A 64,465-nucleotide genomic window follows, 5' to 3' on the forward strand; every position below is an offset into this window, starting at 1 on the left:
CATACAGAGACCCACAGACTCACCACACAGAGACCCACAGACTCACCACACAGAGACCCACAGACTCACCACACAGAGACCCACAGACTCACCACACAGAGACCCACAGACTCACCACACAGAGACCCATAGACTCACCACACAGAGACCCATAGACTCACCACACAGAGACCCACAGACTCACCACACAGAGACCCACAGACTCACCACACAGAGACCCACAGACTCACCACACAGAGACCCACAGACTCACCACACAGAGACCCACAGACTCATCACACAGAGACCCACAGACTCATCACAGAGACCCACAGACTCACCACACAGAGACCCATAGACTCACCACACAGAGACCCATAGACTCACCACACAGAGACCCATAGACTCACCACACAGAGACCCATAGACTCACCACACAGAGACCCATAGACTCACCACACAGAGACCCACAGACTCATCACAGAGACCCACAGACTCACCACACAGAGACCCACAGACTCACCACACAGAGACCCATAGACTCACCACACAGAGACCCACAGACTCACCACACAGAGACCCACAGACTCACCACACAGAGACCCACAGACTCACCACACAGAGACCCACAGACTCACCACACAGAGACCCACAGACTCACCACACAGAGTGGTGAGGGTGGTGGTGGGTGGGTGGTGGTGGGTGGGTGGTGGTGGGTGGTGGTGGTGAGGGTGGTGGTGAGGGTGGTGGGTGGTGGTGGGTGGGTGGTGGTGAGGGTGGTGGTGGTGAGGGTGGTGAGGGTGGTGGTGGTGAGGGTGGTGAGGGTGGTGGTGAGTGTGAGCGTGCGTTGTTGAGGGCAGGTCCATGACATATTTTCCAGAACTATCCGAGAGAATCGACAGAAAAGCGTCGTCCGTTCGACTCGGGGGGGGGGGGGGGGGGTGGTCGCTTTGCCCATCGCGGTTCTGTTTGTCGTCGCCACGTGTCCCAGCGTTGGAGACGTGGCCTCGTCTCTCGCTGCCTGGCTGCCTGCCCCGTGAGTGAGTGACGCTGCCTGCCCAGCTGTTTTGTTGTTTGCTGGGGGAGACATTGTGCTGCTGCTGGTGGTGCTGCTGGTGGTGCTGCTGCTGGTGCTGGTGGTGCTGCTGCTGGTGGTGGTGCTGGTGATGGTAATAAAGGTGGCAAGTTCACTTACCTGGGCTGGAACTGCTCTGAGCAGGTGGGCGCATCGTGATGATGTTGTTGTTGTTGTGCACGAGACTTGAACTAGAAACTAGACCGCGTTTTATTTTAGCGGGCAAGGGCCTCATTGAGATGCTGTGTGTGTAAGCTCTCTTTTCGAAGGCCCTGACCTGGGCATTACCGATGATAGTTCTACCAATGAGGTTCATCATCATCATCACGTGAACCTTTATAGCAGTTGGCAAAGACTCTAGCAACTCACGTCTCTCAAATGTGGAGGGGAAAACCAGAGGGCCCGGAAAGAAAATCCACTCGACAACAGAAAGACAAGAGAGACACAAACTCTATGCAGCAGCTGCAGCATCAACTGCCAGTCTCTGTGCGTGTCTGTGTCTCTGCGTGTGTCTGTGTCTGTAACGGTGTGTCTGTGTCTATGTCTCTGCGTGTCTTTGTGTCTCTGCGTGCATGTCTCTGTGTGTCTCTACGTGTCTCTGCGTGTGTGTCCATGTCTCTGTGTGTGTGTGTCTCTGCATGTCTACGTGTGTGTCCATGTCGTCTCTGTGTGTGTCTGTGTCTCTGTGTGTGTGTCTGTGTGTGTGTCTATGTCTCTGTGTGTGTGTCTGTGTCTCTGCATGTGTGTCTCTGTGTGTCTCTGCGTGTGTGTCTGTGTGTGTCTCTCTGTGTGTGTCTGTCTCTGTGTGTGTGTCTCTGTGTGTGTGTGTGTCTCTGCGTGTGTCTCTGTGTGTGTGTCTATGTGTGTGTCTGTGTCTCTGTGTGTCCATGTCTCTGTGTGTGTGTCTCTGTGTGTGTGTCTATGTCTCTGTGTGTGTGTCTCTGTGTGTGTGTCTATGTCTCTGTGTGTGTGTCTCTGTGTGTGTGTCTATGTCTCTGTGTGTGTGTCTCTGTGTGTGTGTCACTGTGTGTGTGTGTCTGTGTCACTGCGTGTGTGTGTCTGTGTGTCTCTGTGCGTGTGTCTGTGTGTCTCTGTGTGTGTGTGTGTCTCTGTGTGTGTGTCTATGTCCAGGACCTACCGTGGAGCTGATCTGTCCTCTGACCATCGACTAGTCATCTGTAAGATGCGCCTGCCTTTCTTCCACTCCGGTGGTGGGTGTACACCCAGGATCCCATTCCAACCAAAAGTGGCCTGGTCTCAGTTAGCTGATGAAAGTTGCAAGCGAGAATTTCATCGCTTGCAGCTGGGGTTGGCATCGTCCCCCACTCCACCTGATGTCGAGGGGAAATGGGCGAGGTTTAAGACTGTGACTCATGCAGCTGCAATGGCTGCTTTGGGTACGCGGTCCAGACCTCCCCAGAAACCCTGGCTGACAGAGGAGGTGTTTAGGTTAATTGAGAAAAAGCGTCAGGCCCACTCTCATCGCCTACAGCATCCCACGTCAGAGAATGAGGAGGTTTACCGCAGCCTTCGCTCGGAAGTTCGGAGAGCCGTCAGGCGCTGTAAGGATGGGTGGTGGTCGCGGGTTGCTGAGGAGATGGAGTCTGCCTCAGTGGCCCGTGATCACAAATCACTATTTAACTCCATCAAAAAAGTAACCTGCAGCGCCACACCTATTACCATCATTAGAGGAAAAAACGGTGATCCAATCTCCGACCCCCAGGAACAGGTTTGCAGATTTGCTGAGCATTTCTGTGAGGTCCTGGGGGAGGGAAATGCTCTCAGCCAGGAAAACATCATGGCACAAAGTGGTGATAACCCTGCTGAGGCTGCGGTGCCTCAAATATTGGAAGAGGTCACCCCCTGTGAGTGGCTGGCTGAGGTGCCATCTGTTGAGGAAGTACTGAAGGCGATCCGGAGTCTGAGACCAGGAAAGGCACCGGGCAGAGATGATCTCCCAAGCGAAATGCTGAGGGAGGGTGGCGTTTGTGCACAGACTGCCCTATATGACATCATAACAACAGTCTGGACCACTGGACGGGTTCCGCAGGACTGGAAGGATGCCCTGGTGGTTCCCCTCTTTAAGAAGGGGGACCGTACCGACTGTAACAACTACAGGGGCATCTCACTCCTCAGTGTGCCGGGTAAGGTCCTGGCAAGGATTATTCAACATCGCCTTGCTAGGCACGCTGAGGAGAGGCTTGCGGAGCCCCAATGCGGTTTCAGGAAAGGGCGGTCCTGCACAGATGCCATATTTTCTGTCCGTCTGCTACAGCAGAGGTGTAGGGAATTCCAAAAAGACCTACATCTCTGCTTTATTGACCTGGTCAAGGCCTATGATACCATCAGTAGGACTGGGCTCTGGGTTGTTCTTCGTGCTTTCGGAGTCCCTGACCCTCTGCTCACGATCATTAAGGACCTTCATGATGGTGAGCGGGCCCGGGTAAAACTACGTGGCCGGGAGTCGGAGCCTTTCCCTGTACACCTTGGGGTGCGACAGGGATGTCCTCTGGCTCCCACATTATTTAACATCTATTTTGACCGCGTAGTTCGTGAAGCCTTCAATAGCTGTACCGGGGGAATTTCCATTTGGTACAGATATAATGGGAGGCTGATCGACGCCCGGGTGCGATCAAGGGATGGCTCCCTATTGGTCAACCACGTTATGTATGCCGATGATTTGGTAATAGCTGCTCATTCAGAAGAGGAGTTGGAGGCGCTGCTGCTGAGACTGGAGCGTGCCACTAAGAGGTGGGGCCTTACCATCAGCCCCACCAAAACTAAGCACCTGCCTGGGTATTTTGTACCATCGGACACTCCACCCCCACAACTCCCAATTGGTGATGGGGCAGTTGTGGAGAGAGTGGAGAGTTTCCCATACCTGGGGAGTGTGCTTATGACCGGCTCCAGTCTATCAGCAGAGGTCTCACTCCGAATCAGTCGAGCGGCAATATATTTTCATCGGTTGCGTAACGCTGTGTGGAAGCTACCTGGTCTGTCGCTCCGCACGAAGCTTCAGGTCTTCTCGGCCACGGTCATTCCCTCCCTTCTCTACGCTTGCGAGACGTGGACCCCCCTGGTGGAGCATCTTCGCCGGTTGGAAACATTTAGGCTGGCCTGCCTACGATCCATCCTGGGTTTAACCAGGCTGGATTGTGTGAGGAGCTCACAAATCCTTGAATGATCTGGGCAAAGTCCCATCGGTGAGCTCCTCCGGCAGGCAAGGCTGCGTTGGCTGGGTCATGTAACCCGCATGCCCAGCCACCGCATGCCTTAACAGATTTTGTTCGGCCGGATCGAGGGGGCTAAACGGGCGCGGCACGGGCTAGAGAAGAGATGAGGTGATGTGGTACAGAAGGACGTGAACCTGAGTGGACTTGCCGATGACTGGTACCAGCGGTGTCAAGATCGGCCTCTGTGGAGGAGGCTCGTGAAGGACGCTACTGGGCAGTTGGAGGCAATCGCCCTCCAACAACAACGGAGGGTGGAGGAGCAACGCTCACAACAACGAGCAGAGTGCCGGGTGGCTAAAGCACAGCAAGTTGGTACAGTAGGGGGCACAGGTGGTGCATCAGCCAGTCATCTCGGTCATCTCGGTCAGTCGACCCGTGGCACCTGCTGGGTCTGCCCCGTGACCTCCTGCCAGCGGGCGTTCGACACTTCACGTGGCAGCCTCATGGTGCACTTGGCCTGGCACAAGGGTCGTGGTGACTTCACCGCCACTTAGTGGCGAATGGCGGTTGTTGTTGTCTCTGTGTGTGAGTGTCTCTGTGTGTGTCTGTGAGTGTCTCTGTGTGTCTGTGTGTCTCTGTGTGTGTCTGTGTGAGTGTCTCTGTGTGTGTCTGTGTGTGTCTCTGTATGTGTGTCTGTGTGTGTCTGTGTGTCTCTGTGTGTATGTCTGTGTGTGTGTCTGTGTGAGTGTCTGTGTCTGTGTGTGTGTCTGTGTGTGCTGCTCTGGCACCAACAGTCTGTTCAGGCTAGGGGGGTGAGTGAGATGACGTCATCTCCTCACCAGGTGAGTGAGATGACGTCATCTCACCAGACGAGGGAGATGACGTCATCTCCCTCACCCCTCCCCACCCGTGACTCTCCCCCCCCCCCCCCCCCCCCGTGTCTCAGCCGTGCTGAGTGCTCCGACTGTCACCTTGATGCTGCACAAGAACATGACGCTGGAGGAGGAGGGGGGTGATGATGAGGGGGAGGGTGGTGAGGAGGGGGAGGAGTGTGGTGGTGAGGAGGGTGAGGACTACGAAGATGATGACGACGATGGCTACGACGATGATGACTACGATGATGATGATGAGGGTGATGATGATGATGAGGGTGATGATGAGGATGATGAGGGTGATGATGATGATGAGGGTGATGATGATGATGAGGGTGATGATGAGGATGATAGTGGCGACGGTGATGGGGCCGACGGTGATGGCGGTGACGGTGATAACTACGATGATGATGATGATGAGGTGATGGCGGTGACGGTGATGGTGGCGACGCTGATGACGACGATGAGGGTGATGGCGGTGACAGTGATGGCGGTGATGGGGCCGACGGTGATGGCGGTGGCGGTGATGGCAGTGACGGTGATGGCGGTGACGCTGTGATGATGATGATGGCGGTGATGGCGGTGACGGTGATGATGATGATAGGCGGTGATGGTGGTGACGGTGATGACGACGACAATGAGGGAGAGCGGAAGGCGTGGGAGCTGTCCGTGCGGGTCTCCATGAGCAGCGAGTGGAGGAGGAGGATGGCGCAGAGTGACGTGCACTACCATCTGCAAGCCGAGGTCCTCCACAAGGAGGGGTGTCACTAGCACGGTGAGAGTGGGTGAATGAAGTGGTGGAGTGAGTGGGTGGGTGAGTGGGTGGGTGGGTGAGTTGGGTGGGTGGGTGAGTGAGTGGTGAGTGAGTGGGTGGGTGGGTGAATGAGTGGTGAGGTGAGTGGGTGGGTGGAGTGGGTGAATGAGTGGTGAGTGAGTGGGTGGGTGAGTGGGTTGGGTGGGTGATTGGGTGGGTGGGTGAGTGAGTGAGTGAGTGGGTGGGTGGGTGAGTGGGTGAGTGGGGTGGGTGGGTGGTGGGTGAGTGAGTGGGTGAGTGGGTGGGTGGGTGGGTGAGTGGGTGGGTGGGTGGGTGAGTGAGTGGGTGGGTGAGTGAGTGGGTGGATGAGTGGGTGGGTGGGTGAGTGGGTGAGTGGTGGTTGGGTGGGTGAGTGGGTGGTGGTTAGGTGGGTGGGTGAGTGGGTAGGTGGGTGGGTGGGTTGTGGGTGAGTGAGTGGATGGGTGTTTGAGTGGTGGGTGGGTGTGTGAGTGGGTGAGTGAGTGGGTGGGTGGGTGAGTGGGTGAGTCAGTGGGTGAGTGGGTGGGTGAATGAGTGGGTGTGAGGGAGTGGGTGTGAGTGAGTGGGTGGGTGAGTGAGTGAGTGGGTGGGTGGTGTGAGTGAGTGAGTGAGTGGGAGGGTGGGTGGGTGGGTGGGTGGGTGGGTGAGTGAGTGGTGAGTGGGTGGTGGGTGGGAGTGAGTGGGTGGGTGGGTGAGTGGGTGGGTGGGTGGGTGAGTGGGTGGGTGGGTGAGTGGGTGGGTGAGTGGGTGGGTGAGTGTGGGTGGGTGGGTGAGTGAGTGGGTGGGCGGTTGAGTAGGTGGTTGAGTGGGTGGTTGAGTGGGTGGTTGAGTGGGTGGGTGGTGATGCTACTACTACTGATGATGATGCTATTGCTGCTGCTGCTACTACTGATGATGATGCTATTGCTGCTGCTGCTACTACTGATGATGCTATTGCTGCTGCTGCTACTACTGATGATGCTATTGCTGCTGCTGCTGCTACTACTGATGATGCTATTGCTGCTGCTGCTGCTACTACTGTTGATGATGATACTCAGGTTAACACGTAGCAGGCTTCGCGACCAATATCATCCAAAAGAGGTTTTGGGTTAGATCACGTAAATATATAAATGATGTGTCGTTAAAAACCCGCGACCACCCGACACAGCCAACTCGTGAGGGTTGTCACGTAAACAGAACGTGGCCAATGTACATGTGTGTGTGTTTGGATGGATGGGTTTTGCGAGTTGAGATGATTTAGAAACGCGCTCAGTGTATCTTTGCTGTGTGGCCAGACCACCGACGTGTCATCCACGTAACGCAGCACACTGAGACCATCTGCTTGCTCCTGCCAGGAGCGCTTTGTGGGATGTCGCTACCGCCACGCGCTGCCTCAGCCTGCAGGCGCCGCTGAGTACTGCGTCCGCGTGAGAGTCGTAGTCAACTACCCGCGGTGGAAGACAGGGGAGTGGTCTCCCCTGTCGTGTGTCTCCGTCCCTCCACCACACAGCGCCGTGGGTGAGTGGGTGAGTGGGTGGGTGGGTGAGTGGGTGGGTGGGTGAGTGGGTGGGTGAGTGGGTGGGTGGTTGAGTGAGTGGGTGGGTGAGTGTGTCAGTGAGTGGGTGAGTGGGTGGGTGAGTGGGTGGGTGAGTGTGTCAGTGAGTGGGTGAGTGGGTGGGTGGGTGGGTGAGTGGATGGGTGAGTGGGTGGGTGGGTGAGTGTATGAGTGAGTGGGTGTGTGAGTGGGTGGGTGGGTGAGTGGGTGGGTGGGTGGGTGGGTGAGTGGGTGGGTGGGTGAGTGAGTGAGTGGGTGTGTGAGTGAGGGTGGGGAGCGGTAGTGCAGCGGTTAGCGCACTGCGCTATGAACCCGGCGACACGAGTTCGATTCCCGCTCACGGCCAACACCAGTGACGATTATCTGAACCGGTCCCGGGCCTCCCCTAGGTCGACTCAGCCTCAAATGACCCAGCCAACGCAGCCTTGCCTGGCGGAGGAGCTCACCGATGGGACTTTGTCCAGATCTTTCTGGGATTTATGAGCTCCTCACACAATCCAGCCTGGTTAAACCCAGGATGGATCGTAGGCAGGCCAGCCTTAATGTTTTTAAGCGGCGAATATGTTCCATTAGGGGGGTCCACTTTTCGCAAGCGTAGAGAAGGGAGGGAATGATTGTGGCCGAGAAGATCTGAAGCTTCGTGCAGAGCAACAGACCAGGTAGCTTCCACACACCGTTACACAACCAATGAAAAGATATTGCCGCTTGACTGATTCGGAGTGAGACCTCTGCTGTTAAACCGGAGCCGGCCATGATCACACTGCCCAGGTATGGGAAACTCTCCACTCTCTCCACAACTGCCCCATCACCAAATGGGAGTTGTGGGGGTGGAGTGTCCAATGGTACAAAATACCCAGGCAGGTGCTTAGTTTTGGTGGGTCTGATGGTAAGGCCCCACCTCTTAGTGGCACGCTCCAGTCTCAGCAGCAGCGCCTCCAAATCCTCCTCTGAGTGAGCAGCAATTACTAGATCATCGGCATACATAACATGGTTGAGCAATAGGGAGCTATCCCTTGACCGCACCTGGGCATCAATCAGCCTCCCATTGTATCTGTACCAGATGGAAATTCCTCTGGTACAGCCATCGAAGGCTTCACGAACTACGTGGTCAAAATAGATGTTCAATAATGTGGGAGCTAGAGGACATCTCTGTTGCACCCCAAGGTAAAAAGGGAATGGCTCTGACTCCCAGCCACGTAGTTTTACCCGGGCCCGCTCACCATCACGAAGGTCCTTAATAATCGTGAGCAGAGGGTCAGGGACTGCAAAAGCACGAACAATGACCCAGAGCCCAGGCCTACTGATGGTATCATAGGCCTTGACCAGGTCAATAAAGCAGAGATGTAGGTCTTGTTGGAATTCCCTCCACCTCTGCTGTAGCAGACGGACAGAAAATATGGCATCTGTGCAGGACCGCCCTTTCCTGAAACCACATTTGGGCTACGCAAGCCTCTCCTCAGTGTGCCTGGCAAGGCGATGTTGAATAGACACACAGACACACATAGACAGACACACACAGACAGACACAGGCAGATAAAGATCCCCCGTATAGCCTTAACAGACTGTAGGGGCAAGTGCTGTTAGCGAGCACCTATGAAGGCCGGAACGGTACACACAGACAGACACACAGACACAGACAGACACACACAGACAGACACACAGGACACAGGACAGACACACACAGCCACACACAGACAAACAACAACCGCCATTTGCCACTAAGTGGTGGTGACATCACCACGACGCTTGTGCCAGGCCACACACACAGACAAACAGACAGCCACAGACACACACAGACACACACGGACAGACACTGCCACACACAGACAAACACAGACACACAGAGACACACACAAGACAGACACAGAAAAGTGATGAAGACCAAAACCTCATCACTAACCTCATACAACAACACTGATCAGCATCCCACTCTGTCTGTGTCTCCCTGTCTCTCTGTTTCTCTGTCTGTATCTGTCTCACTGTGTCTCTCTGTCTGTGTCTCCCTGTCTCTCTGTCTGTATCTGTCTCGCTGTGTCTCTCTGTCTGTGTCTCCCTGTCCTCTCTCTCTGTCTCTCTGTCTGTATCTGTCTCACTGTGTCTCTCTGTCTGTGTCTCTCTGTCTTTCTCTGTCTCTCTGTCTGTATCTGTCTCACTGTGTCTCTCTGTCTGTGTCTCCCTGTCTCTCTCTCTGTCTCTCTGTCTGTATCTGTCTCACTGTGTCTCTCTGTCTGTGTCTCCCTGTCTCTCTCTCTGTCCTCTCTGTCTGTATCTGTCTCACTGTGTCTCTCTGTCTGTGTCTCCCTGTCTCTCTCTGTTTCTCTGTCTGTGTCTGTCTCTCTCTGTCTTTATCTGTCTCCCCGCGTCTCACCGTATCTCCCCGCGTGTGTCCCCAATCCCGTAGCCGCCACCACCGCCGCCACCTCCCGCTCCTCCCGACCCTCGTCCGCGGTGTCTACGGGAGACGAGGCGACGCTCCCCCGCCGGTGGCGGCAGCGCCTCCATCAGCTTGATGGCGGCCATAGCGGTGCTGGCGATCCTCCCCTTCGTGGTGTGCACCACGTGGGGCACACGGAGTGCCGGCAAACGTGGCGGTGAGTGTTGTGGTGGCTATGAGATGTTGACGGTGAGCGTTGTGGTGGCGTTGTGGTGACGTTGTGGTGGCTATGAGATGTTGACGGTGAGCGTTGTGGTGGCGTTGTGGTGACGTTGTGGTGGCTATGAGATGTTGACGGTGAGCGTTGCGGTGGCGTTGTGGTGGCTATGAGATGTTGCCGGTGAGCGTTGTGGTGGCTATGAGATGTTGACGGTGAGTGTTGTGGTGGCGTTTGTGGTGGCTATGAGATGTTGCCGGTGAGCGTTGTGGTGGCTATGAGATGTTGACGGTGAGTGTTGTGGTGGCGTTGTGGTGGCTATGAGATGTTGCCGGTGAGCGTTGTGGTGGCTATGAGATGTTGACGGTGAGTGTTGTGGTGGCGTTGTGGTGGCTATGAGATGTTGACTGCCTCGCCTGGTACACGGGAGGTCGTGGGTTCGATCACGACCCTGACGACGCCTGCTGCTGCTGCTGCTGGTGTGTATTTGGAGTTTGCTCCGCACTCACGTGCCTCGTGAGTTTCTCTCCGCACTCTGCGCGATGTTCTCGTTCCCCAGCGGACGAGCAAGGAGGGAGCTCCCCGAGCCTGGTGCCTGAGAGAGATGCCGTCTCTGCCGAGTGCAGGTAGCCACCAACACTAACACCACCAACACCAACACCATCGCCACCACCACCACCAACACCACCACCAACACCACCGCCACCACCACCATCATCATCACCACAGCCACCATCACCACCAACACTAACACCACCACCACCAACACCAACACCACCACCAACACTAACACCACCACCACCAACACCACCGCCACCACCATCACCATCATCATCACCAACACCACCACCAACACTAACACCACCACCACCAACACCACCGCCACCACCACCATCATCATCACCACCGCCACCACCGTCACCACCATCACCACCACCACCACCGCCACCACCACCGCCACCACCACCATCATCATCATCACCACCACCATCACCACCGCCACCAGCACCACCGCCACCACCACTGCCACCACCACCGCCACCACCACCACCGTCACCGTCACCACCACCACCGTCACCACCACCGCCACCACCACCACCACCGCCACCCACCGCCACCACCGTCCACCACCACCATCACCACACACCGTCACCACCGTCACCACCACCGCCACCACCACCATCGTCACCGCCACCCGCCACCACCACCATACATCATCATCACCACCACCATCACCGCCACCAACCACCATCAATCATCACCACCGCCACCACCATCATCATCACCACCACCGTCACCACCACCACCATCACCGCCCCCATCACCGCCACCACCCGCCGCCGCCACCACCGCCACCACCATCATCACCACCCGCCACCACCACCATCCCAGACACTGAGAGTTCTTGACCACCTCGCCTGGTACGCAGGAGGTCGTGGGTTCAATCCCAGAAACTGAGAGATGTTGACCACCTCGCCTGGCACGCAGGAGGTCGTGGGTTCAATCCCAAACACTGAGAGATGTTGACCACCTCGCCTGGCACGCAGGAGGTCGTGGGTTCAATCCAGAAACTGAGAGATGTTGACCACCTCGCCTGGTACGCAGGAGGGTCGTGGGTTCAATCCCAGACACTGAGAGATGTTGACCACCTCGCCTGGCACGCAGGAGGTCGTGGGTTCAATCTCAGACACTGAGAGATGTTGACCACCTCGCCTGGCACGCAGGAGGTCGTGGGTTCAATCCCAGACACTGAGAGATGTTGACTACCTCGCCTGGAACGCAGGAGGTCGTGGGTTCAATCCCAGACACTGAGAGATGTTGACCACCTCGCCTGGAACGCAGGAGGTCGTGGGTTCAATCCAGACACTGAGAGATGTTGACCACCTCGCCTGGCACGCAGGAGGTCGTGGGTTCAATCCCAGACACTGAGAGATGTTGACTACCTCGCCTGGCACGCAGGAGGTCGTGGGTTCAATCCCAGACACTGGGAGATGTTGACCACCTCGCCTGGCACGCAGGAGGTCGTGGGTTCAATCCCAGACACTGAGAGATGTTGACCAGCTCGCCTGGCACGCAGGAGGTCGTGGGTTCAATCCCAGACAGTGAGAGATGTTGACTACCTCGCCTGGCACGCAGGAGGTCGTGGGTTCAATCCCAGACACTGGGAGATGTTGACCACCTCGCCTGGCACGCAGGAGGTTGTGGGTTCAATCCCAGACACTGAGAGATGTTGACCAGCTCGCCTGGTACGCAGGAGGTCGTGGGTTCAATCCCAGACACTGGGAGATGTTGACCACCTCGCCTGACACGCAGGAGGTCGTGGGTTCAATCCCAGACACTGAGAGATGTTGACTACCTCGCCTGGCACGCAGGAGGTCGTGGGTTCAATCCCAGACACTGAGAGATGTTGACCACCTCGCCTGGCACGCAGGAGGTCGTTGGTTCAATGCCAGACATTGAGAGATGTTGACCACCTCGCCTGGCGCGCAGGAGGTCGTGGGTTCAATGCCAGACACTGAGAGATGTTGACCACCTCGCCTGACACGCAGGAGGTCGTGGGTTCAATGCCAGACACTGAGAGATATTGACCAGCTCGCCTGGTACGCAGGAGGTCGTGGGTTCAATGCCAGACACTGAGAGATGTTGACCACCTCGCCTGACACGCAGGAGGTCGTGGGTTCAATGCCAGACACTGAGAGATATTGACCAGCTCGCCTGGTACGCAGGAGGTCGTGGGTTCAATCCTAGACACTGAGAGATGTTGACTACCTCGCCTGGCACGCAGGAGGTCGTGGGTTCAATCCCAGACACTGAGAGATGTTGACCAGCTCGCCTGGTACGCAGGAGGTCGTGGGTTCAATCCCAGACACTGGGAGATGTTGACCACCTCGCCTGACACGCAGGAGGTCGTGGGTTCAATCCCAGACACTGAGAGATGTTGACTACCTCGCCTGGCACGCAGGAGGTCGTGGGTTCAATCCCAGACACTGAGAGATGTTGACCACCTCGCCTGGCACGCAGGAGGTCGTTGGTTCAATGCCAGACATTGAGAGATGTTGACCACCTCGCCTGGCACGCAGGAGGTCGTGGGTTCAATGCCAGACACTGAGAGATGTTGACCACCTCGCCTGACACGCAGGAGGTTGTGGGTTCAATCCCAGACACTGAGAGATGTTGACTACCTCGCCTGGCACGCAGGAGGTCGTGGGTTCAATCCCAGACACTGAGAGATGTTGACCACCTCGCCTGGCACGCAGGAGGTCGTTGGTTCAATGCCAGACATTGAGAGATGTTGACCACCTCGCCTGGCACGCAGGAGGTCGTGGGTTCAATCCCAGACACTGAGATATGTTGACCACCTCGCCTGGCACGCAGGAGGTCGTGGGTTCAATGCCAGACACTGAGAGATGTTGACTACCTCGCCTGGCACGCAGGAGGTCGTGGGTTCAATCCCAGACACTGAGATATGTTGACCACCTCGCCTGGCACGCAGGAGGTCGTGGGTTCAATGCCAGACACTGAGAGATGTTGACCACCTCGCCTGGCACGCAGGAGGTCGTGGGTTCAATGCCAGACACTGAGAGATGTTGACCACCTCGCCTGGCACGCAGGAGGTCGTGGGTTCGATCCCCACCCTTGACGACGCCCGCCGATGTTTATTCGGTGGTCGCGTGACGTCTTCCGAATTAGAAATGTTTAGTCTACGAAACGGGCGCGAATAAGTTCCACTGTGCGTGCAACTCTCACGCGCTGCCCGGTACGTGCGCATCACCCTCGCCTACTTTCTCCGCTCCCTCCAGCGACGAGGAGGCCGCCACGGCGCGGATGACAGAGCGGCACGCGGGAGACGGAGGTGTAAGAGGAGAAGAGGTGGAGGATGAGGTGTCAAGAGTCGGAGTCGGAAGTTTGTGTGTTTGTGGGCAAAGCGGCCACTGTAGTAGTACCGTCCTTGTTGCTGTTGTTATATTGATGGTGAAAAGTTATTTACCACCCACCCCCCTCACCCCGACTTTATATTGAAGCTTTTAGTTGTGTGATGTCCGGTACTCACACAGAGACCCAAAGACTCGCCCACAGAGACCCACAGAGTCACCACACAGAGACCCACAGACTCACCACACAGAGACCCACAGACTCACCACACAGAGACCCATAGACTCACCACTCAGAGACCCACAGACTCACCACTCAGAGACCCACAGACTCACCACACAGAGACCCATAGACTCACCACTCAGAGACCCACAGACTCACCACTCAGAGACCCACAGACTCACCACACAGAGACCCACAGACTCACCACACAGAGACCCATAGACTCACCACTCAGAGACCCACAGATTCACCACTCAGAGACCCACAGACTCACCACACAGAGACCCACAGACTCACCACACAGAGACCCACAGACTCACCACTCAGAGACCCACAGACTCACCACTCAGAGACCCACAGACTCACCACACAGAGACCCACGGAGTCACCACACAGAGACCCACAGACTCACCACACAGAGACCCACAGACTCACTACACACAGACCCATAGACTCACCACACAGAGACCCATCACACAGAGACCCACAGACTCACCACACAGAGACCCATCACACAGAGACCCACAGACTCATCACACAGAGAGCCACACAGAGGACCCACAGACTCACCACACAGACACCCATAGACTCACCACACAGAGACCCACAGACTCACCACACAGAGAACCACAGACTTATCACACAGAGACCCACACAGAGATCCACAGACTCACCACACAGAGACCCACAGACTCACCACACAGCGACCCACAGACTCACCACTCAGAGACCCGTAGACTCACCACACAGAGACCCTTAGACTCACACACAGAGACCCATAGACTCACCACACAGAGACCCATAGACCCACCACACAGAGACCCACAGACTCATCACACAGAGACCCATAGACTCACTCACACAGAGACCCATAGACTCACTCACACAGAGACCCATAGACTCACTCACACAGAGACCCATAGACTCACTCACACAGAGACCCATAGACTCACTCACACAGACCTATAGACTCACTCACACAGAGACCCACAGACTCACCACTCAGAGACCCATAGACTCACCACACAGAGACCCACAGACTCACCACACAGAGACCCACAGACTCACCACTCAGAGACCCACAGACTCACCACTCAGAGACCCACAGACTCACCACACAGAGACCCACAGAGTCACCACACAGAGACCCACAGACTCACCACACAGAGACCCACAGACTCACTACACACAGACCCATAGACTCACCACACAGAGACCCATAGACTCACCACTCAGAGACCCACAGACTCACCACTCAGAGACCCACAGACTCACCACTCAGAGACCCACAGACTCACCACTCAGAGACCCACAGACTCACCACACAGAGACCCACAGACTCACCACACAGAGACCCACAGACTCACCACACAGAGACCCACAGACTCACCACACAGAGTGGTGAGGGTGGTGGTGGGTGGGTGGTGGTGGGTGGGTGGTGGTGGGTGGTGGTGGTGAGGGTGGTGGTGAGGGTGGTGGGTGGTGGTGGGTGGGTGGTGGTGAGGGTGGTGGTGGTGAGGGTGGTGAGGGTGGTGGTGGTGAGGGTGGTGAGGGTGGTGGTGAGTGTGAGCGTGCGTTGTTGAGGGCAGGTCCATGACATATTTTCCAGAACTATCCGAGAGAATCGACAGAAAAGCGTCGTCCGTTCGACTCGGGGGGGGGGGGGGGGGTGGTCGCTTTGCCCATCGCGGTTCTGTTTGTCGTCGCCACGTGTCCCAGCGTTGGAGACGTGGCCTCGTCTCTCGCTGCCTGGCTGCCTGCCCCGTGAGTGAGTGACGCTGCCTGCCCAGCTGTTTTGTTGTTTGCTGGGGGAGACATTGTGCTGCTGCTGGTGGTGCTGCTGGTGGTGCTGCTGCTGGTGCTGGTGGTGCTGCTGCTGGTGGTGGTGCTGGTGATGGTAATAAAGGTGGCAAGTTCACTTACCTGGGCTGGAACTGCTCTGAGCAGGTGGGCGCATCGTGATGATGTTGTTGTTGTTGTGCACGAGACTTGAACTAGAAACTAGACCGCGTTTTATTTTAGCGGGCAAGGGCCTCATTGAGATGCTGTGTGTGTAAGCTCTCTTTTCGAAGGCCCTGACCTGGGCATTACCGATGATAGTTCTACCAATGAGGTTCATCATCATCATCACGTGAACCTTTATAGCAGTTGGCAAAGACTCTAGCAACTCACGTCTCTCAAATGTGGAGGGGAAAACCAGAGGGCCCGGAAAGAAAATCCACTCGACAACAGAAAGACAAGAGAGACACAAACTCTATGCAGCAGCTGCAGCATCAACTGCCAGTCTCTGTGCGTGTCTGTGTCTCTGCGTGTGTCTGTGTCTGTAACGGTGTGTCTGTGTCTATGTCTCTGCGTGTCTTTGTGTCTCTGCGTGCATGTCTCTGTGTGTCTCTACGTGTCTCTGCGTGTGTGTCCATGTCTCTGTGTGTGTGTGTCTCTGCATGTCTACGTGTGTGTCCATGTCGTCTCTGTGTGTGTCTGTGTCTCTGTGTGTGTGTCTGTGTGTGTGTCTATGTCTCTGTGTGTGTGTCTGTGTCTCTGCATGTGTGTCTCTGTGTGTCTCTGCGTGTGTGTCTGTGTGTGTCTCTCTGTGTGTGTCTGTCTCTGTGTGTGTGTCTCTGTGTGTGTGTGTGTCTCTGCGTGTGTCTCTGTGTGTGTGTCTATGTGTGTGTCTGTGTCTCTGTGTGTCCATGTCTCTGTGTGTGTGTCTCTGTGTGTGTGTCTATGTCTCTGTGTGTGTGTCTCTGTGTGTGTGTCTATGTCTCTGTGTGTGTGTCTCTGTGTGTGTGTCACTGTGTGTGTGTGTCTGTGTCACTGCGTGTGTGTGTCTGTGTGTCTCTGTGCGTGTGTCTGTGTGTCTCTGTGTGTGTGTGTGTCTCTGTGTGTGTGTCTATGTCCAGGACCTACCGTGGAGCTGATCTGTCCTCTGACCATCGACTAGTCATCTGTAAGATGCGCCTGCCTTTCTTCCACTCCGGTGGTGGGTGTACACCCAGGATCCCATTCCAACCAAAAGTGGCCTGGTCTCAGTTAGCTGATGAAAGTTGCAAGCGAGAATTTCATCGCTTGCAGCTGGGGTTGGCATCGTCCCCCACTCCACCTGATGTCGAGGGGAAATGGGCGAGGTTTAAGACTGTGACTCATGCAGCTGCAATGGCTGCTTTGGGTACGCGGTCCAGACCTCCCCAGAAACCCTGGCTGACAGAGGAGGTGTTTAGGTTAATTGAGAAAAAGCGTCAGGCCCACTCTCATCGCCTACAGCATCCCACGTCAGAGAATGAGGAGGTTTACCGCAGCCTTCGCTCGGAAGTTCGGAGAGCCGTCAGGCGCTGTAAGGATGGGTGGTGGTCGCGGGTTGCTGAGGAGATGGAGTCTGCCTCAGTGGCCCGTGATCACAAATCACTATTTAACTCCATCAAAAAAGTAACCTGCAGCGCCACACCTATTACCATCATTAGAGGAAAAAACGGTGATCCAATCTCCGACCCCCAGGAACAGGTTTGCAGATTTGCTGAGCATTTCTGTGAGGTCCTGGGGGAGGGAAATTCTCTCAGCCAGGAAAACATCATGGCACAAAGTGGTGATAACCCTGCTGAGGCTGCGGTGCCTCAAATATTGGAAGAGGTCACCCCCTGTGAGTGGCTGGCTGAGGTGCCATCTGTTGAGGAAGTACTGAAGGCGATCCGGAGTCTGAGACCAGGAAAGGCACCGGGCAGAGATGATCTCCCAAGCGAAATGCTGAGGGAGGGTGGCGTTTGTGCACAGACTGCCCTATATGACATCATAACAACAGTCTGGACCACTGGACGGGTTCCGCAGGACTGGAAGGATGCCCTGGTGGTTCCCCTCTTTAAGAAGGGGGACCGTACCGACTGTAACAACTACAGGGGCATCTCACTCCTCAGTGTGCCGGGTAAGGTCCTGGCAAGGATTATTCAACATCGCCTTGCTAGGCACGCTGAGGAGAGGCTTGCGGAGCCCCAATGCGGTTTCAGGAAAGGGCGGTCCTGCACAGATGCCATATTTTCTGTCCGTCTGCTACAGCAGAGGTGTAGGGAATTCCAAAAAGACCTACATCTCTGCTTTATTGACCTGGTCAAGGCCTATGATACCATCAGTCGGACTGGGCTCTGGGTTGTTCTTCGTGCTTTCGGAGTCCCTGACCCTCTGCTCACGATCATTAAGGACCTTCATGATGGTGAGCGGGCCCGGGTAAAACTACGTGGCCGGGAGTCGGAGCCTTTCCCTGTACACCTTGGGGTGCGACAGGGATGTCCTCTGGCTCCCACATTATTTAACATCTATTTTGACCGCGTAGTTCGTGAAGCCTTCAATAGCTGTACCGGGGGAATTTCCATTTGGTACAGATATAATGGGAGGCTGATCGACGCCCGGGTGCGATCAAGGGATGGCTCCCTATTGGTCAACCACGTTATGTATGCCGATGATTTGGTAATAGCTGCTCATTCAGAAGAGGAGTTGGAGGCGCTGCTGCTGAGACTGGAGCGTGCCACTAAGAGGTGGGGCCTTACCATCAGCCCCACCAAAACTAAGCACCTGCCTGGGTATTTTGTACCATCGGACACTCCACCCCCACAACTCCCAATTGGTGATGGGGCAGTTGTGGAGAGAGTGGAGAGTTTCCCATACCTGGGGAGTGTGCTTATGACCGGCTCCAGTCTATCAGCAGAGGTCTCACTCCGAATCAGTCGAGCGGCAATATATTTTCATCGGTTGCGTAACGCTGTGTGGAAGCTACCTGGTCTGTCGCTCCGCACGAAGCTTCAGGTCTTCTCGGCCACGGTCATTCCCTCCCTTCTCTACGCTTGCGAGACGTGGACCCCCCTGGTGGAGCATCTTCGCCGGTTGGAAACATTTAGGCTGGCCTGCCTACGATCCATCCTGGGTTTAACCAGGCTGGATTGTGTGAGGAGCTCACAAATCCTTGAAAGATCTGGGCAAAGTCCCATCAGTGAGCTCCTCCGGCAGGCAAGGCTGCGTTGGCTGGGTCATGTAGCCCGCATGCCCAGCCACCGCATGCCTAAACAGCTTTTGTTCGGCCGGATCGAGGGGGCTAGACGGGCGCGGCACGGGCTGGAGAAGAGATGGAGTGATGTGGTACAGGAGGACGTGGAGCTGAGTGGACTTGCCGATGACTGGTACCAGCGGTGTCAAGATCGGCCTCAGTGGAGGAGGCTCGTGAAGGACGCTACTGGGCAGTTGGAGGCAGTCGCCCTCCAACAACAACGGAGGGCGGAGGAGCGACGCTCACAACAACGAGCGGAGCGCCGGGTGGCTAAAGCACAGCAAGTTGGCACAGTAGGGGGCACAGGTGGTGCATCAGCCAGTCATCTCGGTCATCTCGGTCAGTCGACCCGTGGCACCTGGGTCTGCCCCGTGACCTCCTGCCAGCGGGCTTTCGACACTTCACGTGGCCTCAAGGTGCACTTGGCCTGGCACAAGCATCGTGGTGACGTCACCGCCACTTAGTGGCGAATGGCGGTTGTTGTTGTTGTGTCTATGTCTCTGTGTGTGTGTGTCTGTGTGTGTCTCTGTGTGTGTGTCTGTGTCTCTGCATGTGTGTCTCTGTGTGTGTCTGTGCGTCTCTGCGTGTGTGTCTCTGTGTGTGTGTCTCTGTGCGTCTCTGCGTGTGTCTGTGTGTGTCTCTGTGTGTGTGTCTATGTGTGTCTCTGTGTGTGTGTCTGTGTCTCTGCATGTGTCTCTGTGTGTCTCTGTGTGTCTGTGTCTCTGCATGTGTCTCTGTGTGTCTGTGTGTCTCTGCGTGTGTGTCTGTGTGTGTCTCTCTGTGTGTGTCTATGTCTCTGTGTGTGTGTCTCTGTGTGTCTCTGTGACAGTCGAGTACGGAAACTCGTGATGTGCACCGACTCTGTGAATCAATAAAACATCAAACTCTTAACAGCTGTGTGTGCATGTGTAATGTAGTAACTCGGCAGGAGACGACTTCACGGGTAGCACACTCTTTATTTTCACCAACTTGTAGTTACACGGATGACTAACACCCACTTCGTTACACGGGTGACTAACACCCACTTAGCTACACGGGTGACTAACACCCACTCAGCTACACGGGTGACTAACACCCACTCAGCTACACGGGTGACTAACACCCACTCAGCTACACGGGTGACCAACACCCACTCAGCTACACGGGTGACTAACACCCACTCAGCTACACGGGTGACCAACACCCACTCAGCTACTCGGGTGACTAACACCCACTCAGCTATACTGACACGGGCTCTTACGCCCCGTAGCCTTCCGGGACACACCCAGCCGGGGTGCCCGTCTCGGCTCTGGGTACCACCGTCCCGACCCACACGGGCGTCGGACTACGGTCCCCCAGTTTCGGCTCCGAGCCGCACAGGGCCCCGGTCCTCACAAGGACGGCGGGACTAGGGGTCTCGGGCCACTACCTCCTCCACCCCGTCTTCGGTCTTCAACTGGTTAACACTGACCACGAGTGCTCTCGCGCGTCTCCCTTTATACCCCTCCTGCGGACGTCGCTGAGAGCACCCACTTATCTGACCAATCACTGCGCACTCGCTACGATCCTCTTTTCCCAGCTTGTGTCAGCGCGCCTTACCACCGGCGCGCGCGTCCATACCACGCCCACATCGCGTGCCCAACCCCGCGCCCCGTGATCCATCACTGTCGGCGCACGTCAATACCACCACTACATATGTGTGTAGCTGTGTATATGTGTGTGTGTAATCTGTGTGTATGTGTGTAGCTGTGTATATGTATGTGTGTAATCTCTGTGTGTGTAGCTGTGTATGTGTGTGTGTGTAAGCTGTATAGTCAAGGGTTTTGTATAGAAGAGATCCCTTGTTGCTGCTGATGATGGTGATGATGCTGCTGCTACTGCTGATGATGATGATGCTGCTGCTGATGATGCTGCTGCTGCTGATGATGATGATGCTGCTGCTGCTGCTGCTGCTGATGATGATGCTGCTGCTGCTGCTGATGATGATGATGATGCTGCTGCTGCTGCTGCTGCTGATGATGCTGCTGCTGCTGATGATGATGCTGCTGCTGCTGATGATGATGCTGCTGTTGCTGATGATGATGATGCTGATGATGATGATGCTGATGATGCTGCTGCTGATGATGATGAGGCGTCTCAACTCGTACCGGGAGGCGGAACGCCGTAGTCGTGGCCACACGTGCGGGTGCCACTCCGGACGTACAAACACCCTGCCTGCTAACATGGAGTGGGAGCGATCAAGAAGACATTGGCAGTGGTGGCGGTGAAACTCTCCACTTGCCTCACGAGACGCCGAAAGTTCGCAGAGAGGAGCAGCAGTAGTAGCAGTAGCAGTAGTAGCAGCAGTAGTAGCAGTAGCAGCAGCAGTAGTAGTAGTAGCAGCAGCAGTAGTAGCAGCAGTAGTAGTAGTAGCAGCAGCAGTAGTAGCTGTAGTAGTAGCAGCAGTAGTAGTAGCAGCAGCAGCAGTAGTAGCAGTAGCAGCAGCAGTAGCAGCAGCAGTAGTAGTAGTAGCAGCAGCAGTAGCAGCAACAGCAGTAGCAGCAGTAGTACCAGCAGCAGTAGCAGCAACAGCAGTAGCAGCAGTAGTAGCAGCAGCAGTAGCAGCAGTAGCAGTAGCAGCAGCAGCAGTAGTAGCAGTAGCAGCAGCAGTAGTAGTAGCAGCAGCAGTAGCAGCAGCAGTAGTAGTAGCAGCAGCAGCAGTAGTAGCAGCAGCAGTAGTAGTAATAGCAGCAGTAGCAGCAGCAGTAGTAGTAGCAACAGCAGCAGTAGCAGCAGTAGTAATAGCAGGGCCGAGGCAGCACAAACACACAAAACACTCTCTCTGAAATGGCCATAACTGATCATTGGTTTTTACCCTTCTATCTGGCAACAAAACTGACACTTTTTTTTACAAGGAGTCATGTTTGCATAGACAAGGAAAGCTGTCTAAGGAAAGCTGTCTCGGGTGTGGACCAATCAACTTCAAGGACAGTGCATATCATCATCAGAGTTATGTTTTTTGTTTGCATTATGGCTGCAGGTATTGTGGTCTATTCAAACATGACTCCTCGTAAAAAAGGTGTCAGTTTTGTTGCCAGATAGAAGGGTAAAAAACCAACTATCATATTTTTACTGGCAAATGAGGTTCCAATGGTGTAAATGCTTCACCCCGAGCTCTCATACTCTGATGGTGCACTGTATTGAGTTGTGCGCCTTTTGGCGTCATCTGGTCCAACATCATGTGAGACTAGGCTCTAAGGAAAGCTGTCTCGGGTGTGGACCAATCAACTTCAAGGACAATGTATATGTTATGTTCTTTTGTTTGTATTATGACTGCAGGTATTGCTGTCTATGCAAACATGACTCCTTGTAAAAAAGGTGTCAGTTTTGTTGCCAGATAGAAGGGTAAAAAACCAATTATCATATTTTTTACTGGAAAATTAGGTTCCAAAACTGACACCTTTTTTACGAGGAGTCATGTTTGCATTGGCCACAATACCTGCGGCCTTAATGCAAACAAGACACACAACTCTGATCATGTGTGCACTGTCCTGATTGGTCCACACCCAAAGCTCTCTCGGGTGTGGACCAATCAATCTCCCAGGCTGTACCTGGGGATTCACTGTTGCTACCGGTCCTGGGCCTCCCCTAGGTCGACTCGGCCTCAAATGAGTTCGTGGTGCGGTGTGTAGTCAACATCGCCACTGGGGAGACAAAGGCGGTCGGGCGTAGTGCTGACCACCCACCCCCTCGTGTACCGTTCCAGCCTTCACAGGTGCTACTCGCTAACAGCACTTGCCCCTACAGTCTGTTACAGGCTACACGGGGGGTCTTTGTGTGTGTGTGACGTCATCACAAGGTGATGGTTGTGGGCGTGGTTTATGCAAATGAGCCGGTGGGTGGGAGGGGCGAGTGCTCATTAGCATATTGACTCGTGTGGAGTCATTTCTGGTGATGGTGGTAGCTGATATTAACTACTGAAGGTGAGTATTGGTGGTGGTGGTGATGGTGGTGATAGTGATAGTGGTGGTGATGGTGGTGATGGTGATGATGGCAGTGATGGTGGTGATAGTGATAGTGGTGGTGATGGTGATAGTGGTGGTGATGGTGAAGTGGTGGTGATGGTGGTGATGGCAGTGATGATTGTGATGCTGATGGTGGTGGTGATGGTGGTGATGGCAGTGATGATGGTGATGGTGGTGATGGTGGTGATGCTGGTGGTGATAGTGGTGGTGATGGCAGTGATGGTGGTGATAGTGATAGTGGTGGTGATTGTGATAGTGGTGGTGATGGTGAAGTGGTGGTGATGGTGGTGATGGCAGTGATGATGGTGATGCTGATGGTGATGGTGGTGATGGTGGTGGTGATGGTGGTGGTGATGGTGGTGATGGCATTGATGGTGATGATAGTGATGGTGGTGGTGATGGTGATGCTGATGGTGGTGATGGTGATAGTGGTGGTGATGGTGAAGTGGTGGTGATGGTGGTGATGGCAGTGATGATGGTGGTGTTGATGGTAAGGCTGTGTTGGGATTACATTAGGAATCGATTGTAGAGGAATGGGCATATGGAGTCGATTTCCATTGGGATAACATTGTCATCAATAGGCTGTATCCGTGCGTACCTGTGTGTGCATACCTGTGTGTGTGTACCTGTGTGTGTGTGTACTTGTGTGTGTGTGTACCTGTGTGTGTGTGTACCTGTGTGTGTGTACCTGTGTGTGTACCTGTGTGTGTGTGTAACTGTGTGTGTACCTGTGTGTGTGTGTACCTGTGTGTGTGTGTACCTGTGTGTGTGTACCTGTGTGTGTGTGTGTACCTGTGTGAGTGTACCTGTGTGTGTGTGTACCTGTTTGTGTGTACCTGTGTGTGTGTACCTGTGTGTACCTGTGTGTGTGTGTACCTGTGTGTGTGTACTTGTTTGTGTGTACCTGTGTGTGTACCTGTGTGTGTACCTGTGTGTGTGTGTACCTGTGTGTGTGTACCTGTGTGTGTGTGTACCTGTGTGTGTGTGTTTACCTGTGTGTGTTTACCTGTGTGTGTGTACCTGTGTGTGTGTACCTGTGTGTGTACCTGTGTGTGCCTGTTTGTGTGTACCTGTATGTGTACCTGTGTGTTTGTGTACCTGTGTGTGTGTGTACCTGTGTGTGTACCTGTGTGTGTGTGTATGTGTACCTGTGTGTGTGTGTACCTGTGTGTGTGAGTACCTGTGTGTGTGTACCTGTGTGTGTGTACCTGTGTGTTTGTACCTGTGTGTGTACCTGTGTGTGTGTATCTGTGTGTTTGTGTACCTGTGTTTGTGTGTACCTGTGTGTGTGTGTACCTGTGTGTTTGTGTACCTGTGTTTGTGTGAACCTGTGTGTGTGTACCTGTGTGTGTACCTGTGTGTGTGTGTACCTGTGTGTGTGTACCTGTGTGCCTGTGTGTGTGTGTACCTGTGTGTGTGTACCTGTGTGTTTGTACCTGTGTGCTTGTGTGTTTGTGTACCTGTGTGTGTGTGTACCTGTGTGTTTCTACCTGTTTGTGTGTACCTGTGTGTGTGTACCTATGTGTTTGTGTACCTGTGTTTGTGTGTACCTGTGTGTGTACCTGTGTGTACCTGTGTGTGTGTGTACCTGTGTGTGTGTGTACCTGTGTGTGTGTACCTGTGTGTTTGTACCTGTGTGTGTGTGTGTACCTGTGTGTGTGTACCTGTGTATTTGTACCTGTGTGTTTGTACCTGTGTACCTGTGTGTGTGTGTACCTGTGTGTGTACCTGTTTGTGTGTACCTGTGTGTGTGTACCTGTGTGTGTGTACCTGTGTTTGTGTGTACCTGTGTGTGTGTGTGTACCTGTGTGTGTACCTGTGTGTGTGTGTACCTGTGTGTGTGTGTACCTGTGTGTGTGTACCTGTGTGTGTGTGTGTACCTGTGTGTGTACCTGTGTGTGTGTGTAACTGTGTGTGTACCTGTGTGTGTGTGTACCTGTGTATGTGTGTACCTGTGTGTGTACCTGTGTGTGTACCTGTGTGTGTCTGTTTGTACCTGTGTGTGTGTTTGTACCTGTGTTTGTGTGTACCTGTGTTTGTGTGTACCTGTGTTTGTGTGTACCTGTGGCCTCAACGTGCACGTGGCCTGGCAACACGCATCGTGGTAACGAATGGCGGTCGTTGTTGTGTGTACTACCTCTGTGCGTATGAAGTCATCCCCATAAGCCAACGTTGGGGTGAGTGAGTGGGTGGGTGACTGGGAGGGTGAGTGGGTGAGTGAGTGTGTAGGAGAGTGAGTGGGTGAGTGAGTGTGTAGGAGAGTGAGTGGGTGAGTGAGTGTGTAGGAGAGTGAGTGGGTGGGTGACTGGGAGGATGAGTGGGTGAGTGAGTGTGTAGGAGAGTGAGTGGGTGAGTGAGTGTGTAGGAGAGTGAGTGGGTGGGTGACTGGGAGGATGAGTGGGTGAGTGAGTGTGTAGGAGAGTGAGTGGGTGAGTGAGTGTGTAGGAGAGTGAGTGGGTGGGTGACTGGGAGGATGAGTGGGTGAGTGTGTAGGAGAGTGAGTGGGTGAGTGAGTGTGTAGGAGAGTGAGTGGGTGAGTGAGCGTCTAGGAGAGTGAGTGGGTGAATTAATGGTTGGGTGGGTCTCTGTGGGTCACTATGGGTGTCTGTGGTTCTCTGTGGGTCTTTGTGGGTCTCTGTAGGTCTCTGTGCGTGTCTGCTGGTGTCTACGGGTCTCTGTGGGTCTATGGGTCTCTGTGGGTCTCTGTGGGAGTCTATGGGTCTCTGTGGGTCTCTGTGAGTGTCTATGGGTCTCTCTGTGTCTCTGTGGGTGTCTATGGGTGCATGTGGGTCTCTATGGGTCTCTCTGGGTGTCTGTGGGTGTCTCTGGGTGTATGTGGGTCTCTGTGGGTGTCTATGGGTGTATGTGGGTCTCTGTGGGTGTCTGTAGGTGTCTCTTTGATGACGATCAAGATGTTCCCCTCCTCAGTGGAGCTGATCTCATTTTTGATCACTTCTGACAAAAAGCGTCAGTGGGGCTTGGTCAATACGAAAACAGTTAGAGTTTTAGTTTTTATATTTAGTTTAGTTTACTCTCTCTCTCATATCTCTCTCTCTCCCATGTCTCTCTCCCACGTCTCTTTCCCATGTCTATCTCCCCTTATTTCTCTCTCCCCGTGTCTCTCTCTCCCCGTGTGTCTCTCGCCCCGTGTCTCTCTCCCTGTGTCTCTCTCTCTCCCCATGTCTCTCTCCCTGTGTCTTTCTCCCATGTCTCTGTCTCTCTCCCATGTTTCTCTCCACGTCTCTTTCCCATGTCTCTCTCCCCGTGTCTCTCCCCGTGTGTCTCTTGCCCCGTGTCTCTCTCCCCCCGTGTCTCTCACTTCCCGTGTCTCACTCCCCGTGTCTCTCTCCCCGTGTCTCTCTCCCCGTGTCTCTCTCCCCGTGTCTCTCTCCCCGTGTCTCTCTCTCTCCCCGTGTCTCTCTCCCCGTGTCTCTCTCCTGTGTGTCTCTCTCTCCCCGTGTCTCTCTCGTGCAGCTGCTCCGCTCTTTGTGTAGGCCACGGGAGACACGGTTGTCCGAGGGAGACACGGCCACTCTAAGACCTGGTTTTCACCTGAGGACGGCTGCTTGCGTTGTGGCCGAAACGTCGTGAGAATTATTTTATTATGTTTTATTTTTATTATTTTATTACTTCCCTTCTGCGTGACTTTACCGAAAGAACCAAGAAGATGAATCCCTGCAGTCACGAAAGCTTTAAATCGAAAAATAAAACAATAGCTGTTATTTACCCCCAAAAGTCGCCTTGCGTATAGATGTTAGTGTATGAACACATCGTCCTGCTGCGGAGGGAGCTGGTAGGAACGTTGGGTTGCTCGCTCAGTGGCCTGCAGGGTCAACGGCCATGCTTATTAAAGGGCTTATGATGATGATGATGGGCCATTGTGCCCCAGGCTGTGGTCAGATTTGTCATCTTGCACTCCAACAGCAGCGCTTAGCAGAAGCCACTGGGTGGCAGTAAGTGGCTGGGCTCAAATATCAAATGACAATTCAATTCGCCAGTGTCCCTGTTGTTGTGTTGTTGTTGTTGCTGCTGCTGCTAAGTTCTCCCCCACTCTCGTGTGAGCTTGCCCATGTTGTTGTTGTGTTGTTGTTGTTGCTGCTGCTGCTAAGTTCTCCCCCACTCTCGTGTGAGCTTGCCCATATTGTTGTTGTGTTGTTGTTGTGTTGTTGTGAGTAGGTGGCGTTGCAGCCCAGTAACGAACACTGCAGTTTAACACGAAGTAAGTAAAGACTTGCATGACAAATATCTGCCATCTTGCTGTTGTTGTTGTGGTGGTGTTAGATTGTTTAAATATGAACATCGTGACAAATATCTGCCATATTGTTGTTGTTGTGGTTGTTGTGTTGTTGTGGTGGTGGTGGTTGTCTTGTTAGATTGTTTAAATATAAACGTGTTAAATATCTGCCATCTTGTGTTGTTGTGGTGGTGGTTGTGGTTGTGTTGTTAGATTGTTTAAATATAACAACGTGTTAAATATCTGCCATCTTGTGTGTTGTGGTGGTGGTGGTTGTGTTGTTGTTGTTGTGGTGGTGGTTGTGTTGTTAGATTGTTTAAATATAACATCGTGTTAAATATCTGCCATCATCTTGTGTGTTGTTGTGGTTGTTGTGTTGTTGTTGTGGTTGTTTCGATATGAAGCTTTCGTGACTGCAGGGATTCACATTCTTGGTTCTTTTGGTAAAGTCACGTAGAAGGGAAATAATAAAAGAAGTTTCTGTTGCAAAAAACTTAGTCGCTAATGTCCAATACTATCGGTTTAAAACAATAAAATTTCAACCGCAGAGAAGCGTCGAGAAGCCCGTGGAAATTCCACATTCCCATGGCGCGAGTTTAGCCACAAGGAAGCCACAAGTTGCTGACCAGCCTCACCATCCCACCCCTCGTTTGTGTATCGATCCCCGAGGGTCGATCAGCTCTGTTACTGTATTACTACCGTACAGTAATAACACAGTAACCACCTTCAAGAGCCGAATGGCTCACAGGGCTATACCTAATCAATGACCTTGAACTCGAACCTTGCAAACGAACTATTGACTCTATTGTAAGCGCTGGTTAATAAGAATAAGAATGCTGTTTTGTTTTTTTAATGGCACCATACAAGAGCCCTTGAACATTGAGATTGGGTTGCTGCAGTGGCTAGGAGATGTTAACTACCTCGCCTGGTGTGCAGGAGGTCGTGGGTTCATTCCCGACCCTAACGCCTGCTGCTGTATATTTGGAGTTTGCGTGTCTCTCTCTCATCATCATCACGGTGGCTAGGAGATGTTAACTACCTCGCCTGGTATACAGGAGGTCGTGGGTTCGATCCCGACCCTGACGTCTGCTGCTGTATATTTGGAGCTTGCGTGTCTCTCTCTCTCATCATCATCACGGTGGCTAGGAGATGTTAACTACCTCGCCTGGTATACAGGATGTTGTGGGTTCGATCCCGACCCTGACGCCTGCTGCTGTATATTTGGAGTTTGCGTGTTCTCCCCATGGTGGCGGGTGGATTTGTCTCCGGGTCATCCGGTGTTTACCTCTACGTTTAGAATCAACATGCGTTCAAAGTATTTGGCTGCTATAAATTTACACAGAGGCTGCTTTGTTGAGCTATCATTTTTGGCCAGGTCGCTTCTGTTAAAAAACCGACATGACTCAGTGGGCCTTATTTGTTAGAAAAAATAAATGTGCAAATCCTGCTGTCCGTGACAGTGACACGTGGGGACCAAATGCAGTCAAGGATACGTTCTTTTTTCAAGCGAACCGTCTCACTGGTTACGCTGTGAATTGTTGTTGCATTCAATCCGCACAAGCGGTGTTCATTTTTAGTGATATTTTTTCAGCAACGGTGAAAAATATGCGTACGGTCGGAAAATTAAGCGAACTTTTTCGGGATAATAAAACCCCCCCGAACAAAACGTGTAAGACGTGGCAACGCTGTGCGTTGCTGTCACCGTGAATGGTCAGCCAGAACGGCATGGAATTAGTCTTTGCCGCATGCAGGAACACTTCCTCATAGGCACACAGATCCCCCGCAACCAGAGGTCGCAACCGGGTACCCGATACCCGTACCCTACCCGATAGCCGGCTACCCGTACCCAGCCAGGTACGGGTAGCCGTTTGCGACCCTGGTGCGGCCGGGTACGGATACGGGTCGGCCGTGAGTCACTGGTGAGTAACCGTTTGTCACTCATTTCGGGTAGGGTACGGGTACAGGTAGGGAACGGGTACCTGTACCCGGCCGGGTACGGGTACCCAATTGCGACCCTGGTGCGGCCAGGTACGGGTAAGGAATCAAAACCACGTTTGTGACCTCTGCGCGCAATGTAAAAGTTTATTCACAGACCTAAGCCATTAGTGGGACGGTGGGAGAAAAACAAACCTGGCCTTGGCAAAGCACGTGGCGTCAGTCTCGCCCGGTCATCCTCGCTGTCGATGTGATGATGTTCTAGATTTGAAGCTTTCGTGACTGCAAGGATTCATACTCTTAGTTTTTTTTCGGTAAAGTCACGTAGGTGAACAAAAATGATGTTCGTGTCAGATGTGCTAGACCACACACTGGGAATGGAGGGGGCGGGAGGGGGGAGAATATATTAATAATAATAAAGTATCTTCTTGGTTCTTTCGGTAAAGTCACGTAGAAGGGAAGTAATAAAATAATACAAATAAAACATAATAAAATAATATAATAAAATAATATAATAATATAATAATATTATTATATAATAATATAATATAATAATATCATATAATAAAATAATAAAATAATATGATAATATAATTTCTATTTCTCTTCTACGTGACTTTACCGAAAGAACCAAGAAGATGAATCCCTGCAGTCACGAAAGCTTTACATCGAAATAACAAAGCAATGGATCTTTAGAAGCGAGCGTGAAGCAATGTTCACCACAGTTGTCCTCCTGGTTGTTTCCTTTGAGTGACACCCTTGAAGGTAAAACCGTCGGCAAACGCGCTGACGCGCCGCTCTGCTCGGTCGCAGTGGCGAGCTACGCGAGCGCGGCGATGCGAGACCGCGACCCGGATGAGGACGACGAGGAGAGGCTGCAGATCATCGAGGAGGTGGACGAAGAGGAGGAGAAAGACGAGGTGGAGGCGGCGGCGGCGGCGGAGGATGACGAGACGAACTTAGAGGGGACCGGTGTCAATCCCGGCGTGGACAAGACTGCCGAGGCGCTGGGCAGTGCGCAGGACGGGACATTGGCGGAGTGCGATGTGCCGGGCAGTGGGGCCACTCGCCGTGGTGGTGGTGGCGGTGGTGATGGCGGTGGTGGTGGCGGTGGTGGTGGTGGCGGTGGTGGCGGTAAGAGCGCACGTGCTCAGACTTTACAGCGTAGTTGTTAGCGTTGTGTTTAAAATGAAAGGGAAAAAAAACACCTTAGTTCTTTCGGTAAAGTCACGTAGAAGGGAAATAATAAAATAATATTAATAAAACATAATAAAATAAAATAATTCTCACGACGTTTCGGCCACAACGCAAGCAGCCGTCCTCAGGTGGAGAACAGGTCTGACGAGAAGACAGACTCTATCTTCTGTCTTCTTGACAGACCTGTCTTCTGTCTTCTCGACAGACCTGGTTTTCACCTGAGGACGGCTGCTTGCGTTGTGGCGGAAACGTCGTGAGAATTATTATATTATGTTATATTTTTATTATTTTATTACTTCCATTCTACGTGACGACTTTACCGAATGAACCAAGAAGATGAATCCCTGCAGTCACGAAAGCTTTAAATAAAAAAAAAACACGTTTGTAGCATTTGTCGACTTAACAACAAGAACTAAATCCACAGAGTATATGTTCTGCTCCAGCGAGCATTGAGGCAGCTGTGATCGTCTCACTGGGTACCGATTCATTGCCACTGGTGGGAATTTCACATTCCCATGGCGTGAGAGACCAAAGCGGTGACGGGCTGAATCAACTTCCCATCCCCAAATGACGATTTGAACTCGCAGCCTCCCGATTGCGAGCGACTTTCTCTACCCCTGGGCCACGTGGCCAAACGTTATTCTGGATTGCGGCTAATTTCACCAAGCGATCGTTACGTTCAGCGGTTCGGGGTGGGCCAACCAGAGCCGGGCGTGCCACGCTTGTGGCAGCGGCATCGCAAGACACCCGGCAATTGCGTATTTGCCAACGCAGGCGGTGGCATCTCCGTTAAGCGACGCATTCGCAGAGTGAGAAGCGGAATGAGAGGGAGGCGTGCAACTTAGATTAAGGCCATCAGTCTAACTCCGTTCTACAACAAACAAAACACGGCCAAACCAAAAACACTTTTCGAAAATCACCAAAACAAAGCCATAAAATCTTCTTGGTTCTTTCGGTAAAGTCACGTAGAAGGGAAGTAATAAAATAATAAAAATAAAACATAATAAAATAATTCTCACGACGTTTCGGCCACAACACAAGCAGCCGTCCTCAGGTGAAGAACAGGTCTGTCGAGGCGACAGCGTCTAAAAGAAAACACCACCACGCTTGGCCATAAAAGCAATGAAACAGCGATCGTAGGAACCGTGACCGAATTTTCACGACAGACGACGTGAACAACACGGACCACCAAACTCGACAGCGGTCCGTCACATCGGTGGGATTGCGTCGTCTCTTCATGCACCACCAGCGGCCCCCTCGCCCCGTGCCTCCCCGCTAGGCCCGAGGACTCACGGCTCGTTTGCCGCGCCGCCGCTGCCGCCGCCGCCGCTGCTGCCGTGCCCTCACTGCGGCCGCGGCTACAAGCGTCGGGGCTCGCTGCGGAAGCACGTTCGCCGCCGGCACGAGGGGGCCCTCGCGGATCTCCACACATCACCGCGACCTCCCCGGGCGGGCCAGGTGACTGACCCCCCGTTTGCCGGCATCATCGCACGTCTGAATGCGTCCGTCTGAATGCATCTGTCTGAATGTGTCTGTCTGAATGCGTCTGTCTGAATGCGTCTGTCTGAATGCGTCTGTCTGAATGCGTCCGTCTGAATGCGTCCGTCTGAATGCGTCTGTCTGAATGCGTCTGTCTGAATGCGTCTGTCTGAATGTGTCCGTCTGAATGCGTCCGTCTGAATGCGTCCGTCTGAATGCGTCTGTCTGAATGCGTCCGTCTGAATGTGTCTGTCTGAATGCTTCTGTCTGAATGTGTCTGTCTGAATGTGTCTGTCTGAATGTGTCTGTCTGAATGCGTCTGTCTGAATGTGTCTGTCTGAATGTGTCTGTCTGAATGCGTCTGTCTGAATGTGTCTGAATGTGTCTGTCTGAATGTGTCTGTCTGAATGTGTCTGTCTGAATGCGTCTGTCTGAATGCGTCCGTCTGAATGCGTCCATCTGAATGTGTCTGTCTGAATGTGTCTGTCTGAATGTGTCTGTCTGAATATGTCTGTCTGAATGTGTCTGTCTGAATGTGTCTGTCTGAATGTGTCTGTCTGAATGCGTCCGTCTGAATGCGTCCGTCTGAATGTGTCTGTCTGAATGTGTCTGTCTGAATGTGTCTGTCTGAATGTGTCTGTCTGAATGTGTCTGTTTGAATGTGTCTGTCTGAATGTGTGCGGGGGAATAGAAGTCGCGACGCGTCGTTGAGCTGCTTGCGGAGTCGCGCTTACTCGCCCCTACCCAACGCCCGTGCTGAAGAGCTTCATAGCTCATCTGATTCCCTCCGGTAAAATTGTTTTATTATTCTGATTCTCACTTCGCACCTCTGTTCCATCTTTGCGCAGAAGGGTCAGCCTCCCGCTGCCGCGAGCCACAAGTGCACAGAGTGTGGGAGAGACTTCAAGAGCAAACACCACCTCAAGGAACACTTCCGCATCCACAGCGGTGAGTGTGGAACAATTGCGACGTTTGGCAGAACGCACCCACCGACGTGATTTCCTTCATATTCTTAGGTTTTTTCGGTAAAGTCACGTAGGTAAAACATCAAAATTAATGAAAATAAAATAAAATTAAAATCACGACTTGATGCAGCTAATCCGGCTGTGACGGTCCCACCTGATGACGGAGACTTGTGTTGCCTCCGAAACGTCGTGATTTTTATTTTATTTTATTTTCATTAATTTTTATGTTTTACCTACACGGTGACTTTACTGAAAAAACCTAAGAATATGAATTCTTGCAGTCACGAAAGCTTCAATTCTGTGATTTCCTTCCTGCGCGTGTGTCTACAGCGCAGGCCGCATTCACCGCGTCACGCGGCACTTTGGATGATGCGTTTATAATGTTTTGCTTTGACACGACGACTTTCGCGACCGATATCGTCCACAATTCTGGCTGCCCACCTGATGACGCTGGTTGTAGTTACTGGCGAAAACGTCGCCGCACTTGAATTGCAAATGTCGTGGGTTTGCTCTCCAGCACGCCGGCGTGCTGAGCTCGTGTAACGAATCGGCACGTTGTGTTTCGCGTCGCAAACTTTACGAACCGGCCGTGTCGGTTTTTGACGACGCGTCGTTCACACTGACGCGATGTAACCCAGAAACCTCCGTCGTGGCTGTGTTTGTTTGTAATTTCCAGGGGAGAAGCCGTACGGGTGCCCAATTTGCAAGAAGCGCTTCTCTCACTCGGGCTCGTACAGCTCGCACAAGAGAGCCAACAAGTGCGTGGGCTCCGTCACGGCGGATGGCGCGGCGCGGGAGGCGACATCTCCAGTTGCCGCTGCCTCGACGGCTGACGCCGGCAAGATGGAATGGGCCGTCGCCACGTCTCCCAAAGCCACCCAGAGCTCAGGTCACGATGACAACGAGGACTTCCTGCGGATCAGTGGACCGGAGGCCACGGGTCGTCCCGCCGGCAAGATCAAGACCAAAGAGCCGGATCTGCACGAGCGTTCTTCCCACGTGGAAGGGGCGGCTCGCCACGCGTGCCGCTATCGCCACGAACTGTTTCCGAGCGCAGTACCTCTGCGCCAACACGAGCGCTACCTCTGCAAGGTGAACGACGAGATCGACGCGTCGCCTCAACCGGCAGCGCCGCAGCCTCCGTCTCCGGCTCAACGAAAGAAGTCGAAGTCGTCGGCCGGAAAGGGGTTGAAAGGGAGCGGCGCTACCGGACTCGGAGACCAGTCGGCTTCCCTGAAGTCGTACTGTCTTGCCGGAAGTGTCGAGGCGAGTCCCGAGGAGTCGATGAAGATGTCGTTGGCCATGAACCTCCCCAGAGACGTTTTCTCCAAGTGGCTGGAGGAGAAATTCAACGCGGCGGGCAGAGCGCCGGAGCACCGTGCGTCCGGCTCTCCCTCCCGCGAGCTCGGCCCGGCATCGGCTGGGCACGCCGGCCACGGCACGGAGGGAAGTCCGGAGCGGCACCTGGCGGGCTCGCCGACGGGTGCCCGATCCGACTCGGCGGCAGGTCACGCGGAGAGCGGGCAGCCCGCCGGCGTGGCGGTCGGTCCTCGCCGCGGTCGAGACCAGGCCCGGCCGCTCGACTTGTCGGTGCCAAAGTTGAGCACGGCGAGGCTCGGAGAGACGGGCTTTGTCGAGTTCCACGATTCGAGCGGCGTTGAGCGCCAAGAGGAGCCGTTGGACTTGACTTACGCGAAGAGATCGCACGGCGAGCTGGACTCGAGTGCTTCTCACGTGACCGATGGCTCGTCGAGCAACAACGGCGTTGACCGTTTACACGAGAACAAGCCGACAATGAACACGGTCACTTCCAGCTACGGCAACGGTCCCGTGCTCGCGGCCTTTCTGCCGCCCGGTTTGATTGCGGCCCTCCACATGGGTGACCCCGGCCTGAGTCCCTACACGGGCCTGGACCAAGCAGCCTTGCTGTCCCACGTGTCACCGTACAGAGGCCTTGCGGACGCGGCTGCTCTCGCCGACTTCCACGATAAGATGCGCCACTTTGCACAGGTAAGAGCAACTGCTTGGAGTATCTCTGTGATATCTGTCTGCTTATATGTCTGTCTATGTTTCTGGTTCTGTGTTTAATCTCTCTCTCAAATTTAGCATTCTCAGGAAGAATGTAATCAAGCAGGTAGGGTGTTGACCGTTATGTTATCCGACTCTCTGTTGTATTACATTACATTTCTAAGTATACTAGATTTGTGTTTCTATTTCATTTATACCTGATGACGATTGCTTGTGTTGCAATCGAAACGTCGTACGCTAGTATTTAATTTAAATTATTATTTTATCTTTATACGTGACTTTACCGAAAGAACCAAAGAATAAACTGCTTGGAGGTTGCGCTGTTGGACTAACACGGAAGCACACGCGCACTGGTGGTGCCGCCTTGTGTTTACAATTCACGTGTTGAACCTTATTCATTGTGCGGAGAGATAGATGCGTGAATGTTTCGTTGCTGAAATCCTTCGTATTACGTGATGTTGCGTCGAACTAGGATCCACATATTAAAGAGCGGGTCCCTCCAGATAAAATCTTGATGCAAGTGAGTCTGCCTCGGCTGATGAGACACTGTATGTCAAATATCGATCCCAGAATCTGCTTGTTCTGAATCAACGCTGCTGACATTGTGCACATCCACAAGGATGTAGCTGAGTGATTGTAGCTGGGTGAGTGAGTAGCTGAGTGAGTGAGTAGCTGGGTGAGTGAGTAGCTGAGTGAGTGAGTAGCTGAGTGGGTGGGTAGCTGAGTGAGTGGATAGCTGAGTAAGTGAGTAGCTGGGTGAGTGAGTAGCTGAGTGAGTGGGTAGCTGGGTGAGTGAGTAGCTGGGTGAGTGAGTAGCTGAGTGAGTGAGTAGCTGGGTGAGTGAGTAGCTGAGTGAGTGAGTAGCTGAGTGAGTGAGTAGCTGGGTGAGTGAGTAGCTGGGTGAGTGAGTAGCTGAGTGGGTGAGTAGCTGAGTGAGTGAGTAGCTGAGTAAGTGAGTAGCTGAGTAAGTGAGTAGCTGAGTGAGTAGCTGAGTGAGTGAGTAGCTGAGTGAGTGAGTAGCTGAGTAAGTGAGTAGCTGGGTGAGTGAGTAGCTGAGTGAGTGAGTAGCTGAGTGGGTGAGTAGCTGAGTGAGTGAGTAGCTGAGTAAGTGAGTAGCTGAGTAAGTGAGTAGCTGAGTGGGTGTAGCTGGGTGAGTGAGTAGCTGGGTGAGTGAGTAGCTGAGTGGGTGGATAGCTGAGTGGGTAGTTGAGTAGGTGGGTGGCTGAGTGGGTGGATAGCTGAGTGGGTAGCTGAGTGGGTTGCTGAGTGGGTGGGTAGCTGAGTGGGTGGCTGAGTGGGTGGATGGCCGAGTGGGTAGCTGAGAGGCAAATACGCAAAGGAGACGAAATTCCGTCGGTTAACCTCGGCGGCTCACCGGCGATCGCGCTCCACAGGGAGAGTCTCCTGAGCGGGGAGAGGGAGTCCCCGTGGGCTCGGTCGCGGTGACAGACTCGGGAGCTCCCGCGCGCAAGCGGCAGAGGAGGGGGGAGCGCGTGCCCGGGAGCTCGTTCGCCCGCGACCTGTCCGACGAAACCTTCCAGGAGAGCGGCCCGTTGTTGCCGCGGCACAAGTACGAGCACGCAGGTACGCGGCGTCGCGTCCCCGCGCGCTTGCGCTCACGGGCGGCGGGTTTCATCCATCGTGCGCCGCTCTCACGCGTCTTCTCCGGAGGCGGAGGCAGGTGATGAATTGTAATAATCGGATGACGCGCGACCGTCGGCACTCGCTTAAGTTTTTAACGAAATGGAAGAATGAACGGCATGACGGACACGCCGTGTAATGAACCGGCGTCGCCCACTAACACGATTGTGTGCGCGGTTGGGCGTGCATGCGTGCGTGCGCGTGTGTGTGCGTGTGTGTGTGCGTGTGTGCGTGCGTGTGTGTGTGTGTGCGTGTGTGCGTGTGCGTGTGTGTGCGTGTGTGCGCGTGTGTGCGTGTGCGCGTGTGCGTGCGTGTGTGCGTGCGTGCGTGTGTGCGTGTGTGCGTGCGTGTGTGCGTGTGTGTGAGTGTGCGTGTGTGCGTGCGTGTGCGCGTGCGTGTGTGCGTGTGTGCGTGCGTGTGTTCGTGCGTGTGTGCGTGTGCGTGTGTGCGTGTGTGTGTGTGCGTGTGTGCGTGTGTGCGTGCGTGTGTGCGTGCGTGTGAGTGTGCGTGTGTGCGTGCGTGCGTGTGTGCGTGTGTGCGTGTGTGCGTGTGCGTGTGCGCGTGTGCGTGCGTGCGTGTGTGCGTGCGTGTGTGCGTGTGTGTGCGTGCGTGTGTACGTGTGTGTGTGTGTGCGTGTGTGTGTGTGTGCGTGTGTGCGTGTGCGCGTGTGTGTGCGTGTGTGCGTGTGTGCGAGTGTGCGTGTGTGCGTGTGCGTGTGTGCGTGTGTGCGTGCGTGCGTGTGTGCGTGCGTGCGTGTGTGCGTGCGCGTGCGTGTGTGCGTGTGTGCGTGCGCCCGCGTGGGTATTTTTGGTTTCTGGGTGTCGCTGCCTCGCCGTGTCAACGCGCTGCTCACCCACCAAAACCGGAGTGCAATTAGCAGCACAGCTGGTGTTTATTTGTAAAACCGATTTCATGTTGAGGCTTATCATGTCGGCGGTGAAGAGTATCCCCAGTGGGCACCGCTGTGTTTACCGCCCCCGTTTCATGCCGTCAGCCACGTGAAGTGAATCTCGCAGCCTCCCCAGCCTCGCTGATGTTTTATTTTACTAAAAAACCCGACTAACTCTTATTTCTACCAGGTAAGGCCCACTGTGCTATGCAGCTCTTTTTCAGAAGCGACCTTGCGATCACGAATTGTAGCCCAATTAAGTGGCTTTTCGCGTGGAAATTCACAGCAGCCAAATAATCTAAATGCCTGTTTATAAATGTGTGTGTGGGGGGAGGGGGGAACCCAACACACCTGGAGGAAAACCCACGCCACCATGGGGAGAGAGAACACGCAAACTGCAAATATACTTCTAGATTTGAAGCTTTCGTGACTGCAAGGATTCATACTCCTAGTTTTTTTGGTAAAGTCACGTAGGTAAAAAATGAAATTAAAATTAATAAAAATTAAATAATAAAAATCACGACGTTTTGGAGGCTGTATACAGCAAATTTGGCTGTGACGGTCCCCACCTGATGACGGAGACTTGTGTTGCCTCCAAAACGCCGTGATTTTTATTTTATTTTTATAAATTTCATTTTTTACCTACGTGACTTTACCGAAAAAACTAAGAGTATGCAAATATACAGCGGGCTATCAGCGCCCGGTTCGAACCCACGACCTCCTGCATGCCGTGCGAGGGCGATAACCCCGCCCCGCCGTTCCCTGTCCGTCGCAGGCAGGCGTCCCCACCGCTGCGAGGTGTGCAGCAAGGCGTTCAAGCACAAGCAGCACCTGATCGAGCACTCGCGGCTGCACTCGGGCGAGAAGCCGTACCGCTGCGGGCGCTGCGGCCGGCGCTTCTCGCACTCGGGCGGCTACTCGCAGCACGTGCACCGCCGCTACTCGTGCTGCGGCGACCCCGGGCAGCCGGGCGCGCCGGGAGCGGATTTGGGGGCGCCGGGAGCGACGGAAGAGCTCGACGAGGGGGATGACAGATGCGGGGCGGAGTGGGAGGATGCGCGGGGGGGTAGGTGGGTGAGTGGGTGGGTGGGTGAGTGAGAGGGTTGGTGAGTGAGTGAATGAGTGGGTGGGTGAGTGAGTGGGTGATTGGGTGAGGTTGGTGTGTGGGTGGATGAGTGGTGAGGTTGGTGAGTGGGTGGATGAGTGGGTGGGTGAGTGGGTGGGTGGGTGAGTGAGAGGGTTGGTGAGTGAGTGAATGAGTGGGTGGGTGAGTGAGTGGGTGGGTGATTGGGTGAGGTTGGTGAGTGGGTGGATGAGTGGTGAGGTTGGTGAGTGGGTGGATGAGTGGTGAGTGGGTGGATGAGTGGGTGGGTGAGTGGGTGGGTGAGTGAGAGGGTTGGTGAGTGAGTGAATGAGTGGGTGGGTGAGTGATTGGAAGAGCTCAACGAGGGGGATGACGGATGCGGGGCGGAGGGCCGGAACGACGAGGCAGAGTGGGAGGATGCGCGGGGGGGGGCGTGGGAAACAAAGAGAGAGTTCCCGCCGTTGAGTTGAACCGTGCCGACGGAGATGATCCTGCGATGGGTGAAGGCCAAGAAACAAAATGGCGGCACTGAAGGGTCGAGTGACGACGATGCGTTGTTCTTTGGTTCTTTCGGTAAAGTCGCGTCTAAAGATAAAATAATAAATTAAATAATAGCATAATACGACGTTTCGATCGCAACACAAGCAATCGTCATCAGGTATAAATGAAATAGCAACAAAAAATCTAACCAGAAAACTATAGACAGACATATAAGCAGACAGACATCACCAAGATACATAGAGAGAGAGTAACACAGGCACAGAGAGGGGTGATCGTCTCTGTGGCGAGGCCTTAAATAGACAGAGGGGGGCGGAGGCAGAGAGAGGGAGGGGTTAGAGAAAAAAATTACATGTCAATGAGTACGAAGAACGCGTAGTAAAGTACGCAAGCTTGAACATTAGGAGAGGGAGAAAGAACACACTAAATTAATTTATCTGTCTGTCTATAGTTTTCTGGTTAGATTTTTTGTTGCTATTTCATTTATACCTGATGATGATTGCTTGTGTTGCAATCGAAACGTCGTAGTATGCTATTAATTAATTTATTATTTTATCTTCAGACGTGACATTACCGAAAGAACCAAAGAATAATTCCTGCAGTCACGAAAGCTCCAAAATTAACGATGCTTTGACTCGTGATAACTCGCCGGTCGCTCTGAGAACAAATGCGTCGCAAGCAGACCACTGCCGTGCCTGAAATGTGTTTTGTGGATGCAGGATGTTTTTTGAGCAAAGGTGTTTCTGGACTAACTGAAATGCTGTTGGAATGAGTGGGTACTAGGGGCGAGGTGTTTTTTCGTATTAAAATGATTGCAAAGAGGTGGAAAACGGAGTTAGGAATGGGCATGTTAAATGTGGATAGATAATGCTATGATTAGGAACATCTGTAGATGGAAGATACAAGAACGATCTGGAAAAAGCCTTTTATGTGCACACTTTAAAAAAGAATAAGTTTTCTACCAGTGCCGTCTTTTACAAAAGCAGCGTTACTCAATGTTTACAATGTTAAAGGTTTGCTTTCGCTAGTCTTGAAAAGATAAAAGTATTCTGCTAAACTTTCACGCAGTGTTATTTGACATAGCATGCAGCTTGTGTAGTTTACACTGTTTGTGCAATTCCTCCTCGGTTGTTGTCGTCTCTCTGAAGCTGCGGTGTTTGTTTGTTTGTTTACACGTTGTCATCTCTGTAGTTTATTCATTCCGTTTTACATGCAAGTAGAATGACGTTGTTGTTGTTCTTCTTGGTTCTTTCGGTAAAGTCACGTAGAAGGGAAATAATAAAATAATAAAAATGAAACATAATAAAATAATTCTCACGACGTTTCGGCCACACCGCAAGCAGCCGTCCTCAGGTGAAGAACAGGTCTGTCGGAAAGACAGCGTCTGAATGAACAGGTCTGTCTTTCCGACTGTCTTTCCGACAGACCTGTTCATTCAGACGCTATCTTTCCGACAGACCTGTTCTTCACCTGAGTACGGCTGCTTGCGCTGTGGCCGAAACGTCGTGAAAATTATTTAATAGTTTTATTTTTATTATTTTATTATTTCCCTTCTACGTGACTTTACCGAAAGAACCAAGAAGATGAATCCCTGCAGTCACGAAAGCTTTAAATCGAAATTTAAAGTTGTTGTTGTTTACAATTGCCAGCCAGAACATGAGTCAGTATTAATACTGTTTGAGCAAGATATTTGTAACATTTTAACAAATCGTCCAGACCACTCACTGGCCTGCGTTGTACTGCGCGTACTATTTTAGCGGTGTATTTTAGCGATGTATTTTAGCGTTCTCTTTGCAAGTTGCTGTTTGACAAACGTCAGTGTATTTCTCCTGGATGTACAACCCCGTTTTTAACGAGCTTCCATTTGAATACATTTTGTTTACCGACGCAGCCAAGGCTGCCAAGACTTGAATTTCTACATTAAAACTCAGAAATAAATCTCAGCGTCTTTATCGTAATGATCGCATTGCTCTGCAATGCTGGCGAGGGGGTGTCGGTGTGCAACTCCCGTATGCGCGATCCTCTCTTAGGACAAGAGACGCACACTTCCATTTCTTGCGCTTATCCAGAGTTCGAAGTTAACGTTCTCCCATTAAGTAAACAGAAGCATGATAATTGGTTTTTTACCCTTCTATCTGGCAACAAAACTGTGACCTTTTTTACAAGGAGTCATGTTTGCATAGACCACAATCCCTGCAGTCGTAATGCAAACAAAACACAACTCTGATAATGTATGCACTGTCCTTGAAGTTGATTGGTCCACACCCGAGACAGCTTTCCTTAGAGCCTAGTCTCACATGGGTTGGACCAGATGATGCCAAAAGGCGTACAACTCAAAGACAATGCACCATCAGAGTATGAGAGCTCGGGGTAAGCATTTACATCATTGGAACCTCATTTGCCAGTAAAAAATAGAATTGTTTTTTGTACCCTTCTATCTGGCAACAAAACTGACACCTTTTTTACATGTTGCCATGTTTGCATAGACCACAATACCTGCAGTCAGAATGCAAACAAAACACACAACTCTGATAGTGTATCCACTGTCCTTGAAGTTGATTGGTCCACACCCGAGACAGCTTAGTCTCGCCCTCGACGAACGAGCCACTGCACGGACCCACCTCGTTCTCTTCACACCACCCCCAGGTGTTGATTGTCAACCCTCACCCGGGTGCTCACCGGCTCGAAGCGTCGTGGTTAGAGCGACTTTGACTGGGGGCCGTGGGGTGCTCACAGCGCGGCTCTGTGAGTCAGCCCACGTTCAAGGCTAGTGTGATTGTTGCACTCGAATGAGCGTTGGGGCAGTGCAGAGGTCGCAACCGGGTACCCGATACCCGTACCCTACCCGATACCCGGCTACCCGTACCCGACCGGGTACGGGTAGCCGTTCGCGACCCTGGTGCGGCCAGGTACGGGTAAGGAAACAAAACCCGTTTGCGACCTCTGGGGCAGTGTCCCATCTAATAATAATTCAAAACAATAGATACATCATGTGCCTGCAGAGCTGTGAGTCGGTGGTGGGACATGTGCACATTGCCACAGCAGCAGCAGGGTGGGTGTATTGTATAGGCCGCAGACTTCTTCATCGCAAGGCCACCAGCGACATGACGCAAATGTGAAAACACACCCCCCCCCCCCAATCATGCTGCTGTCGAAATCCCAAATGGTTTCAAGCGTGTGGCGGCCCTCACCACACTGATGATGCCTTCATGGCGAAAGTGGTCCCCCCCTATGAGAATGAGTGAAAAACACCGGTACAGGACAACCTCTGTTTGCTTTCCACAAAGTAGTACTCGCTTTATCGACCCTCCCGAGAGATGATTTTTAAAATTACAACTTTTTGATGGGCAATCTGTGCCCCAGCCACCGGGCGCTGTGTCCGATTCTACGACCTGAAACTTCTTTCAAACGGTCACAAAAGGTTTCCCACCCCGATGTGTTGACGGCACTGAGCGAGCGGTGGGCATCGCAGCCATCCCACGACAGGGGCTAAGTCTTCCTCAAGTACAACCGCTGCTGACTTCACCAAAAAATGAACCCGTAAAAACAAAGTTTTTCACGATAAATCCTTTATATGTGTGGCGGCTACTAGAGTCCTCTCGTCCTCTGGCTTGAGATGGCTGTCACTTATGGGTCAGATGATTGCATGGCACCATTAAGCAATTGGTAATTAAATATAATATTTTTGTCCTAAAAAGTGTAAAATTTTGGGAAAAAAATTTCACGAACATTAATTGTCACGCACAACGAGTCTGTGTGGAAAATGTCAGCTCGATTGGATCACGGGAAGTGGGTTAAAAAACGACCGAAAGATTTGCAGCGGTCCTAAGCAAGCAAGCGAACTTAATATAAAGGATTTAAACAAGTAAACCCGTAAAAACAAAGTTTTTCACTATAAATCCTTTATATGTGTGGCGACTACTAGAGTCCTCTCGTCCTCTGGCTTGAGATGGCTGCCACCTATGGGTCAGATGATTGCATGGCAGCATTAAGCAATTGGTAATGAAATATTTTTTAAAAAATTCCCTAAAAAGTGTAAAATTTGTGAGAAAAAAATTTCACGAACATTAATTGTCACGCACAACGAGTCTGTGTGCAAAATGTCAGCTCGATTGGATCACGGGGAGTGGGTTAAAACACGACCGAAAGATTTGCACGGTCCTAAGCAAGCAAGCAAGTGAACTTAATATAAAGGATTTTAAAAAGATGCTTCCCGATGTATTGACCCTGTAAAAGTCGAGTCATTCCGTGACCAAGATCTGGATTCGCAGCCTCGCGATTGCCCAGCTTCTGCACTCTTGCCAAAGTGCAACAGTTGATGAACTACCTATTGGAAATTATTGATCAGACTAAACATCATTTGATCCACCGTAGGAATGCGATTGGCCACTGCTGCACTATGAAACAGTGCAACAGTTGATGAACTACCCATTGGGAATTATTGATCGGACTAAACATCATTTGATCCACCGTAGGAATGCGATTGGCCACTGCTGCACTATGCAACAGTGCAACAGTTGATGAACTACCCATTGGGAATTATTGATCGGACTAAACATCATTTGATCCACCGTAGGAATGCGATTGGCCACTGCTGCACTATGCAACAGTGCAACAGTTGATGAACTACCCATTGGGAATTATTGATCGGACTAAACATCATTTGATCCACCGTAGGAATGCGATTGGCCACTGCTGCACTATGCAACAGTGCAACAGTTGATGAACTACCCATTGGGAATTATTGATCGGACTAAACATCATTTGATCCACCGTAGGAATGCGATTGGCCACTGCTGCACTATGCAACAGTGCAACAGTTGATGAACTACCCATTGGGAATTATTGATCGGACTAAACATAATTTGATTCACCGTAGGAATGTGATTGGCCACTGCTGCACTATGCAACAGTTGATGAACTACCCATTGGGAATTATTGATCGGACTAAACATCATTTGATCCACCGTAGGAATGCAATTGGCCACTGCTGCACTATGCAACAGTGCAACAGTTGATGAACTACCCATTGGGAATTATTGATCGGACTAAACATCATTTGATCCACCATAGGAATGCGATTGGCCACTGCTGCACTATGCAACAGTGCAACAGTTAATGAACTACCCATTGGGAATTATTGATCGGACTAAACATCATTTGATCCACCGTAGGAATGCGATTGGCCACTGCTGCACTATGCAACAGTTGATGAACTACCCATTGGAAATTATTGATCGGACTAAACATCATTTCATCCACCGTAGGAATGCAATTGGCCACTGCTGCACTATGCAACAGTGCAACAGTTGATGAACTACCCATTGGGAATTATTGATCGGACTAAACATCATTTGATCCACCGTAGGAATGCGATTGGCCACTGCTGCACTATGCAACAATGCAACAGTTGATGAACTACCCATTGGGAATTATTGATCGGACTAAACATCATTTGATCCACCGTAGGAATGCGATTGGCCACTGCTGCACTATGCAACAGTTGATGAACTACCCATTGGAAATTATTGATCGGACTAAACATCATTTGATCCACCGTAGGAATGCAATTGGCCACTGCTGCACTATGCAACAATGCAACAGTTGATGAACTACCCATTGGGAATTATTGATCGGACTAAACATCATTTGATCCACCGTAGGAATGCGATTGGCCACTGCTGCACTATGCAACAGTGCAACAGTTGATGAACTACCCATTGGAAATTATTGATCGGACTAAACATCATTTGATCCACCGTAGGAATGCGAAATTTCCACTCGTGGCTCTGAGGATAAGCACCAATATATAAAGTGTAATCCCTTGCAAGCGCTTCCAGGCTGTGCTGACTCTGTAGCTATCACAGCGGTTGAAATTATTTGTATTTTTCTCAATTTCGATTGATTCTCTAATTAGTCTTGGCCAGTAATAATTCGCTTCTGCATAACACTTCCACGTTATCAAAATTAGTTGAATGCCCTTGTTGGCAAGCATGCTCTGTCACTGTTGACAGCTGTGTTTGAGATGTAATTACCAGTCAACATCTCATTTGGGTCATTTTTATGTACCTTATACTGTATGAGATTTCTGATAATTTACATAACCAATACATTTTTCACTTTGTTTATGTAAATCGCTCGAATGCCAACGCGAGTGTTTAGTGTTGATGGCGAGTTTAGTAATTAGTCGTACGTACGGTACAAAAAAAGTTTTCCTCTAAAAAATAAAAAAAAATCTCTCTCCGCCTTGGAGCCAATCACAGTTGAGTGTCTCGCCTGTCACGTGACGCGGCGGTTTGTTTTCCCGCCAAATTTTCTGGCTCCTCCCCCTCCTCGCTGGCGGCCATTTTAGAGTCGTGAGGGGGACAAGATGGCGGCCTCGACCATGACGGCGATTCGACAGCGGTCAGTGTCACCACAATCACTCACTAACTCACTCTTACACACTCACTATCTCACACTTACACACTCACAATCTCACTCACTCTCACACACTCTTACTCACAATCTCACTCACTCTCACACACTCACAATCTCACTCACTAGCTCTTACACACTTACACTCACTCTTACTCACACTCTTACACTCACTCACACTTACACACTCACACTCTCACTCACTATCTCACAATCTCTCTTACACACTTACACTCACTCTGACAATCTCTCACTCACTCTCACTCACTCACTATCTCTCACTGACACACTCACTCACACTTACACACGCTCACTCACTATCACTCACTCTTAAACTCTTACACTCTCACTCACTATCTCACTCACACTCACAATCACGCACTCACAATCTCACACTCACTATCTCACTCACTCACTCTGACTATCTCACAATCACTCACTCTCACTCACTCTTACACACTCACAATCACTCACAATCTCACACTCACTCACTCACCACACTCACACTCAATCTCACTCTCTCACAAGCTCACAATCTCACTCACTATCTCACTCACAATGACACTCACTCTTACACTCTCACACACTATCTCACACACTGACTCACTCACTCACAATCTCACACACGCACACACTGACAATCTCACACTCACTCACACACTCTCACTCACTATCTCTCACACTCTTACACACTTACACTCTCACTCTGACACATTCACACTCACACACTCACTATCTCACACTCACTATCTCACAATCACTCACTCACTCTCACACACTCACTATCTCACTCACTCTCACACAATCTCACACTCACTGACAATCTCACACTCACTCACTCACTATCTCACACACACTCACACTGACACACTCACTCACTATCTCACACTCACTATCTCACAATCACTCACTCTCACACACTGACAATCCCACACTCACTGACAATCTCACTCTCACACACTGACAATCTCACACTCACTCACACACTCACAATCTCACACTCACTGACAATCTCACACACACTGACAAACTTACACTCACACACTGACAATCCCACTCTCACTCACTGCCCCAACACAATGAAGGCTGCACATGGGCAAGGCCGGATTAAGATTGTGTAGGCCCCTGTACTACAAGATGCTGTGCCCCCCCCCCCCCCCAGTAATATTTACAAAAGGAAAACAAAGTTAAAGAAAAATAATAAAATGTTTTTATTTTTTACTTTTCTCTTAATATCTTTATAATTCTTTAATTAGTAAAAATAATGACAATTTTATAATTATTTAATTATTACAAATTATAATAACATCTGTTTTTATTGGTTCTTTAGGTAAAGTCACATAGATGAAAAAATGTTTTTTTTTATAAGGCTAACAAGAAATAAAATTCATCATTCACGAATGAAATTACTTTTCACTTAATCTCTGGAGGTCAATACTCTTTGGTTCTTTAGGTAAAGTCACGTAGATGAACAAAATATAATAAAATGTATTTTTTACAAGGCTAACAAGAAATAATATTCATCATTCACTAATGAAATTACTTTTCTCTTAATATCTGGAGGTCTATACTCTTTGGTTCTTTAGGTAAAGTCACGTAGATGAAAAAGATATAATAAAATGTATTTTTTACAAGGCTAACAAGAAATAATATCATTCACGAATGAAATAACTTTTCTCTTAATATCTGGAGATGTATACTCTTTGGTTCTTTAGGTAAAGTCACATAGAAGGGAAATAATAAAATAATATAAATATAAAACAATTAAAATTCTCATGACGTTTCGACTGCAACACAAGCTATCATATATTTATAGTTTTATTTTATTATTTCCCTTCTCCGTGACTTTACCGAAAGAACCAAGAATATGAAAATAATTCAATCACGACGTTTCGGAGGCAACACAAGCTTCCGTCATCAGGTGGGACAACCAGAGCACAATCACTGCTGTGAGCAGGGAACTCTTAGTGACACGCTCTTATAGAGGGTGAGAAGGGGGAGGAGCCAGGGAGGAGGGATGCAGGGGGGGGGGGCTCCCTGCACACGGGGGATGTCTCTGTAGTGCGTGTGTGCATGTTGTAATGTGTAAGGTATATCTGCAGTCGATTTCATGTTGTGTGTAACGTGTAAGGTATAATTCTTTGGTTCTTTCGGTAAAGTCACGTATAAAGATAAAATATTAAATTGAATTAAATACTAGCATACGACGTTTCGATTGGAACACAAGCAATCATCATCAGGTATGAATTAAATAGAAAAACAAATCTAGTATACTTAGAAATGTAATGTAATACAACAGGGAGTCGGATAACATAACAGTCAACACCCTACCTGGTTGATTACGTTCTTCCTGAGAATGCTAAATATGAAAGAGAGATTTAATCTCTCAACCAGATAGGGTGTTGACTGTTATGTTATCCGACTCTCTGTTATATTACATTACATTTCTAAGTATACTAGATTTGTGTTTCTATTTAATTTATACCTGATGATGATTGCTTGTGTTGCAATCGATACGTCGTATGCTAGTATTTAATTTAAGTTATTATTTTATCTTTATACGTGACTTTACCGAAAGAACCAAAGAATAATTCCTGCAGTCACGAAAGCTCCAAATTAAGTGTAAGGTATATTTGCAGAGTCGATCGCATGGAGAAGCCCTCGACAGAGCCCCGTGCTAAAAGGCATCAATGCGACCGGTGTGCCTACAGCACGGATCACACTGGACACTTCAAGCTGCATGCGAGAACACACACGGGCGAAAAGCCATTCAAGTGCACCACGTGTGGGAAGGCATTTGCTCGTTTACAAACTCTTGAACATCATCAGAGAACACACATGGGGGGAAAGCCATTCAAGTGCGCCATCTGCGAGAAAACATTTGTACATTCATCATATTTTCTAGTTCACCAGAGAACGCACACGGGCGAAAAACCATTCAAGTGCACCACGTGTGGGAAGGCATTTGCTCGTTTACAATATTTAACATATCATCAGAGAACACACACGGGGGAAAAGCCATTCAAGTGCGCCATCTGCGAGAAACATTTTATATATCCATCTAATTTTCGAGTTCACCAGAAAACACACACGGGCGAAAAACCATTCAAGTGCACCGTGTGTGGGAAGGCATTTGTCCATTCAAGATATCTTCGAGTTCATCAGAGAACGCACACGGGCGAGAAGCCCTACAAGTGCATCGTGTGTGGGAAGGCATTTGTCCTTTCAAGATATCTTCGAGTTCATCAGAGAAAGCACACGGGTGAGAAGCCATTCAAGTGCACCGTGTGTGGGAAGGCATTTGTCCAGTCAAGCTCTCTTCGGATTCACAAGAGAACGCACACGGGTGAGAAGCTCTACAAGTGCAGTGCGTGTGGGAAGGCATTTGTACAATCAAGTTATCTTCGAGTTCACGAGAGAACGCACACGGGCGAAAAGCCATTCAAGTGCACCGTGTGTGGGAAAGGGTTTATTGCGTCAGGAAAACGAAAGAAGCATGAGAAGATCCATGAGAGGGTGAAATCTACTTGCGATGGTCAAAGTGCTGCTCCCATGAGTCCATCTCGCATAAAACAAGAACCGGAAGAAAATTACAACTTCGCTACGTGGCCAGGAGTGATGGTGAAGTGTGAAGAAGAGACAACGGTGAAGCGTGAAGGTCAGGGTTCGACTCCAGGTGGCGACCTGGTGGATGGAGTCGGCGTGAAGAAGGAGGATGAGAATCGAGATTGTCACTTGTGATGACCCCGTTGCTTTTGAAAAAGGGGTCATTTCAGCTTGGTTGGCATTACCGGGAAAAAAAAAATGTGTTTGTCTAGTGAACTGGAAAAGGACTTTGGCCACATTCCAGGGATCCATGAGAAGGTCCATGAGAGGGTGAAATCTACTTGCGATGGTCAAAGTGCTGCTCCCATGAGTCCATCTTTCATAAAACAAGAATCGGAAGAAAATGACAACTTCGCTACGTGGCCAGGAGTGATGGTGAAGTGTGAAGAAGAGACAACGGTGAAGCGTGAAGGTCAGGGTTCGACTCCAGGTGGCGACCTCCTGGTGGATGGAGTCTGCGTGAAGCAGGAGGATGAAAATAGAGATTGTCGCTTGTGATGACCCCGTCGCTTCTGAAAAAGGGGTCATTTAGCTTGGTCGGCATTAGCGGGGAAAAATAATGTGTTTAGTAAACTGGAAAAGGACTTTGGCCATATTCCAGGGATCCATTTGTGCGCCGTTTTCTTTTTTTTGGGGGGGGGACTTATAAATCGCGTAAATATAAGTATATATACTGTATACCTGGTGCGGTTTGTAAACATTGCCCCCTAGGGAGACAAATGCGTTCAGCCGTATTGCTGGCCACCCACCCACTCACTAGTGTATAATGTAACATAGAGACCCATAGGCTCACAAAGAGACCCATAGACTCATAACGCAGACCAATAGATTCATCACGCAGATACCCATAGACTAATCACACATACCCATAGACTCACAAAGAGACCCATAGACTCGTCACGCAGACCAATAGATTCATCACGCAGATACCCATAGACTAATCACACATACACATAGACTCACAGAGACCCATAGACTCACAAAGAGACCCATAGACTCATAACGCAGACCAATAGATTCATCATGCAGATACCCATAGACTAATCACACAAATCCATAGACTCATCATTTAGAGACCCATAGACTCACGCAGAGCCATAGACTCGTCATACAGAGACCCATATACTCACAGACCCATAGACTCATACAGAGACCCATAGACTCACAAAGAGACCCATAGACTCATAACGCAGACCAATATATTCATCACGCAGATATTCATAGACTAATCACACAAATCCATAGACTCATCATTTAGAGACCCATAGACTCAAGAGCCATAGACTCGTCATACAGAGACCCATATACTCAGACCCATAGACTCATACAGAGACCCATAGGCTCACCACAGAGACCCATAGACTCATCATTTAGAGACCCATAGACTCATACAGAGACCCATAGACTCACCACAGAGACCATCGACTCGTCACACAGAGACCCATAGATTCACAAACACCCATAGACACAAAGACCCGTAAACTCATCATACAGAGACCCATAGACTCCCACAGAGACCCATTGTAATTTTCATAATTGCATTGTGAAAATTCGAAAGTTTTCAGAAATGTTGATTGTGCAATGTAATGTTAGATGTGTCATTACAAAAACGTGTTTGTTGTGTGTGTTATTATTGTTATTTGAAGTTTTCGTGACTGCAAGAATCCATACTCTTTGGTTCTTTCAGTAAAGTCACGTTTCGGGCGCAACACATTTTATTTTATATCTACGTGACTACCGAAAGAACCAAAGAGTATTATTGTTGTGATTTATATTCTTGACTAATATGTATGTTTATGATTATTTTCGATTGTGCACAAAGTGTATCGCGACTTGTTACTGGCTCTCTAGTTGTCTAGGGGTTTGTATTGTCAATCGTGACGACATCGATGAATCTCGCTTCAACATTCAAACGTGGCGTGTCGGGCCCAGCACGCTGCCTGTAGCAGCAGCCTGCACGTGACCCCCCCCTCTCCCCTGGCCTCTCCACCAAATACAACGTCAAGTCACTGGGCTTAACCAACAACTTTTACAGCCTGTCGCTCGGGCACTATCGGTGTGCGACGACTCAAATCTCCACCTGTTCCACGTCTCAGCTCACAACTCTTAGCTCAGTGCAGTACGACTTCTCCAAGTCCTTTATCTGCAAGTGACTCGAAAATGAAAAAGCGTCGAGGAAAACTTTCAGCGATACTTAAGTCTGCCTCGGCAAGAACTCAACTCTTAACTACTCGGCGCTTTTCTCCCGGCAAAACTCAACTTATGGATGATTGCGAGAACTGTACCTCAATGCACGTGATGAATGACGTCACAAAGCAACCCTTAAAGGGCCTCAATGCACGTGATGAATGACGTCACAAAGCAACCCTTAAAGAGCCTATTTGCACGTGATGAATGACGTCACAAAGCAGCCCTTAAAGAGCCTCAATGCACGTGATGAATGACGTCACAAAGCAGCCCTTAAAGGGCCTCAATGCACGTCATGAATGACGTCACAAAGCAGTCCTTAAAGGGCCTCAATGCACGTGATGAATGACGTCACAAAGCAGTCCTTAAAGAGCCTCAATGCACGTGATGAATGACATCACAAAGCAACCCTTAAAGAGCCTCAATGCACGTGGTGAATGACGTCACAAAGCAGTCCTTAAAGAGCCTCAATGCACGTGATGAATGACGTCACAAAGCAGTCCTTAAAGAGCCTCAATGCACATGATGAATGACGTCACAAAGCAGTCCTTAAAGAGCCTCAATGCACGTGATGAATGACGTCACAAAGCAGTCCTTAAAGGGCCGCATGCAGCTCCGACGCGTCAGGCTGCCAACCCCCTGGGTCTTGTCAATTGCAGCCTGCGGAATTGTACGTCTTGGTCATGTGACTTACTAACTGTTTACTATATATTTCACCAGGCAAGGCCCACTGAGATAGAGAGGTCTTTTTTTCCGAAAGCGACCTCGCCGAATGAGGTGGCTTGTCACGTGGACTTTTATAGCAGCGGCCAATGCACATGGAGGGGAAAAGCCGCAGGGTGCCGGGAAAAAAATCCACACAACCATGGGGAGAGAGATGCGCAAACTTCAAACATACAGCAGCAGGCGTCTTCAGGGTCGAGATCAAACCCACGACCTCCTGTACACCAGGCGAGATAGTCAACATCTGCTAGCCACCATGATGATGAGAGACACTCAAACTCCAAACATACAGCAGCAGGCGTCGTCAGGGTCGAGATCAAACCCACGACCTCCTGTACACCAGGCGAGGTAATCAACATCTGCTAGCCACCATGATGATGAGAGACACTCAAAATCCAAACACAGCAGCAGGCGTCAGGGTCGAGATCAAACACACAACCTCCTGTACACCAGGCGAGATAGTCAACATCTGCTAGCCACCATGATGAGAGACACTCAAACTCCAAACATACAGCAGCAGGCGTCGTCAGGGTCGAGATCAAACCCACAACCTCCTGTACACCAGGCGAGATAGTCAACATCTGCTAGCCACCATGATGATGAGAGACACTCAAACTCCAAACATACAGCAGCAGGCGTCGTCAGGGTCGAGATCAAACCCACAACCTCCTGTACACCAGGCGAGATAGTCAACATCTGCTAGCCACCATGATGATGAGAGACACTCAAACTCCAAACATACAGCAGCAGGCGTCGTCAGGGTCGAGATCAAACCCACAACCTCCTGTACACCAGGAGAGGTAATCAACATCTATCCACCGTGGTTCCCCTCCGATGTTATAATCTCGTGGATAAATGAGGAGTCCTGTAATGCTCTGCGAGTTCTTCTGAATGGTCACATGGCCTGTCGGTAGCTAGGGACGAGCTTATCGGGTATCTCAATAAAGCTGTCGTATTTTTGGGGAACATCGGGGCCGCCGCTCGCTCCGACAAACGCAACTCCCTCGTGGTCTCTCGACTTCTCAGGCTCGACTCGACAAAATCAACTGGAACTTCGCCTGATGGGGCGGGGGCGAAATGGAGATTGCGCGCTCACCCGGGATGCAAAGCTGCCAAGGGCACCGAATATTTCACATCTTGAGAAGGAGCTTCGCGGATGTTGAAGTTATGTTTAATGATAGAATATAGTATTGTCATCGGTATGACGTACCTATGCCAAGTTTGCAGTCGATACGACATTGTGAAGACGGTTAAAAGTGAGTTTCAAGATTTGAGGATACAACAACCGACGGAGTGAGTGACATAAAAGCGTGTAAAATGTTTTAAAAATATGTTTTGGATGTTTTATGATAGAATATCGTGTTGTCATCAGTATGACGTAGATATTTCAAGTTTGCAGTCGATAGCACATTGGGAAGTGGGTAAAATTATGAGTTGGAGAAGACGTTTTTTGGAGGATACAACAGACTGAGTGAGTTACATAAAAGCGTGTAAAATGTTTAAAAATATGTTTTGGATGTTTTATGATAGAATATCGTGTTGTCATCAGTATGACGTAGGTATTTCAAGTTTGCAGTCGATAGCACTTTGGGAAGTGGGTAAAATTTGAGTTATTAGAGAAGATGTTTTTTGGAGGAGACAACAGACTGAGTTAGTTAAATAAAAGCGTGTAAAATGTTTAAAAAATATGTTTTGGATGTTTTATGATAGAATATCGTGTTGTCAGTATGACGCAGGTATTGCAAGTTTGTAGTCGATAGCACATTGGGAAGTGGGTAAAATTTGAGTTAGAGAAGATGTTTTTTGGAGGATACAACAGACTGAGTGAGTTAAATAAAAGCGTGTAATAAAAAGAGGATGTCACTCCCCTGTCTGTGTGCTTTTACATCACACCCACCCACCCATTTCATTGCATTATTTATTAACGAGCTTTAATATAATTTCTGCCTTTTGTTCAACCGTCTGAGGTCGCTGGGAAGTGTTAATGGAATTGATTTGAACTGTATCACGGATAGTCATAATCTTTGGGTTTTTTCGGTAAAGTCACGTAGGTAAAAAAATGTAATTAATAAAAGTAAAATAAAATAAAAATCACGACGGTTCCACCTGAAGACGGAAGCTTGTGTTGCCTCCGAAACGTTGTGATTTTTATTTTACTTTTATTAATTTTTTACCTACGTGACTATCGAAAAAACCAAAGAATATTAATCCTTGCAGTCAAGAAAGCTTCAAATCTAGAATGTATCACGGATCTTTGCGATTTATTTATTGCTTTATGACCTTTAACAATGAGGCCCCCATTGAGATACAGCACATTCATGTGTGTTGTGTTATTATTGTGATTTGAAGTTTTCGTGACTGCAAGAATCCATACTCTTTGGTTCTTTCGGTAAAGTCACGTGGGGTATAAAATAAAATAAATCGCGACGTTTGGGGCGCAACACATTTTATTTCATACCTACGTGACTACCGAAAGAACCAAAGAGTATTGTGTTTATGATTATTTGCGATTATGCACAAAGTGTATCGCGACTTGTTACTGGCTCTCTAGTTGTCTAGGGGTTTGTATTATCAGTCGTGACGACATCGATGAATCTCGCTTCAACATTCAAACGTAGGTCTACAATCTTGTCGCTGACATCCTTGTAGAGCTCTTTGGTCTTGGCCATGGTGGAGAGTTTGGAATCTGATTGATTGCTTCTGTGAACAGGTGTCTTTTATACAGGTAACAAGCTGAGATTAGGAGCACTCACTTTAAGAGTGTGCTCCTAGGAGAGGTGACGTCATCGCACTGAACGGCACACCTGACGTCACGTCCCCATTTTACTCCTCTACACATAATGAAATTTGATTTAAGTCTGACAACATTGATGTATCACATCGTGATGTGAGTGAAAAGGAATAACACCATTGGGTTTCACAATAGCTTCGTGTCTCTCTGTATGCTGAACGTCTTTCACACCGTACGTAGTCAACCACGTTCATCGCCATGTGTTAGGCTACTAAATACGGGTAAACTCTGGTTATCCGCGTCTCATTTGGGGATTGTTGAGTTTATCTACTTCTAATTTGGGGAAAGTGGCATTGCAACACCAAGCCCTGAACAGAGACGGCTAATTTATTGTCACGCACAGCGATGTCAGTGTACAAATTACTGCAAAAAAACACGGTGATAGTCAGAGGAACAGTGGCAACACAAGCCAACAATCTTGTCAGAATTATTAAATTGTACATTACATGCGATAACAAGTACATGTTCAAAACTTTGTGACGTGTAAGGGTTGGAATTCAAGCATACTTTCAAGGTGACACTGCAATGCACATGCTAACAGATGATACAATTGTTGCAAATGAAAACGTAATTGCAATACTCAAGCATGTTTTTACAGTTCGAATTTGTCTCAGAGGAAACATTCTATATCGCGACGGAATCCACGCACACACACATTACTAGGAATTGAGTAAAATTGCTTTAGAATTATTACTTAGAGAACACAATCATCTCCACACTCGTGCTTAAATGTGGGAATGACAGCCTTAGGGCTGAAAATAAGATTTCAGAGCTCACGGGAGTGAGGCCATTGTCTGAAAGGCACGGCCATTTTACAGCCTCGGGGATTCTACCGTTGGGCCTAGGGGATTTTGGCGCGGTTTCTGCTCCGATGGCATCCAGCGGTATCGGCCCCCGCTGAGGGTGATCCTACATCACTCCCTGAGGGGACCCTTCGCCGTCTCTCTCTCTCTGGGTTCCGCGCTGCCGTCAGCTCGACCGCGGAGCCTTCAACGGAACCCCATCACCACCGCCGGCCCGGTGAAGATTGATCCCGCGTCGATCGCCGTGCCCGAGGGCTCTGTGCCCGTCAGCGGTGCCGGCTCCTCCAGCGGCGTCCATAAAGTGTGGGGGGGGGGGGGCGCTTCCTGGTCGGGTGAGAGGAGACGCCTCTGCTGACGCCATGGGCGTTCGGACAGGCGGCCAACCTTGTACAAGCTCGACTGCCGTGGGAGTGGAGCGTGACCACCTCCGTAAATTGGGTGACCCAGTCCGCCCGAGGCCTCCTGCTCCTCCTCCTCTCATGGCTCTCTCGGACCTGTGGGTGAGTGAGTAGGTGGGTGAGTGGTTGAGTGATGGTTGAGTAAGTGGTTGAGCAAGTGGGTGGGTGAGTGGGTGGGTGAGTAGGTGGGTAAGTGGGTGACTGGGTGAGTGAGTGGGTGAGTAGGTGGGTGAGTGGTTGAGTGAGTGGTGGAGTGGGTGGGTGAGTGGGTGGGTAAGTGGGTGGGTGAGTGAGTGGTTGAGTGAGTGGTTAAGTGAGTGGGTGGGTGTGTAAGTGGGTGAGTGGTGGGTGGGTTGAGTGGGTGAGTGAGTGAGTAGGTGGGTGAGTGGGTAAGTGGGGTGGGTGAGTGAGTGGTTGAGTGGAGTGGGTGGGTGAGTAGGTGGTGTGAGTGGTTGAGTGAGTAGTTGGGTGAGTGGGTGGGTGAGTGGTTGAGTGAATGGTGAGTGAGTAGGTGGGTGAGTGGGTGGGTGGGTGAGTGAGTGGGCGAGTAAGTGGGTGGGTGAGTGGTTGAGTGAGGTGGGTGGGTGGGTGGGTGAGTGGATGAGTGAGTGTTTGAGTGAGTGGGTGGGGTGAGTGGATGAGGTAAGTGGGTGGGTGAGTTGGTTGAGTGAGTGGGTGAGCGACGTGGGTGAGTAAGTGGGTGGGTGAGCGAAGTGGTGGAGTGGGTGGGTGAGTGAGTGGGTGGGTGAGTGGGTGAATGAGTGGTTGAGTGAGTGGGTGGGTGAGTAGGTGGGTGGGTGAGTGGGTAAGTGAGTGAGTGGTTGAGTGAGTGGGTGCGTAGGTGGGTGAGTGAGTGGGTGGGTAAGTAAGTGGTTGAGTGAGTGGTGAGTGAGTGGGGTAAGTGGGTGGGTGAGTGGTTGAGTGAGTGGTTGGGTGAGTGGGTGGGTGAGTGGGGTGGTGAGTAGGTGAGTGGTTGAGTGACTGAGTGGTTGAGTGGGTGGGTGAGTAAGTGGGTGTGAGTGAGTGGGGTGGGTGATGGGTGGTTGAGTGAGTGTGGTGACTGGGTGGGTGACTGGGTGAATGAGTGAGTGGTGATTGTGGGTGTGTGGATGAGTGAGTGGGTGACTGGGTGGGTGAGTGAGTGGGTGATTGTGGGTGTGTGTGTGAGTGGGTGAGTGACTGGGTGAGTGAGTGGGTGGGTGATTGTGGGTGTGAGTGGGTGATTGTGGGTGATTGTGTGGGTGAGTGACTGGGTGAGTGAGTGTGTGAGTGACTGGGTGAGTGAGTGTGTGTGTGATTGTGGGTGTGAGTGGGTGAGTGACTGGGTGAGTGGGTGGGTGATTGTGGGTGTGAGTGGGTGATTGTGTGTGAGTGGGTAATTGTGGGTGTGAGTGGGTGATTGTGGGTGTGAGTGGGTGTGAGTGGGTGATTGTGGGTGTGAGTGGGTGATTGTGGGTGTGAGTGGGTGATTGTGGGTGTGAGTGGGTAATTGTGGGTGTGAGTGGGTGATTGTGGGTGTGGTGATGGTGTGAGTGGGTGATTGTGGGTGTGAGTGGGTGATTGTGGGTGTGTGGGTGTGAGTGGGTGATTGTGGGTGTGAGTGGGTGTGAGTGGGTAATTATGGGTGTGAGTGGGTGATTGTGGTGTGTGGGTGATTGTGGGTGTGAGTGGGTGATTGTGGGTGTGAGTGGGAGATTGTGGGTGTGAGTGGTGATTGTGGGTGTGAGTGGGTGTGAGTGGGTGATTGTGGTGTGAGTGGGTGATTGTGGGTGTGAGTGGGTGATTGTGGGTGTGAGTGGGTGATTGTGGGTGTGAGTGGTGTGAGTGGGTGATTGTGGGTGTGAGTGGGTGATTGTGGATGTGAGTGGGTGATGTGGGTGTGAGTGGGTGTGAGTGGGTGTGAATGGGTGATTGTGGGTGTGAGTGGGTGATTGTGGGTGTGAGTGGGTGATTGTGGGTGAGTGGTGTTGTGGTGATTGTGGGTGTGAGTGGATGATTGTGGGTGGATGAGTGAACCGGAGAATCGACCCCCTCCTACGGCGGAGGGCGTTCCGACGGCGTCTGCAGACCGCCTCTACCGGTGACGTCACCTGCACACTGGAACATCGGATCATGGCGTAAGGATTTGTACTATACACACTGCACCATAGACTCAACACTGCACCATAGACTTAACACTGCCCACAGACTCAACACTGCCCATAGACTCAACACTGCCCATAGACTCAACACTGCACCATAGACTTAACACTGCCCACAGACTCAACACTGCCCATAGACTCAACACTGCCCATAGACTCAACACTGCACCATAGACTTAACACTGCCCACAGACTCAACACTACCCACAGACTCAACACTGCCCACAGACTCAACACTGCCCACAGACTCAACACTGCCCACAGACTCAACACTGCCCACAGACTCAACACTGCCCACAGACTCAACACTCCCCATAGACTCAACACTACCCACAGACTCAACACTGCCCATAGACTCAACACTACCCACAGCTCAACACTGCCCACAGACTCAACACTACCCACAGACTCAACACTGCCTATAGACTCAACACTACCCATAGACTCAACACTGCCCATAGACTCAACACTACCCATAGACTCAACACTGCCCATAGACTCAACACTGCCCATAGACTCACACTGCACCATAGACTCACACTGCCCACAGACTCAACACTGCCCATAGACTCAACACTGCACCATAGACTCAGCACTGCCCACAGACTCAACACTGCCCACAGACTCAGCACTGCACCATAGACTCAACTTTGCCCATAGACTCAACACTACCCATAGACTCAACACTGCACCATAGACTCAACACTGCATCAAAGACTCAACACTGCCCACAGACTCAACACTGCACCATAGACTCACCCCTGCCTGAGTTGGAGTAGTGGTTGTAGTAGTAACTGACGGGTAGTTGTAGGGTAGCAGTATTTTTCGTAGATATAGAGGCGGTAGTAGTGATAGCAGTAGTCGTAGTAGTACCGTAGAACTGGTAGTAGTACAGGTAGTAGTTGTAGTACTGGTAGTAGTATTGGTAGTAGTTGTAGTACTGGTAGTAGTACAGATAGTAGTTGTAGTACTGGTAGTAGTTGTAGTACTGGTAGTAGTACCAGTATATTGGTAGTTGTAGTACTGGTAGTAGTTGTAGTACTGGTAGTACTGGTAGTAGTACTGGTAGTAGCTGTAGTACTGGTAGTAGTGCAGTAGTCGTACTAGCAGTACTACTGGTAGTACTAGTTGTAGTAGGCCTTGCAGTAGTACTAGTTGTAGTGTGAGTACAAGCGTACTAGTAGGATCGCTACTAGTTGTAGTACCAATTCTAGTAGTACTGGTACGTGTGGTAGTAGTGGTACGTGTGGTGGTACTGGTACGTGTGGTAGTTGTGGTACGTGTGGTAGTTGTGGTACGTGTGGTAGTAGTGGTACGTGCGGTAGTTGTGGTACGTGTGGTAGTTGTGGTACGTGTGGTAGTAGTGGTACGTGCGGTAGTTGTGGTACGTGCGGTAGTAGTGGTACGTGTGGTAGTTGTGGTACGTGTGGTAGTAGTGGTACGTGCGGTAGTTGTGGTACGTGTGGTAGTAGTGGTACGTGCGGTAGTTGTGGTACGTGTGGTAGTAGTGGTACGTGTGGTAGTGGTACGTGTGGTAGCAGTGGTACGTGTGGTAGTAGTGGTACGTGTGGTAGTTGTGGTACGTGCGGTAGTAGTGGTACGTGTGGTAGTTGTGGTACGTGCGGTAGTAGTGGTACGTGTGGTAGTTGTGGTACGTGCGGTAGTAGTGGTACGTGTGGTAGTAGTGGTACGTGTGGTAGCAGTGGTACGTGTGGTAGTTGGTACGTGCGGTAGTTGTGGTAGTCGCATTGTCTGTGCCTCGGCTGGAGCAGATGAGTCAACAGCTGTGGATCGTGAATCGTGGTTTCATGGTCGATTCCCCTTTTCGAGTCGATCCGGAAAAGTGCTGCAGGCTTGTAACGTCGATTCCTTGGAATCCAACGGAGATCGATTCGAGGGCAAGCGAATCGTTTGCTAAACAAGCGATTCCTTTGATCACGTGACACGCGCACCCTCCCCTGATTGGCTCACATCGCCTCATTCCTCAAACCCCCCCCCACAGCACGTGACAGCCCCTCCCCTCCACCGGTAGCATCGTGTCACGTGGTGTAGTGTGGAGTCTATATTACTGAAGTGTATATTTCGATTTAAAGCTTTCGTGACTGCAGGGATTCATCTTCTTTATTTTTTCGGTAAAGTCACGTAGAAGGGAAAAAATAAATAATAAAAATAAAACAAAATATTACATAATTAAATACTATTTTATTATGTTTTATTTTTTATTTTATTATTTCCCTTCTACGTGACTTTACCGAAAAAACCAAGAAGATACTGTAGTGTATAGTGCAGTGTATAGTGTAGTGTATAGTAGTGTAGTGTATAGTACAGTAGTGTATAGTAGTGTAGTGTATAGTGTAGTGTATAGTGTAGTGTATATTACTGTAGTGTATAGCTGTGTAGTCTATATTACTGTAGTGTAAGTGTAGTGTATAGTAGTGTACTGTATGGTAGTGTATAGTAGTGTAGTGTATAGTAGTGTATTGTTTAGTACTGTAGTGTATAGTGTAGTGTATATTACTGTAGTGTATATTACTATAGTGTATAGTGTAGTGTATAGTAGTGTAGTGTATAGTAGTGTACTGTATAGTAGTGTAGTGTATAGTGTACTGTATAGTAGTGTAGTGTATAGTGTATAGTTTGTAGTGTATAGTACTGTAGTGGTGGGAATCTGATGTCGGGTGGTGGGGGGCACAATGACACATCCACAACTCACGCGAGATCTGACCCCCCAAAGAGAAGACCTTTATTTGTGAATAGCTCGGCGTTAAACTCGCAACAGGAAACTTAAAAGGCGATTTGAAGCTTTCGTGGCTGCAGGAATCCATCCTCTTTGATTCATTTGGTAAAGTCACGTGGGTAGAAATAAAATAAAACAAAACAAAAATATGTATTCACACCTACGGGACTTTACCGAAAGAACCAAAGAGTAAGGAAACTTAAACTGAGATGGGTAGATATTTCTCCGATCGGACAGCCCTTCCCTTCCTAGAGGCGGCCTTGCCTCTTCTTGTTTTTCTCCGGAATCTTCCACTTCGTCGTCTGCTGCTGCTGCCGCCGCTTCGTGTTCTTGCCGAGCTGCACTTGGGGGCTTCTGCTCACGGCCGCCGCGGCCGAGTGTGAGGCCGGAGACCCCCGCCGTCCTCCCTCCGCCTCCCCCACCTCTCCCTGTTCCGCTCTCCCCGTGTCCCCACGCTGCCCTGGCCCGTCGGGGCAATGGGGAAATCGTCAGGTCCAGCCGCCGCTCTATCGTGCGCAGGTAGCCTTGCAGCTGCAACGCATCTGCCGCCGTTATCGCCATCTGCCGGGGGGCGGCCTCCTCCGTCTCGGCCGCGTCGGGAGGAGGAGGACGAGGAGGAGAGGATTGCCCTTCGCAATCCTGTTGATGACAACAACAACAGCGCATTTTTAAATGCTCACCGCTAGTCTTGGCAAAGTGTATGCAGACCAGAGGTCGCAAACGGGTTTTGATTCCTTACCCGTACCCGTACCCGGCCACACCAGGGTCGCAAATGGGTACCCGTACCCGGCCGGGTACGGGTAGCCGGGTATCGGGTAGGGTATGGGTATCGGGTACCCGGCTGCGACCTCTGACGTGTCGGCAGCGACGACGCACGTCCAGTTTCAAGTGCCGTGAAAGAATCCGAGTGACAGCGGAGGGAGTTAGTGACATGGGTTAGCAGCCGTAGCAGTTGTAGAACATTACCACTGAAGGCCTGTGCAACAGAAGTTAGCAGCCGTAGCAGTTGTAGAACATTACACTGAAGGCCTGTGAAACAGAAGTGCCTGAGGCCTACAATAAACCTCAATCCGGCCCCGATGCCGCCGGTGGAATGCCGCCAATGTAACAAACAACAACAACAACGCTGTCAATACCGTATAGTAGGTTTTTACCATTTAAATTGGTACAAAACTGACACCATTATACAAGGCATCATGTTTGCAATAACCACAACACAAGCAGTCAAAATGGAAACAAAAAGAAACAAATAGTTCACTGCTTTAGCCCACCGGTGTGTTGAAGCCACAACATTTACAATTTGAGTACGACGTTTCGCTGGTAATTGCATCCAGCATCATCGGGCAATTCGCCAGAATGGTGAGGCTCTGCTGTCTCCCGTTCTTATATAGAAAAATATGAAACTATCACAAACACAACTGTCGGCAGTAGCAGAACATGCATGCCAACAGGGACACTCAATGATTTTGACAACGTGGAAGTGTTGTGTAAAACTAGTTACTACTGGCAAAGACTAATTAGAGAATCGATTGAAATTGAGAGAAACAGAATAACTTTAATCGCTCAGACAGCTACAGGCTTAGTGCGGCCTGGAAGCGTATTATTTGTAGTAAGTTCGAGGAGACGAGGTCGGAGTTGAGGCACACTCTGTTTATTAACTCAGTGACAGGCACAATAGTTGAAGGGGTAACGGCCCCTTCACCCGTACTATGGGAAACCCACCCTAGTACTATGCCCTCTGTCCTGTTCCCCAGTCCTCCTCTACTGGGCTACGGGAGGCTGACTGATCTGGCCCTGGCAAGCACAGATCTCGGCACCAGCTAAGCCGGCCTTGCCCTGCCAAGGGCAGAGGTCCGGGAGCTCTTGGGCCGCGCCGCTGGCTTACCCAGCTCGGCCCTGACAAGGGCTGCGAGACAGGGGAGTCCCAGGGCCTAATCTCCGAGTCTTCGATCTTCACTGGTCAGCTTCGTGTCGTACTGCCTCGAGCTCTCTGGCTCCCCGCCTTTTATAGGGATCCCCTCAGAGGGCTTGGGGGCGTGGGGGATCACGGATGCGGACGTCGGTGCGACCACCCGTGTGTGTGAGTGCACACACCTCTGTGTTTCTCGTCCGCCGTTTCTCCCGTAATAACCCCTACATATTAAATAAGATACATTACAATTCCTTATAAGGGAAACAACCACTAACTGATAACTAATGTAGCATAATCACAATAAAACACATTCCAAATGATTACTAATCTACAACTCGCATCGTAACAATAGCCTGATTACTAATCTAGTATTAATTACAATCACTCCCCCCTTGAATCTTTGCACCTGATGAGTTAATGAGTTAATGATGACGTCACCCTGCTGCTGCTCTATATAAGAACGGGAGACACAGCAGAGCCCCTCACCATTCTGGCGAATTGCCCGATGATGCTGGATGCAATTACCAGCGAAACGTCGTACTCAAATTGTAAATGTTGTGGCTTCAACACACCGGTGGGCTAAAGCAGTGAACTATTTGTCTTTGTCAACGTGACACTTTTTACTGATTGGCCGTGTCGGGTGGTGGAGGGTTACGACACATTTATAAATAACGCGATCTAAACCCAAAAACGTTGATTATGATAACATTGGTCGCGAAAGCCTATGTGTTAAACAAAAAGAAACAACTCTGATGATAATAATATGCACTGTCCTTGAAGTTGTCTCAGGTGTGGACCAATCAACTTCAAGGACAGTGCATATTATTATCATTATCAGAGTTGTTTATTTTTGTTTGCATTTTGACTTCTTGTGTTGTGGTTATTGCAAACATGATGCCTTGTATAAAGGTGTCAGTTTGTGTACCAGTTGAAAGGGTAAAACCCTACTACTATATTTTGCCACTGCTAAGGAGATGTCTCATAGTGCTGTCAATACCGGCGCTTGGCTCGGCTGCCCGGCAGCTCGTCCCTGAGAGCGCCCATCCCCAGGTGCCACATCTCGGCCAGGTCGAGAGCCAGGCTGAGGCACCCCACGGCATACATCACGTGCAGGAAGACGGTCTTCTCCGTGGGCCTCGACACGAAGCAGTCGACGAAGTGGACGCAGGGGTAGCGGCGGGGGCACACAAAGCGGGGGATCACCTCCAAGCCGTACATCACGTACTGGCCCAGAAGGAAGCCCGCTTCGGCCACCGTGCGCAGGACGAGCTGCAGCGCGTAGGCCCACATGAGGCCGTCGGCCCTGATAGCGCGACGCCCGTCGTGCCGTCTGTAGTCGTTCTTCTTGGCCTCGTCGGGAAACTCCCCTCCTTGATCGCCAGGCGAGCTCTCTGACCTGCGGATAACGACGCGGGAGTAAAAGTTAAACATCTCCTTCTCGCAAGAACAAAGAGCGGAATGAAGGTTTTTTTGGGGGACTTCGCCGTTCTTATCACGGTTATCGTCGTCGCCGTAACTTCACTAGGCCTAGTAGTAGGTTTTTACCCTTTCAACTGGTACAAAAACTGACACCTTTATACAAGGCATCATGTTTGCAATAACCACAACACAAGCAGTCAAAATGCAAACAAAAAGAAACAACTCTGATAATGATAATAATATGCACTGTCCTTGAAGTG

The 64,465-nt window shown here is 50.8% G+C and overlaps 1 long non-coding RNA gene and 1 pseudogene across 1 annotated transcript; both read left to right on the top strand.

Annotated features, from left to right (window-relative positions):
* Positions 1–5,848: 5,848 nt before the first annotated feature.
* On the top strand, positions 5,849–9,904 carry LOC133361908 (uncharacterized). The gene is made up of 3 exons (XR_009757437.1): positions 5,849–5,874; positions 7,227–7,389; positions 9,828–9,904. It is a non-coding gene; the product is annotated as an uncharacterized LOC133361908 (long non-coding RNA).
* Positions 9,905–29,100: 19,196 nt separating this feature from the next.
* On the top strand, positions 29,101–39,105 carry LOC133361909 (zinc finger E-box-binding homeobox 2-like; annotated as a pseudogene).
* The last annotated feature ends 25,360 nt before the right edge of the window (positions 39,106–64,465 follow it).

This window comes from Lethenteron reissneri, unplaced genomic scaffold (genome assembly GCF_015708825.2).
Source record: "Lethenteron reissneri isolate LAM-NWPU_2019-01 unplaced genomic scaffold, ASM1570882v1 scaffold_1281, whole genome shotgun sequence".
NCBI lineage: Eukaryota > Metazoa > Chordata > Hyperoartia > Petromyzontiformes > Petromyzontidae > Lethenteron > Lethenteron reissneri.